The sequence below is a fragment of the Hibiscus syriacus genome, unplaced genomic scaffold (genome assembly GCF_006381635.1).
Source record: "Hibiscus syriacus cultivar Baekdansim isolate YM2019G1 unplaced genomic scaffold, ASM638163v2 tig00109987_pilon, whole genome shotgun sequence".
NCBI classification, from domain to species: domain Eukaryota; kingdom Viridiplantae; phylum Streptophyta; class Magnoliopsida; order Malvales; family Malvaceae; genus Hibiscus; species Hibiscus syriacus.
The window spans coordinates 467,370-529,197 of record NW_024062550.1 but is presented as its reverse complement, the minus strand read 5'-3'; the positions used below and the strand labels follow the sequence as shown (position 1 = coordinate 529,197).

The 61,828-nt window shown below is 32.5% G+C and overlaps 5 protein-coding genes and 1 pseudogene across 5 annotated transcripts; 4 read left to right on the top strand and 2 right to left on the bottom strand.

Moving 5' to 3' along the window:
• Positions 1 to 12,184: 12,184 nt before the first annotated feature.
• Positions 12,185 to 13,357, top strand: LOC120211846. The gene is made up of 2 exons (XM_039210313.1): positions 12,185 to 12,329; positions 12,864 to 13,357. The coding sequence occupies exons 1-2, from the start codon at positions 12,215 to 12,217 to the stop codon at positions 13,196 to 13,198; spliced, it is 450 nt and encodes a 149-aa protein (XP_039066244.1). The 5' UTR covers positions 12,185 to 12,214; the 3' UTR covers positions 13,199 to 13,357.
• Positions 13,358 to 13,718: 361 nt separating this feature from the next.
• LOC120211845 lies at positions 13,719 to 15,998 on the top strand. Its single transcript, XM_039210312.1, has 10 exons — positions 13,719 to 13,993; positions 14,067 to 14,123; positions 14,217 to 14,268; positions 14,361 to 14,434; positions 14,524 to 14,654; positions 14,817 to 14,910; positions 15,068 to 15,240; positions 15,329 to 15,436; positions 15,552 to 15,668; positions 15,782 to 15,998. Exons 1-10 carry the CDS (start codon positions 13,969 to 13,971, stop codon positions 15,926 to 15,928), a joined length of 978 nt encoding a protein of 325 aa, XP_039066243.1. The 5' UTR covers positions 13,719 to 13,968; the 3' UTR covers positions 15,929 to 15,998.
• Positions 15,999 to 16,347: 349 nt separating this feature from the next.
• On the bottom strand, positions 16,348 to 19,713 carry LOC120211952 (annotated as a pseudogene).
• Positions 19,714 to 20,237: 524 nt separating this feature from the next.
• On the bottom strand, positions 20,238 to 23,908 carry LOC120211782 (protein NDL1-like). The gene is made up of 11 exons (XM_039210259.1): positions 23,661 to 23,908; positions 22,367 to 22,466; positions 22,080 to 22,177; positions 21,847 to 21,935; positions 21,651 to 21,711; positions 21,482 to 21,568; positions 21,319 to 21,396; positions 21,157 to 21,213; positions 21,009 to 21,064; positions 20,777 to 20,912; positions 20,238 to 20,666 (listed from the first exon to the last, which is right to left on the bottom strand). The coding sequence occupies exons 1-11, from the start codon at positions 23,718 to 23,720 to the stop codon at positions 20,445 to 20,447; spliced, it is 1,044 nt and encodes a 347-aa protein (XP_039066190.1). The 5' UTR covers positions 23,721 to 23,908; the 3' UTR covers positions 20,238 to 20,444.
• A 6,195-nt stretch (positions 23,909 to 30,103) lies between these two features.
• Positions 30,104 to 32,859, top strand: LOC120211781. Its single transcript, XM_039210258.1, has 7 exons — positions 30,104 to 30,354; positions 30,443 to 30,553; positions 31,344 to 31,412; positions 31,560 to 31,691; positions 32,077 to 32,154; positions 32,240 to 32,353; positions 32,436 to 32,859. The coding sequence occupies exons 1-7, from the start codon at positions 30,148 to 30,150 to the stop codon at positions 32,616 to 32,618; spliced, it is 894 nt and encodes a 297-aa protein (XP_039066189.1). The 5' UTR covers positions 30,104 to 30,147; the 3' UTR covers positions 32,619 to 32,859.
• Positions 32,860 to 37,954: 5,095 nt separating this feature from the next.
• LOC120211797 (1-aminocyclopropane-1-carboxylate synthase 7-like) lies at positions 37,955 to 39,716 on the top strand. The gene is made up of 4 exons (XM_039210272.1): positions 37,955 to 38,175; positions 38,264 to 38,392; positions 38,471 to 38,631; positions 38,832 to 39,716. The coding sequence occupies exons 1-4, from the start codon at positions 38,005 to 38,007 to the stop codon at positions 39,706 to 39,708; spliced, it is 1,338 nt and encodes a 445-aa protein (XP_039066203.1). The 5' UTR covers positions 37,955 to 38,004; the 3' UTR covers positions 39,709 to 39,716.
• Positions 39,717 to 61,828: the final 22,112 nt, after the last annotated feature.

The following is a 61,828-nucleotide window of genomic DNA, read 5'->3' as shown; positions in this document are numbered from 1 at the left end:
TCATATATATATATGATCCAAATACCTAACCATATTCAAATCCATATCATACTTGATTAATTCACTTTATATTTTCCTCCAATCAGAATTATATCAACAATTGTTTACTTAACTTATCAAATCCACATTCATTCTCATGTATCATGAAATTTTATTTGTTCACTCTCAACATTTCAACATCTTCCATCTTATAAAATAATTACTGACATATCTATTTCTTAAACTTTTTCCGAAACAATATTCACATCAATAAATCTTCCATTATTCCCATTACAACATTTATTAACCATATTTTAGCTCAACTGCATAGCAACTAAATTATCTCATTTAAATTCTCCACTTTATAATAGTGGATATCCTTTAACATTATTTAATAGCACCTCAATTTTTAAACGAAATCTTTAACTTTTAATCTAGGGTACAACCCTTATCCACTCAATCATATACCATATTTTCAATCAATTTTTTTTATATCTTACTTATCTTTTCAAACTCGAACTTTTACTCACACGCAATATTATTTTTCTGATTAAAAAAATCAAACGTTATAACTTCCTTTATCTTATAAATTGTTCACCCACTTACTCATTCTCAAACTTTTCTATTACTCTATATCTTCTCTTGAACATTCAAATCCTTATCTCACATACACATACTTAAACTCATTATATTCCTTTAAAATAATTTTTTTTCCTGCTTCAATTTTCATAACTTCTAACAGAGGTTTTAACCTAATTCACAAATGTTGTCTTTAACCCTGACTTATTATCAATTAACTCCTTATTTAATCTTCAAATATCAGACCCTACTACTTTATTCTATATGACTCTCATCTGATTTGATTATGTGGCGGAGAATACAACTAATTCATATCTGGTTTGAAGTTGAAAGCCAGAATCTCTATCTTTCTTTAATGGTGCTTAACTCTATTAAACACTAATTCTCTTAATCGTCTGAAATTTTTGCTCTTCAATTCTTTTATTCTTAGCTCTCTATAGAATTTTAACGCGATTAATCATTTCTTGAATTGAGAACAATTTCAAAACCAGTAACACTCTTTTAATTTAAGGCGCAAGCCCTAAACAACCAATCACATGTTCTTCCTTATCATTCCTAATCAAAATTAACACAACAATAAATATGTTTAACTTATTAAACTTATACTCATACACATGCATGTGTAACTTCTTTGTTAATCTCATATATTCGATCTTCATTTGTTTTATGAACTGATCGTTCATGTACTTATTCATAAATTCTTCTACAGTTGATAACCACATCACTTGATATTTTAACATTCTTATGGTAACATTTGTTCACCATACTTCTAACTTATCTATGTAGTAACAAAACTACTCAATTTAACTTCTCCACTTTGGAGAAATGAAAATTTTCTAATATTATCTTCCTATCATTTAATCAAATTTCCATAACAATGAAACATTTCTCAAATTCACCCTTGAACTCGGGTGTTCTCAACTCTTTTCAATACATTCATTTTATGAATTATAGAAGTATAAAAGTAAAACATAACATAATATCATTCTTTAATCTTATTCAGGCATTCCCTGAGTTTTCGCTCTTCTCCCTGCCTGGCCAGGGCAGGTGAATGCTATTACCTTCAGTTTATTGCCTTGTGCTTCACTTTAGAAGTTCTCATTATCATACATAATATAACATAACATTTTAATTCTATTAGCAAGACAGTACACTCCTTACCCTATCAGATCAGAAGTTTTCACTATTTGTTGGCATGTATACCTATAAAACACTCTAGACTCCAGTTTATGCCGAGAATAACTAAACCTTAGCTCTGATGCCATTAACTGTAACACCCCAACCCGTACCCGAATCGAATACAAGTCTGAGGTGTCACATTGACTTTTCAAACTTTGACTCTTTTGAAAAACAGAGAAATTTAAAACTTTGTTTAAAGCAAAATACGTTAATTTACATAAAAATGACCACAAAATACAAACTCCATCAGAGTGCTCGTAATTAACGACTTATTACATGCCAACACTCTATACACACCAAAATACATACTTTGTCGATTACTTTGATCTGATCTTCTAGTATAATATTGTCCTTTCCACTTCTATTCTTGCTCTTTTCATTTCTTGGTACCTACGTGTAAATCACTTACACGCTAAGTCATAGACTTAGTGAGGCAATAAATAAACATTTAACAACCAATTCATGAATATGCATTCTTATCATTTGATCATGACATTTCAACATGCATGTATCTATTACACGATAACATATATAAGCATGTCATGCACATGTAAAACTTACCTTCTTGTGCCACTTTCACTTTAATTTATCTTTCAATTGTATTGCCCATATATATTATTGAGAATAGAGGTATGCGAGTACACTGAGGTTGTGCACACATATGCTGTCACCACAGCTCGTATAAATGTCCCGAAGGACCTATCATCCCGAAGGATGTCATCTGTGTCCCGAAGGACCTGTCATCCCGAAGGATGTAATCTGTGTCCCGTAGGACCTATCATATGTCTTATAGGACATATGTAACCCTCGACTCTTGGCATGCCAACTATACCTATAACTCTCGTATCATATACTATGGGCATTTATTATGAATACATTTCTCATCACTTGTTCTTTCTCTTCTATCACATACCACATGTATGTGTAACCATGTATTTCATATCATATCACATGTATTATATGTGCATGTAATCATGTAGATCATATCATATAGCTTATATCGTTTCTCATGTGTTCATGTAAACACATATGTTATATCTTGCTCACATATGAATGTATTCACATATATTAATTTCACATATCTCATATTTTATTCTCATATGTTCACATCAATCATGTCACATAAAATAACATAAGACACACGTGCCCACTTTCATGTACTCATGCACACATAATATCCATATCAATCACATGCTTGTGCTTATGGAATTATGCATTCAAACATGTAAATATACTTATCAAAAATACTCCCCAATGATGTATAAAACATCCATATATAATGTTTTGCATGCATCACAAATCAATAACATTTTAGGAGTCACTTCTTACCATAGTAACTCCGTCACTGGCTCATCGCAAGCCAATATTCGTTCAATAATATAAGGACAATTAAAATTGCACTCACCTTAGCCTTGCTTTGATTCGATTATAATCCTTTGATTATTCCGGAACTTGTTTAGGCTCAATATCTATATAAATATATCATTTCAAAACAACTATCAGAAGCCTAAACTTTAAACTTGATGTTAATAACTTAAATCGGTTTAATGATCAAATTATTTTTCATTTAGGGGGAATCGATACCGCCTGGACATTCTGGAAATTTTCGTCCAAGAGGGGGAATCGATTCCCATTCATAGGATATCGGTTCCCTCTACCCAGAAATTGTATTTTAACCCCGAAAATCATCAATTCTTCACTTAATTCTTCTATTTTAAACCTCTATCATGTCATTAAACTCAAATACCATTACTTAAACCAACTTATATCCATGAAAATCATCTATAACTTCAAAATCCTATCCTTCATATGAAATTCAAGAATCATACTCAAATTTCAATATGTTCTAAATACAATTCTAACACTTCATATTCCTTAATTATCATGATGACAAGTCAAATTTAACTTCAAATTCAACTTATCAACTATTTTCCATGATTTCATATAAAAACTCGTTTTCTTAAATCTCTTATAACTTCTTCATCTTTTGATTATAAGACAACTTAAGCTTTCCTTAAGCTTAGTTATCATCTAATGATCAAAACCTAACCTTTAATTTAACAAATAATCAACAAATCAGAAAATCCTTACCTTTGCCTAGCTTCCACGGTTGGGAGAAGAAGAAAGGAAGAAGAAAGAGTTTTCAGATAACTCTTTCCCCCATCCCACGTGATTCATTCATTAATTGGGGAAAATATCTTTCATGCTAAATGACCATTTTGCCCTTTAATTCTTTGGATAATTACTATAAACTTTTAGGAAATATTTATGAACCAATCATTGAACTATTCAAATATCCAATTTAAATCACCAAAATCTGAAGTTTTACAATTTAGTCACTAACCCGTATTTTGGGATGTTACAAGTTGTGAAATAGGAAACAGTCCCGTACGAAAATTATAATGTTTCAAGGTGTCTGCCAATTCTACCATATCTTTTGGACTTTTCCGCAATGCATTAATGCATTCCGACACTTCAAGTCGATGGATCAAATCAAGGACACTTGGTTATATAGTTGAGACACTCAAATAATGTTATTGATGGTTGCGTAATACGATAATAGAAAAACTATTCCCTTTAACAAGTTCTAGACTATGCGCATATCGTGTCCTAATAATTTCACTTATATATTTTATTTCTTCATCCTTGCATGCCTTAATTAAAATAATAAACATAATTTAATTAAAAGTTAAGAAAGCATTTGATGGCCGTGTATTTTCAATGATCGAGGTTAGTGATGAGTCGAATATCACTCTAATCTTAATGTCACGAACAAGTTGAATAATTAAATATAATAATTTCAACCCATTCCATTAGAATATTGTAATAAAATTAAAGAGAAAAAACCAAGGGTTAATTCTATTGCAAGTCCCCCTAATCAATCATATCTAGGATTTTAGGTTTATTTTTAAAAGTAAAAATATTCTAATTGAGTCCTCAAAATATTAATATTTTCAAAAGAACCAATTTAGCTCTTTCAAAAAAGAAAAGGGCAAAGTACACAAATAGTCCCCGACTATAGGGTCCTTTGACAATTAATTAAAAGTTACAAAATGATCATCTGACTATAGAGTATGGCTATGTTGAGTCCCTCGACTATTAAAAGTTATAAAATAGTCACCCGACTATTCATTATGTTCCAAACTCATCATTTTTCGTAAAAAATGATGGTGTTTGAGTTAAACGTTAGCATGTTAACTATGATATGATAAATTTGATCACAGAATCTCAAACGATTATCATATCTCAATCATGATGTCAACGTCCAATTTAGACAATCACTAACTTTTAACTGAAAATGACAAGTTCGGGACATAACGATTAGTCAAGTGACCATTTTGTAACTTTTAATAATCGGGGGACTCAATAAAGCAACACTCTATAGTCGGAGGATAATTTTGTAACTTTCAATAGTCGAAGGACGTAATAAAACAATATCCTAAAATCGGGAGATCATTTGTGTACTTTACCCGAAAGAAAAAAGCATCTAGTCGAGCCCTCAAATTTTACCCAAAAATATTGAAAGAAATGGTTCTTGTTTCTCCCATTAGCTAATGTTGTCTTTTAAAAGACTTGTCCAAAAAGAAAGAGAACCAATTGCAAGTTGATGGGTTGTCGTTTTCTTACAGCAGGCCGGCTGAACTGTGTTTCGGTTATCCAACTAATTCTGAGGTCGATGTTGATGGGAAATTGGAGTAAGCTAAGTGGAGAGAGCTTGAGTGCACAAAAAACCCATTACTCTTTCCAATAATTTTTACAAAACATTTAGGTTATCTTCTCAATCATTGACATAAACCATCTGATTTCCACATCTAATCCATTATCAATTAGGTTCGGTAATGAGGTTTTAACTAACATATACGCTTTACGTTGTCTAAATGTTTCACCCCACCAAATGCAAACTAGAGTGTTAAATCGGTCGGTTCAGTTAAACGATCAAACCAAACTTTCAAAATTTCATAAACCGATTTTTTTCCTCTTTAACTGTCAACCGAACTGAAATTTTTTATAATATATATTATATATTAATTTTTTTTAAATATTTTTGGCTAATCCGATCAATTATTTCGGTTAAAACCGAAATTTAAACACTCCTAAAGCTATTAATAAATAAATATATATTAAATATTTAAAAAATCAGTTAATTATCGATAATCTATTTTATCGTGACAAAATAAAAGTTTAAATGTATCTGCAACTCTTTAGTTCGTTTAGATATGTTCATTGGAATATAGTTAGGATCAAATATTAGGAGGGATAAATTATCTAAGTTTAAAATAATAGAGATTTACTAGATATTTAATCTAAAATTGGAGGGGTAAATGTCTAATTAAGTCAGAATTTTGTTTTAGTAGGGGTTCAATATAAGCTAAAAATCTTAGGACCAAATGCATAAACTTTATATTAAAAAGACTTAAATCGTATTACATTTTTTAAAAGGATTAAAAGTGCAATATCACTATCTAGATAAAGGAAGCCAAGGCCCTTCTTTGCGGTGGCGGATCTCGACGGTAAACTTTGGGGGTTTGTTAAAAAAAATTTGGAGGTCTAATTAAAAAATTTCAGAAAAAAAGAGACTGAATGAATATTTTTAACAATTTTGAGGGGGCTTATTAAAAATATTAAAAAATTTAAAGACTTCATGAGAATTTCTAAAATACCTTAAGGATGCATTTAGTTTACGGAATGTAAGATTACCGGCGGGAATAGGATTACCAGCAAGAATAAGATTATTGGGAATGTTGTATTTTGTATTTGGTTCGTTTAACAAGAATGTAAGATTACAGTGTTTGGTTAAAAGAATAAAAGATTATTGGAATGCATATTTTACCAAATTGTCATTATATTTATTTTTTATCAAGTTGAATTCTACTATAATTTTACTATAATTAATTATATATTTTCTTTAAAAATTTAAATTCATAAAATTTATATAGTTGTTTTACAAAATTGAAAAGATAAATAGGTTTAATGAAAGGGTAAAATTTTATTTTAACCCATTCTAATTATGGATTTTTTAAAATCTAAAATAGTTTAAGGATAAATTTGTAATTTAACATTTGTAGAATTTTTTTATTCAACGACAGAAGAATGATATTTTTGGAGAAAAAAATTAAGGGCATTTTTGTCCAAAACGATGGGAATGTAACAATATCTAAGGGAATGGGGTAATCACATTCCTGATAATATACCCCTAAAATACCACTGTTGGGAATAACTTATTATCGGGGGTTGAGAATGTTTGTCAACCAAACGGGGGAACGACATTCTATTCCCCCGGTAATATGAGATACCCTAAACCAAACGCCCCTAAGGGTATATTGTAAATTTCCCAGGGCTTTGACTACACTAGTTTAGGCTGACCAAAATTTAAATGCTTAATTCATAACTTTGTCATTGAATTAGACATGTATTTTTTATTTTGGTGTTTAAATTTTATTTTTTTCTCGCTTTAGATCTTATTTCGCCTAAAAAAAAAGTTACGGACAAGAGCACGAGACAAAATATTCAAGTACGAAAGTGGAAACACGAGTATAGTTTAAGGGTCGTATCGTGAATAAAACCGAAGTAAAATAGTAAGATGTTCCTACCATGCACGGTTAGTTATGGTTGTAATAAATACAGCTTTACATGCATTGAAACCACTGCATATTCATTTGTTCAATCACCTCCAGTTGTGCTGCATTTTTATTGCACCCTTTGACCTAAATTTATCCCTACAAGCTTCCCTTAACAAGTAACTGGGCTCCAACCCATTAGGTTTACTGCTGGTTGGGGACCAGACCTTAGCCACCCAAGTTGTTGGTCGTGTGCCACCTGGGACCTGTCACAACAAACATGGGTACTATGTGCAGTATCTCAATCTCCAATAACTCACCTATAAGTGTTTAACACTTATTATTTTAAATCAATCATGATGCGATATTATTTTATAATTATATGTAAACATCATTATTAATTTTCAGGTTAATTAAGTATTTAACACTTAAACTATCAGTTTAAATCTATTTTAGTCTCTAAACTTTTAACTTTTTTTAAAATTATGCATGAAGTTTGGGTTTTGTTTCATTTTAATACACTGCCGTTAAAAATTTTAGTTCTTGTTTATTTTAGTATATTTGTTCAAAATTTAACGTTAAAAAAATTAAAATTTAGATACTAAAACGGACTAAAATTGATAGTCTAGGTACTAAACGCGTTAACTTTTTAACATAAGGGTAGTAAAATGAAATGAAAACTAAACGTTAGGTATGGTTTTGAAAAAAAATGAAAGTTTAGTTACTAAAATGACCAAAATTGATAGTTTAGATAATAAATTCGTAGTTTACCCTTAATTTTTAAATGTGGGTAACCAAAATGAAACTAAAATGTAACATTAGGTGTGCTTTTGAGACAAAAAATAGTTGGATGATCAAAACAGAACAAAATAATAATTGAGATACTACCCATATAGTTTACCCTGAAATGAAAGGAGATTATTTGATGTACAAATAAAGGGAATTTGTATTCCGTACCCATATCTATTTGAATGTTATCCATTCTATTTAACAATTCTAAACCCTAAAATATAAAGTATTTTAGCTTAAAACACAAAACCCTAAAGTTCAAATTTTTAAACCCTAAATATATAGATGATATGATAAGAAGAATCTCTACCATTTGGTGAAGGCATGTTGGTGAATGGGTGAAAGTGTATTGGTAGGGCAAGGTTCAAAGCTACCTACATACATGATCTCGTAACAAAATATATTCGTATTCGATATTTATTTGTGTCCAGACATGATTACTTTCGATTATCGAATATATAATCATTTTTTAGAAAAAAGTTAAAAATATTATCACGATGTTGTAGATGAGAAAGTTTAAGTTAAAAGGGTTGTTTCCGAAATAAACGTCTACAGAATTTATCTGAATTAATCGATGAATAAATTGAATTCAGACAACACTGAAAAGTAAATTTAGGCCCACATTTTCATGGACATGCTTAGTTGTTTTTTGAAAAGGAGGATGTTCATGTTTTAAGGATAAGGATGGGTTTATCATTCCAAGTCATACATAAGAGTTTCCTTATCCCTTTTTAATGTATGAGGTCGACACAAGTGATGTGCATGGATCGCAACATCATGACAATCCTTTAACATCAGTGGACAAATCAAAAAGCTTTTGTTCCCTTGACTGTCTTGTTGTTTATTATGTGTATATCTATGGATATCCATGGCTCATGTCGGGTCGAGTTTTTGATTAATCGAAAATTTGATTTTAATATTATATCTTCATTTGATAATCGAACTGATTCGATCCAATTTAAATTTAAGAAGATTTCATTCTACCTGAATTTTAGATAAAAATCCGCATCCGACCTTTGAAATCCCGATTATAATTTGTTAAACGTGGCCCAATAAAGGTATTGGGCACATTTGGATGTGGTTCAGGCCCATTGGACTAGGGTCCAACACAAATTTAAGGATCACTGAGAAAAAAATGGTCTTTTAAAGTTCTATTTGGATCGTTTTGGTGCCTAAATTAATTTTAAATTTTAATAATTAATTATAATTTTTTGAGTAATTATATATAAATTTATTTTTTTACTTTAAATTAATGTATTTTTAACGAATAATTCAATTTGAATTCACACTAGCATACAGTGCCGCATTCTTAATATAAAGAAAGGCGATACCGGTTTTGTTATTATTTTTTTTAACAAAACCGGTAAAAATTAACTAAAACATTATTATTTCTACCTAAAACATTAATGTTTTTTAACATTTCCGATAAAGTTCCCAATAATAACAAAACCGGTAGAAAAAATAACAAAACCAGTAGCGCTTTACCGGATATGTTAACAAAATAGGTAAAGCGGCCCATAATAACAAAACCATTAAAAATAATAATGTTTCAGGTAATTTTTTACTGGTTTTGTTAAAAAAATAATAACAAAATCGGTAACATCTTTTCTTAGCCATATATTAAGGCTATCGTACGTGAGTCTTTTCACATCATATATGGTAGGAATGACATCATATCATATATTTATAATTTTAAAATATTCTAATCCAGTTTTATATGAAATTATCTTATTATCACTATTTAAATTAAATTAAATATTATTATCTATTAGTGATTTAAATTTATAAAATTATGAATTAAAATTTTAGATTATAAATCGAATATATAGAACTATATATATTTGAATGTATTAAAAATTAAATGAGTAATTTTCGAACCTTTTAGAAGCAAGCATGTTCTCTAATTTCGTAACTAAAGTTGGGTTCAACCGTTCATATATACAACGACACGAATCAATTATCTCGGTGGTTAAAGGAATAATTGTTTTTCGGGTTTTTCGAATTCGAACACCACTGCAAGAGAGATGATTGAGTATTAATTATCAAATAATTGAGAATATTTAAAATAAATACTACTTTGTAATCTCCTTAATCCAATAAAAGAAAATATGTAAGAATAATTTCAAACATATAAACCAAAATATTATATGAATTCGCAAAAATTTCAAAACAAATATTTGTAAATATCCAAATTCATAATTTAAAGGGTAAATTGCACGTTTAGTAATTCTACTAGTATATCTCTCATATTTCACTAATTGTACTTTTAATTTTTCAATTTAGTCACTGAACTTTATATATTGAATTTTTTTGACACGCCGCCTTGCCTTTAAGTATTTAACAACATTATGACATGGTAACTTACATCAAAACATCTTCGTTTTGAATTCCTAAAAAAAAAAATTTAGACAAATACGTTGTTCCGATTAAAATATGTTCATGTCATAACGTCGTTAATTATTTAACGGTGGAATAACAAAAAAAATTCAATCTATAAAGTTTCGTGAGTAAATTGAAAAAATTGAAAGTACGATGAATGACATAAGAGAGAAAGTAAAGTTTAGTTACCGAACATGTAAGTTACCCCAGTTTAAATTACAATGTAAATCAATTCAAATTTAGAGCATACTTTAGCTTGGGATAGACATGATTTGGGTCTGGTCAAATTTTTGGTGAGATGAGTATTCTATCCCTCTACTTGTCACTTGATTCCGGATGGATTTAGGAAGGTTCCACTCAACTTCAAATTTGGGCTTAATAACAAAATAAGTGTCTAAACTATATCACTTTTCTCAAATAGGTGTCTAAAATATTTTTTGACTCATTTCGGTGCCTAACGTTACAAACGTTACCTATTTTAGTGGTCGAGCCATCAAAGATGTTAATTCCTCCGTTAAGTGACACGTGTCACAACATAGTACTTTTAAAAAAATCATTTAAAATTTTAAAAATTAAAATTATATATATATTAAAAAGAAAACACAAATTTTGAACTAAACCCAAAACTTTGAAAACTTTCATTTCAACCTCTATACCCAAGTCGGCCGCCACCTTTTGCCATCGACAAAGCTCTACCCGACCTCCCCTTCCCCCGACGACCAAAACTCCTATGAAATCGTGACTGACCGACTGTCGATCGACGCTGAATCAACGTTTTATACCTCGCGATCCCACGTGATTCTAATGACCAATCGACGAGAACTATGACAATGTAAGAATATGAGGATGGTAGGGACTATGTCCATGGCTATGGTCGTGGTCGGAAAGGACGACGACGACATTTTAAGGTTAGGATTTGAGATTTTGGGGCTGTTTTAGAATATAAGAAAAGATAGTATTTTTATAAATATCATAATATTTTTAATTTAAAAAAATAAATTTCAAAATCACATGATTGTGACACGTGTCACTTAACTAGGGAAATTAACGCCGTTGACAGCCCGAACATCTGAATGGATAATGTTTGTAGCGTTAGGCACTTGGATGAATCAAAAAATAATTTAGACACTTATTTAAAAAAATGGTATAGTTTGAACACTTGTTTTGATATTAAACCAAAAATTTGACCCGATTTATAAAAATTTACACATAACCTATACCAACACAAATATATAATTCTCAATTTCATTATATAATATTATATATATATTGTTATCTCAGATTTGGTTGACAATTAGTTAACTTAAACTTGAATTTAACTCGAATCGAATTTATTTATTTATTAAAAAAATTAACTCTATAAGATCAAATCGAATCTAAACTCGTAGATTATAAATCATATGCCCTAGTTCTAACATTAAAATCTTCATCATCTATGGGCTTGATAGGGAGTGTAGCTTAGTGAAAGGCTGGAATTGAGCCGTCCCATTAACATCTTCTTGGATCACTTGGCCTTTCATTTGATCAAAGTTGAAGATTCAAGAATCATTCAAACAATCAAAAAACCAACAGAGCCAACTGATTTCCATTGAATCTGTTAAAAACATTAACGTTTATTTCCCAGGCCTGGGAGCCAAAATCAAATGTGTTTTGGAATTAGATTATAGGGTTCATAAGCAAAATCCCAACCTCAAGAACAATAGAAGCAGAAGGAAGAAACAAGGAAGAAAAAACCAACGGGAAAAAGGAAAATGGAACCATCTCATTCTCAAAACGAAACCCCTCCCCTCTCTTCAAAGGAATCCCGCATGAACCGCTTCAAGCCCATTTGGCGTTTCTTCTTGATTTCCAACCTCGCTCTTGGAGGTATTTCATTTGGCATCTGCATTGTTTAATCCGATATTAGCTTCTTAACACTGGGTTGACGCTCTTTCTCAAAATCTTTAGTGTTTTTTTTACATCGAGTTTAGAATGTGCTTGATGAATTGCTTGGCTGAATGATACTATGTCTAATATATGTTTTTGAAGATTTACTTTAATGGGTTGAGAAAATTTGCTACCGAGTTTTCGGTTTGATCAGTGTTAGCTTTTAGAATTGGTAATTGATTCAGAGAAGTATTGAGTCATTGATTCTATCATTTTGTGTTGTTGTTAAGTTATTGCTGCTGATAATTGTTGCTTGTAGTGTTGCCATTCTTGAAGATTAGAGTTTCTGGGATGAATTTTGCATTACATTGGTTTGCAACTTTGACAAGTGATAATCGATGTACCAGTCGTCCATTTGAATTCTATGAACTGATATGAATTTTGATGTTTATGGACTATTTCAATGGGATATGCAATTTGCTTTATCACTAGTTATCTTCTGGAATTAGCTGATGTTCTCACCCCCTGTCGCAGCATACATATTTGCAAACCCGAAAAAGAAGAATACAAGCATTGCCAATAACAAACCTGCTAAAGAAGAGGAAGACAGCAAGAGTGATGCTGAAGCAGCTGTTTCTTCCGATGCAGTGACGGATGCCTTAGTTCACGAGGAGCCGCCAATACTTCCGGTTGTTCCGAAACCCGCTTTGGATCCGATTCCCGAAGACCGGCAGCGTGAACTTTTCAAGTGGATATTGGAAGAGAAAAGAAAAGCCAAGCCTAATGACCCTGGAGGAAAGAAAAGAATCGATAAAGAGAAGGCTGTTCTCAAGCAGTTTCTTCGTGCAGAATCTCTTCCCAGAATTTGATTTACATGTCTCGTCGTACTCGACAAAATTCTTGCTTTAGAGAAGGACTAGTTTCTATCAAGGATGGTTTAAAAAAAAACATGCCAAAGATGGGGTTCTGGTTTTTGGTACCCATCTCTTGTGAGATTGAATGTTTAGAACTTGTGTTACATTTTAACAGCAGTACTCACTAGACTAAGACATTCTTCACATCTGATTCCTTGAAAGTAATTGAATATTCTCGACTGGCTGACAGTGGTAGAATTCAGTTTAGTCAATGTAATTTAGCAGTGAAATGTTTGTTTTTGCTTTGATTAACAACAAAATCACACACCTATCGAAAACAAAAGGGAACTGGACTGGTTGTCTCTTGAGCTTATTTTCAAAAGCGCACCTATGGCGCTAGTCTCAGGTGGGCACGGAGCAAAACGTCTTTGAAGATAGTTTAGGAGTCTGCACACATTTCCTATTTGTATAATGCATGAATCTAGTAATGATGTGTAAATACACAACCACATCTTTTAAAACTAAGCTCTCAAGTGAGACAAAAGATAAGAGAAACGAGTCATGAAAATTTTTAGATTTGTGGTGTCCATTATATAACCCTCCCCTCAAAACTAACCACATGTTTTCTTATTCCCTTGTGCTTCTAAACTCTACCTGGTGGAGATGCAACTGAGATGTTCTAATATGCTAGCCTTAAAAAATCATCAGATTGAATTTATAATATTACTTTTAGAATTTGTCACTGCCTTATCCCTTATCATCATCTCTACTTTTCCGGTCTTAAAATGCCAGGAACCATCAAAGTTTCAGGTACCAAATGCTATCCTTAACTGTAATTCAAAATGTGCTTGTTTTCTAGAATTTCTCATTTGATTCATCCCAGTTCTGGATATCAAGGGTCTCCAATCATCATCACCATCTTCTGAGATATCAGTAAAAGGTATTCTATCAACACACTTTCTCCTACTTTTTCTTATCTTCAATGGCAATATCGATATATGCTAAGTATGGTTTTTCATTCTTCATAATGCAGTTTCCGTGGGAAAAACAGAGTACCAGACTTGCGACAAGGGAGAACTGTCGTTGTAGTGATTCCAAACACTGTTTTGATTCTTTGTTTTGTCTTAGAATTTGACTCTGACTTCTGTTCCATTTTAAATCTAACATGTTTGCACAGTCCGTTGACAACCCTTCATGACGATTTGATTATAACACTTGAAGATGCTGAGGGAAATGAGATTTCTCATACAGGTTTCTCACTGTTCCTTTTAACTTGCATTGGAGAATTGAATTTTATTTTAGTTGTAAGGCTTATTTGAAGTATTGATGGCATGTGGAAGGTGTCGAGACCAGATTGGTGGTCGAGAAAGGCGTTTGGGACGATATATTTTCTCTCGAAGGAGGCGGCCATATACATATGAAGTTGCAGTTTGTCCTCAGTGAAGAAGAGCACCGGAGAATCCAGATAATGGTATTGTTCCGATAACATTCGTTTATATGTTCGATATACTATCAGCTGCATTACGATGTATGATAAATAGCAACCCCTTGGTATCCACTTTAAGTTTTTAATCCTGATAAACTTATTCCTTTTTACTAGCACAATTAAGTTGAATTTTAAGTTCGTTTTCAGAGAGAAACTGCACTGAAGAAGAAACAGGAAGAGCTTCGCAATAGTGTTCTTCAAAGTTCCGAAAGGTCTTCAGTCGGTAATAGTGAAGTTTCAGGTTCGATGTTGATTTACTCGATTTTCATTTTCCATTTACTTGAAGAAAAATGGAACATAAAAGGAAAAGAAATCAAGCAGCGCATGAGACCTGCATGTACTGATCCTCAAGCCTTTTATTGATGCATTGAACGTTTCATTTTCTCAACGTTCGCCAGAAAGTTTATTCCGAAGTGGATTGCTTGCTGATGAAGCCAATCTCGGTGGAGACGACCGAGACAGAAGTTATCCTATTCATAAGGTTAATACTTTGAAGAAGAAGGGACCAGCTGTTAAAGCCCATAGCAATATAAGAAAAATGATTAGTGCATTTGAGGGTGGTCTAAATCAGGTATGTCAAACGCGTGGCTTAAGTTTCCCCATTTGTTATTGCAACTTAGAGCATATGGTTAAAGTTACTGTGACTTGATCTGATGCAGGATGTGAAATCTTCTACTAAACCGCCACCGACGATATCTCGGACGAGGGAGATCCCAGTGGATTCACATCCTAATGATGTTAAGTCCGAAACAGTCGTACCACCAAAGGTAACTTTTGGAAGGACCAATACCAATGAATTCAAACAAACAAAAAATGTGTTAGAAAAAGTGCAGATGATTCTAATATCATAACCAGACTGTTTTATTCGCCTGTTAAGTTCAGGTTGATGCTGATGCTGACGCTGCTGCTGAGGCAAATGAAGATGGGAAGACTTCTCGATTAAGTCCACAGTCCGAGAATTCGGAGGATCCTCAAGACTCTGCAGGACCTTTCGGAAAGGTATGCCTTACCCTTTCCAGATGTTATATGTACCTAGAAATCTTATGAACTTCTGTATAAACTGAAAACGTGACTTGCAAGTAATTCATGCTAATTTCTTTTCTTTACCTCAGGTGATAAAAGTCATAATCATGGTAGGCTTTGCAGCACTGGTTTTCATAACAAGAAAACGGACATACAGGTGTATATATATTCATGTCTTTGTTGTTGAATCTCATTCTCGAACTTTGCCTCGGTACAATCACCGAAATATCGTCTAAATTATCATTTCCTTTTTCCTACCTGAAGAAAAATTCTTCTGCATGCATTGCTAACCCTGTTTTATGATCTTGCAGATGAAGGTACTAATAGATTGTTGTGATTATGCTAAAGTTTGGAGTCACTTGGATCCTTTATGCAATTTCCCTTTTTATTTTCTAGTTGATTTAATCCTCTTCTACCAAATCAACTCGAAGTATGTGTAAAAATTGATGTAAATTCTGTTAATATTTCAATCCTTCAGGAGCTCAGATGTAAATTAGGAGTGTTTCAACAATGAGCTGCATATCTTCTATTTGTGCAGTGCATGTACCAATACTTATTGAACATCGTTCGAAAACTGGACTATGCGAAGGTACGTTTCGAGCCTCGGTTTACCGGTTTCATCAGCTCGGCAGACGCTTTTTGGGATCCCGGAAATTCAATCATCGATTTTCAGATTTGTGACGACATCCCCCTCCAACCTCCGAAGCACCTTCAGTATAAACAAGAGTGAATGTTAAACATGAAAATACAAACTAGACTCAACCAGTGCACGAAACTGTAAGATGACATTTGGTAAGATCATTCGCGGTTTTATTTCTTTCGCGATGATCTTCGACACGACGATGAGCTGATGAACGTCTTTTGCAAGGGAATTTTGTAACGTAAATTCTGATTTATCCAACCTGAGACATCCGAGATCCCGTGTGATGCACAAGGAAGCACATCGCAGCATGCCATAAGCCTCTTGCTCTGCGTATCGGCTCTCCATGCGGGGGTCACAAGTTCACGTATGGCATTACTTTCGAGTAAAGGTCGTGCCTGCTCCAAATATAAAGAGTCCGAAAACCGAATTCACAATAAATCAGAAGGTGATCCATTGACCATCTAAAGTAAATCTACTTTCATCGATGATTGTAACATAAACTCGAGCCAAACTCTTACCCATTCTGTAAGAAACTGCTGTCCCTTTGGCCGATCGATGTCCATAGCTATTCGTTCCGTGATTAACTCTACCAAGACCACCCCAAATGAGTAGACATCAGCTTTTTCAGTAACTTGACCGGTTTGGGCATATTCTGGAGCTAAATACCTACCAAGAAGAATGTTTTTACACGTCTTTTATGATAAAGAAATAAGGCAAACTAAGCTACATAGGTGTACCCGAATGTTCCGATTACTCTAGTTTCCACTCCGATGTCTCCGTTTAGATGCCACCTCGCCAAGCCAAAATTTCCGACCTAAATGTTCCGAAAGTAATAGTCAGTTTGCAGTCCCTGCTAAGCCACTTGCTTATATGTAGCAATGGTCCGATACCAACAAATCGAGCATGGTTTTGAAGATTCGACATACTAAAGGTTCGAAATCATGTGTGAGAAGTGTATTGTTAGGCCGCATATCACGGTGTACTATACATCCAATTCTGCATTCTTCATGAAGGTATCTCAACCCTCTTGCTGCTCCAACAGCAATCTTTTGTCGTGCAGACCACCGCAATGTATCTCCACGATGCCCTGAAAATTTCCCGTATCATGAATAAGTTGTCTACTCAAATGAGTGATTATCAATACTAATTAAAGAAATAGGCTCGTGTTAGGCAATGGAACAATAGTTTCGGATTCGTGTTAAGCAAGTCGTAACATAGTATAGCAGGGAACTTACCGTAAAGATGAGAATCCAGAGACCTATAGCAAATATATTCATATACTAGCAGTCTTTTTCCATCCTCGATGCAGAATCCGATCAGCATTATGACATTCCGATGTTGTGCACAACTTAAAACCTCGACTTCCGAGCAAAATTCTCTGTCACCTTGAGAACTAGCCAACTTGTGTTGCTTCACAGCAATGACCTGACTGTCGGGTAAGATCCCTCTATGAACAGAACCGAATCCGCCTTCAACCAAGAAATTCGATTGTGAAAAGCCAATGGTAGCGTATATCAGTTCAGCATACGTGAACGACCTCAGAGGGTGCCCGAATATAGGAGTCTTGTGTTGACATATTGAACATAATGGAGGAGGTCTAGGAGGAGCATTTCTTGACTGCGAGAAAGCTTCAAGTCTGTGATTAAGGACCCCGAGATCAAGTTCTGGATTCAATGCTGGTGATTTCTCGAACAAAATGCTCGACGTTGACATTATAGATGAATCATTCGATCTCTCTAAACCCTTCCCAAGATGCAACGAACCTGTTGTAGGAGGATCTAGCTCACTGTCGTAGTCTGAATCCAATTCAAATGGATTTTGGCTTCCTTCACTAGAAAACGAAGGATCTTTCTTCGAGTTCTCGTAAAATCCATGGAGGAAAAACGGTAAGGCTTCTGGATCGGAACTTGATATTGACGACATTCCAACATCAGTAGCAGTCAGGGGCGATTCATGCTCGGGACTGCTGACAGGAGTCACATATGGCCCTTTAGTTTCATCAAACAGGCCATGCTTGCCTTTCCTATATCTAGGAGATGTTTCTGATTCAGACGATAACGGTGATCCAACCAAATTCAATCGAACAATCTCAGCCCGAGTTCGCTTCATCACGACAAGATTGCATTGCAGCTCATTCAGGCAGTGCTTTTTCTCGTGTTTTGTCTGTGAAAGGATTCGAAAGCAATTATAACTAACAACTAGAGTAATTTGCATGATCATACATAGCTAAAACCATGCAAGAGAACACAGTTTACATTGTATATATTACTTATCCAATATAACCCCGTTGGATGATCTTTCTTCGCTTCGGTAGCAACGATCCCGTGTGGCGATCCGGGAACGATTTTCATCCTGACCTTCATCTGTAAACATGAACATAAAAAACCGAATACCAGGAACGAAAAACTTAAGAACTAAAACTAATCCGCTAACCTTCTCTGGGTCATAAACATCTTGCAACTGAAGAATCATTTGGGAGCATGAATCTGCAAACATCTTGTTCTGTATCTGAACTAATTCCAGATAGACTTCCAATTACCGGTTGTGCAATCACTCGTAAATCTCAAAATCTCCCATATCTTTTTGCCTGAGAATCCATTGGATCAAAATGAGATATCAACAAACCACATTTTCAGCTGCAGCAATCATGAATAACTGAAACTGACAATTGCATAACAAGCTGATAGCAATGAACATGATCTTAGCCAAGAGGATTCGAATTTTTTCGACCAGAAAATAATGTCCATTAATTTCGATTAATGTTCTTTCTTTTGATTCATGCATGCTAAAGTGGCCATTTATGAGAATCCATTGGATCAAAATTGGTTATCAGCAAACCACATTTTCAGATGCAGCAATCATGAATGACTAAAACTGATAATTGCATAACAAGCTTATAGCAATGAACATGATTTTAGCCTAGAGGATTCGAATGTTTTCGACCAGAAAATAATATCGGTTAATTTCGATTAATGTTCTTTCTTTTGATTCATGCATGCTAAAGTGGCCATTTATGAGCAAACCAACAGCTTCAACAAAGGAAGAAAGGGACATTTGTGCAAATAAACCACAACTTCTCTTAAGGTTTCAAGATCCAAATTTTGTTCAACAAATACTATTCAGTCCCCAAAAGATGAAACCTTCAATACCCAAAGTTTGTTCAACAAATTCTATAAAAACAAACAGGGAAGTGAAAGGTGCTTTTATGAGGGAAGATTGAGAAGGAACAACAAGAAGCAGCTTAATGCAGTCCCCAGGTCGAACAACACGAGTCACAGACCAGACCAGAGCATTCGTTGGGATATCCTTTGCTGCTCTTACAGCAACTATCATCAGTTTACCACCCAAATCTGAGGTACACAAATCACGTTTCTCCATCAAAACAAAGCTCTTGGTAGAAAAAGATTGCACCTTTGGTGATTCAAAACTACAAAGTAAGCTCTTTTCGTCGCTCAGAAAGATTTCAGGTACTTTGGATGCAATAAAAGGAACATGTATCAGTTATTATTTCACAGAAACCGAGGCCGCCTGAGCTTTCTCGTCAGAAACAAAAGGGGGTTGGCCTAATTTCAGAGCCCTTTCTTCAGCTGCTTAATCATTGATACTCGTGCTCCTGATGAAACTACAAGAGGGGGTAATTGGCCAAATATGTTTGTTTTACAGAAACATAAATACAAACGACAAAAGGGCAACGGGCTGTGTCAAGAAATTACTGTTGTTTTTGTCATGATTTTCTGTGACATAATTTGTTAAAAATATCCGAATTTGTATAAAATCGATGATCAAGACATTCTGGAATATTAGTAACGTCTGATTATTTATTTAATAAATAAAATAATGACACGTGTTATCGATTACACTCCGTCTCAAAGAAGGTGAAATAAGGCAAACAATGAATATATTTCAAGGGATGGATATCCATTATTGGTTGCTACAAAAGAATGAAACCATGTTAACCCATTATATTCTTTTAAGTTCTTGCTTCTGTATCTACAAAGCCGAACCCTCCCACAAACTGTGCTTCTCTACCCTTGTAGGTTTTCATTTTCAGACGACTGAAACAAACCCCCCTCCCCCCAAACGAGTAATGGAAGGAATCTCATCCGCCGTCAAACTTTGAGCGACGCACGGGTCTTTATCGGTTTTAGCTTCAAGCCCATGCTTTCGGGAGAGAGAAGCTCTGGCGAGATGCAAGATGGACTTAATGGACTCTTCGGGCTACCAGTTAGTTGGCATGGCCTGTACAACCCGTATCGCATGAAGAAGTATTCCATCGGTATCAGCATTGCATGCGGCTGTTCTTCGGTCACCATTGATCCACAAGCCTGGACCTGCAAAAGGAAAAAAATATCCCTTTTGCATCGTTCGGAGTCGTAATAACGAATCAAACACTATAGTCGTCCATGTTTACATAGGTAATATTAGTAATATTAGTACTTACCTCGACTAAGGCACTAAATCTTCTATCCAACTTGGATGTCATGTAGAGGGCCTCGGAGTGAAAAGGCGAGCTGTCCCCGACGAATATTAAGGTACGACATCTTAGATTCTTCAGCCCACTGGAATGATCGGGTCTTCTGCAAGTTTCCGAATACAAACATTCGATCACTACAAAATTATCTATTTAGTTTAACAGACAAGTGATATGATACCGAAGCAGTTTCTTATCGTACCCATTAATTGCTTCAAGAAACCGCCTCACATTCGATGCATCTCTCTCGTCCAACAGCTAAGAAAACAAACATGCAATATGAATATGTCAACTATGGGAAATTCAGTGTTTAAAGCGTGGCAAAAGAACAAGAAATGTTAGTCGCTAACTCTTCGGCATGCTTGGACTATATCCGACTCGGGAATTTCAGCAGTACCACGAGCTTCCTGTTACAATATATAGAAATCTCATTATTCAACATACTCGGGAAGCGAAAATATAACAAAAAGAAACTTGGAAGATGGTTTACTAGGAAGGAAACGATAGGATACCTTGCTAAAGTAACGTTGAAGTAAAAACTCTTTCAGCAGTCCACACATTCCGTAAAAGTACAACAAATTTGACATCACCTACAGATTGTAAGTCGATTTAGTTATACGATAAAAGTTTATGCACAAATAATGTTAACTATAATCAACAATCTTAAGAACGAACCTTGTTATAGAACCATTCAGTCCAAGAAGGTGCTCTGCATAGAGGGGATACAAGTATCAAACCAAGTACTCGTACTCTGTATTTCATCTGCGATGCAAAATCTTTGTCAATGAACTTGCATCGAAAAATTTAAATATACTGCTCAAAAAGATTTCACGAGGAAACCTACGGCAAATAGAGTAAGAATGTAAGCACCCGCTGTTACTCCCATGCACATCACTGCACCTAGCCTGAAAAGAATCCCAAATATTAAAACTCCTTTTCAACCAAAATACTGACACCAACCAAATCCGATAGCTCTTATAAAAGGCGTGATGGTGGCATCAACTAAAAGGTCTTTTAAAAACAGTAAAGAATAAGATTACCCGAAAAAGTTGAGAACCTCAAGGATCTGATCAGCCAAGTCGTTGACAGAATGCGGAGAAGTACTTTCACAAATTGGAGCAGCTCCCAACTGCAAGAACTCTTGTGAAAGTGCCAGAAAGGAAACTATGTGAATAATTAAATCCAACAACCGATTTAGTTAGTTACGAGGTGATAAAATAGCCCGTATAGAATAGAATAAAGCAAACAGGAATATGCCAACTAATTTACAGACCTCATGACCAGGAGGACTAATATGGTAAATGCAGAAGTTGTGCAGCAGCAAGGAGGCAGCTTCTGGACAAAAGAACAATCCTTGGAAACAAGACATATCTGGAAAAAAAAGTTTCACAAAAGGTACAATGTAATTGTTAGAAAGCAGATTTGCAGATAAATGCCGACTAAGAGAAAAAAATGAATCTGTTCTAATGAATTTCTCTCGCATTTAGTATAATGAATAAAAACTTCATATAACTGGGGAAGAAGCAAAGGAGCTATGGTATTTGACAGCAATGTACTCACGGTTCAATGCCAAATCAGGATACGTGATTAGTGCTGGCTTGTCTTGATCCCCATATACTATAACAGACACAGAACCATAGCGCGTTGGTACACGATGTTCCTGGCAGATGTTTCAGGAACACGGACTATGAACAGATATCCAATGCATAGAAATACACACAGAGAGAGCTAAGAACTACAATTAAGCATATAGAACTGATGCATTCGAAACTTTGAGTACCATAATGTTCCCTAAGTTAGAATTTGTTAAGCAGCAATAGCTTTCAGTTACATAAGACAAATCATTTGTTTCATGTGGCCCTTGAAAAAGGAAGAATTTTTTTTCATCAAAAGCACATCCCATGTGCACACATCCCCTTTTAGTGAAATCCAACTGAACATAGCTTTGTAAAAGATTTAAAAAAATAAATAAAAGAATAGAAGACGGATATATGAAATGAGGGGTTCCAGATATTAATCATTGTATTCTTCAAAAAAGGGAGAATATAGTCTAAAAGGAGAGCATGGGATGATGGAACTCTCACATTAAAAGAAGACATTGATATGTAAGAAAATGTGAATTTACAGCTATACACATTTAAAATAATATATATAAATAAAAGTGAAAAAACAATGGAAAAAGGTACAGCCAAGGTTTCTTGAAGGAGCTGCAAACACAAGTTTAATAACCCCAATGACTGAATAGTTGGAAGAATCCACTAGCACATCCTCTTTTGTCATCACAAGCAACAACAAAAGTAAGAAGGAAAGAATCTCCAACCGATCAAAGAAACCAAAAGTAAAAGCAGATAATTCCAAATGCAAGGAAAAAAGTAACAACAAAACATCAGAGAATTACACAAGTAAACACGAATCCGATACAAAATAAGATTTTACCATAGCAAAGTCAAATATATATATATATATATATTACCCAGAAATGGTAACTCCCCCAGCTTACCAAATATGTAAAAATCCAGCATTTATTAGACGAAACAAGTAAGATCATATGAAACCCATCTCGTCAAAGCCTCGATATTGAGGAATTAAGTTCAAAATTCCACCCATTTTCATGAAAGAAATTATTTTCCCATAAAACTCAGAAAACCAATTCAACGATTAAAATGCAAATTGCCCCAGCTTACCAAAATGCATAAAAAACAAATTTGTCCAAGTAAGGAATGCATAGATCCAGTGAAACCCATTTCGTTAAAATTGTCGATATTGCAGAATCAAATTCGTTTCAACCCAAAACTAAAAACTCAATTCAACAATGCAGAATGGAAATGTAAAAGAGAAACGAATGGGTGAAAACCTTTCCACCAAGATATATCTTTTCAGCAACAAAAGGAATGGAATCGTTGGAGTCAGCCATGGCTGTGGCTCTTTCTCTGTTATGTTCAAACGAAGAAAGACAGAAAGAAATTCTGTTTTCCTTCGATAAATAGACTCTCTTTTGCTTCGATTTTGAATGGCTTATAAATCAAGCGATTCTCTCTCCCTCGAAAGCGCTCTCTCTCTCTCATTTATTTATTTTATTTTTTAAAATTCTTATTTTTCATTTTTATAAACAGAGGCGAAGCCTCCACCGACGCTTTATGGAAGAAACCCAAACGGATTTACTTCTTTTAACCGCACTTCTGGCATCATCTTAACCACTCGGTTAGTTTTTTAGCGACTAAACGTCGCCGTTTCACCCAAACGAATATATTCTATTTACCTAAACGGGGTCGCTTTGTTGGTGAACTTTTGAGGGGGTTAAATTATGGGTTTTGTCCCTTTACTACAATAAAGTTTGGTTTTTAGTCTTTATCCTTTAATTTATTATTATTTGATCCCTTTTTGATATTAGTTGGTTCATATTAGAGGTGTAAATGAGACACCTATGCTTACAAGTTATTCGAGTTTGAGTCAAAAAGAATTTAAATTTGATTTGGTAATTATTGAATTCAGCTCGAATTATCGGTCAAATTAGATTCAAACATCATAATCTCAACTGAATGGCTCGTGAGTCTAATTGATTTTTTTAATCTTAATATATATTCTTATATTGTTAAAATAAATTTCTATCCTTACTACTTATACTATTGAATATGAACTAGATTATTCAATTTTGAGCTTTCATACCAACATCGATAAATGAGTTTAATCAAGTTTGAGCTCAAATAACTCGATTATATCTTGAATGGAGCTCGAGCTCGAGCATTGATGTTCAATCGAGCTCGAGCTTAGTATCAAATCACGATTTTTGAATGGAGCTCAAACTCGAGTTTGTCATTATTTAGGCTCAACTCGATTATAATCCTAATTCAAATAAATAATGCTATTAAATATTCTAACTAAAATTCCGATGTAAGGTTTTTTTTTAAAAAAAAATCGTTTTTAACTGATCATAATGATATGTATTCTTACATTTAATGGAAATAGACGATGTTGTTAAATATTTGAACTAATAAAAGAATCAAATTATATCAAATTAACTCAAATGAATCTTGGTTCGATTGGCGTCGTTGTTGCTGCAACAACTATGAGGCCGTGGATTCAGGTAGGGATTGATCGAGAAGGTTGACAAAGGTTGTTTCTCTCTTAAAAATTTTAAATTATCGTATAATTTAAGTATTTTCTATTGATAATATATTTTTGTTCCTTAAAATTTTATAAATTTAACCTCTAATATAAAATCATACATCTATCCTGAATTTATAAAATCATACATCTATCCCTAAATTTATTCATGCTTAAACATGTAATGTGCTTTGATTTAGGATTGTGTGGTTATGAGTAGTTCACATACTATAACGGGGTGTTTGGATGGGGGAATGTGGGATTCCAATGAGAATGAAATTCACATTCTCCCGTTTGGTTAGCCTGAGAATCTCATTTCCGGTAATGTAAGATTACCGATAGTGAATTTTTGGGGTATATTACCAGGAATGTCATTACCTCCCTTTCTATAGGTATTGTTGGATTACATGTGTTTTGGACTAAAATGCCCTTAAATTTTTATTTTTTTTTTCAAAAATATCATTCTTCTGTAATTGAATAATAAAAATTTTACGAAGGTCAAATTATAAATTTATCCTTAAATTATTTTAGATTTACAAAAAAAGTTTATAATTAAAATTTTATATAAAGTTCAGGGGTTAAAATAAAATTTTACCATTTCATTAAAACCTTTTTTATATTTTTAATTTTGTAAAAAAAATTATATAAATATTATGAATTTAAATTTTTAAAGAAAAATATAAATATTTTCCAACTTGTAATATTATACAAATATATAATAAGGACAATTTGATTAAATATACATTCTAAAAATCTTTTATTCCTTTAACAAAGCACGGTAATCTTATATTCCTGCTAAGCCAACCAAACACAAAATACAACATTCCCAGTAATCATATTCCCTGGTAATCTTACATTCTCACTGGTAATCTTACATTCCGTAACCAAACGCACCCTAAAAATTATGTCAAATTAAAGTATAGGGATTAAAACTTAATCTCGAGTATACTATAAGGGGCTACAACCAAATTTAACATTTTATTTTTTTAAATATTTGGCGCCGCAGTGACGTGTAATTTTATCATTGGTTGGGTTCTTTCGTGGGTCCATATTTAATATTTTTTATTTAACACAGAGAAGGAGTGATTGGCGCCGCAGTGATGTGTACGTCTGTCATTGGATTCTTTATCTGTGGGTCCATATTTTATTATTATTATTTAATAGAAATTCATGCATAAATGGCCTTTGAAGTTACAATTTGTGGTGGTGTTTTGCTTGCCGTTCAACCAACCCTAAATTGATTTTGTTCAATCAACAAAGAATAATTTGTAAAATATTCATTATTTTTAATTATTTTTAATTAAATTAATCCCTGATTAACTCGTAACACATAATAAACCAAGAGTTTTATATAATAAATATTTTATATGGATCGTTTTCTTTTACCAATACAAATTATTGTTTTTGATTAATTTACCAATACAAATTAGAAAGGGGCTATATTTAGCCCAATACTTTATGCCAATAATGTGTTTCGGCTCAGGCAGTGCTGGATCTTCTCTATAATAAGGGTGAAACTGGCCCGATACAAACGGATCTTTTATTTAGCCTAATACGGCTAGGGATGAGCATGAGACTTGAATTCGACAGGTTCCTATCTGATCCAATCTGATCGGATTGTGTTTTAAAAAAATTTGGATTTGAGTCGGGTCAGGTTTTTTTAGATGTTTTGATTGGGTCGGTTTGGGTTTAGGGTAAAAAATACCCGATCCAAAAAATATATAATTTTACATTGTATATTTAGGGATAATTATAATAATACCCTTCTATATATATTAATTTTAATTAAATCCCTATTTTTATTGAATAAAAATAATATTTTTAATAAATATATTGTTTCGAGTTGGGTCGGGTCGGGTTCAGTTTTTATATTAAAAAGTCGGGTCGGTGGCGGATGTAAAATTTTATTGTTGGGTCGGGTTAATCAAAACCCGACCCATGCCCATCCTTAAATACACACCACAAAAATTATTTTGGAAACTACATCATTTGATTTAGTGACATGTAACTCATTGCATAGGCATGACGAGTTCTAATAAAATATTTTTTTATTAAAACTTGTCACTTCGACGTAACAAAATCTAATAAAAAATTTATGTTTTTTAAACTCATCACGTCGACATGACGAGTTTGAAAAACTATTATTTAGACAAACTCGTCATGTAGGCGTGAAGAGTTTTCCTTCTACTATACCAATACAAATTATTGTTTTTGATTAATTTACCAATACAAATTAGAAAGGGGCTATATTGAGCCCAATACTTGATGCCAATAATGTGTTTTGGTTCAGTTAGTGTTGGATCATCTCTATAATAAGGGCGAAATTGGCCCGATACAAACAGACTTTTATTTAGCCCAATACGGTTAGGGATGGGCATGAGACTTGAACTCGACAGATTCTGACCTGATCTAATCTGATCGGGTTGAGTATTTAAAAAAATTTGGATTTGAGTCGGGTCAGTTTTTTAGATATTGTGATCAGGTCGGTTTTGAGTTTATGGTGAAAAATATCTGATCCAGGAAAAAAATATAATTTTACCTTGTATATTTAGCGATAATGACAATAATACCCTTCTATATATTATTTTTCAATTAAATTCATGTTTTTATTGAATAAAAATAATATTTTTAATGAATGTATTATTTCGGGTTGGGTTCAATTTTTATCTCAAAATTTGGATCGGGTGGAGGATGTAAAATTTTCCTGTTGGGTCGATAGGTTGACCGAAACCCGGCCCATGCCCATGCCTAAATACGCACCACAAAAATTATTTTGACGAGTTGTAATGAAATATATATTTTTTATTAAAACTTATCACTTCGACGTGATAAAATTTAATAAAAAATTATATTGTTTTGAACCCATAACATCGACATGATGAGTTTGAAAAAAAATATTATTTGAGCAAACTCGTCATGTAGACGTGACGAGTTTTTTCTGTACTATACCATTTGTCGTATATCCTAAATTAATTTTGTAGATGATCTAATAAGCTAATTTTTTTAGCCGCCTGGCCTATTAGGCCAATTTTACCCTATAATAAAACTCTTTCATATCTTTTCGTTATATATTTCGTTAGATAATATCAATATTTAGTAAGAATAAAAAGTAAATTAAAAATTTCAGTTCTTAGTGATCAAAAAAACTAATCTCACTTCTTTAATGCTACAACTATGAAATATATTTTTCTATGACTCTGAATTATTTTGCTTTATATTAGAATTTGATTAAAGTTTAATCATTATTTAAAAAAACAACTTTAATTTTGTACTAATTCAAATTAATATTATGAAAATATGATAAAATCAAATTATAAATAATAATTTTATAAATTTTATAGAATCCTAATTGTTTTATTTTAATTAATACTATTTTTTACTTACATAGTAAAATATAAATATTATACAATTATATAACATCCACAATATAAAAAATATATTATACTAGAATTTAGGCTAAAGTATAAAAATAATCCATTCACTATAGGGTATTACTTTAGTAAGTCACTCGACATTAAAAGTTATAAAATGATAATTTGACTATTCATTATGTTCTAAACTCGTCATTTTTCGTTAAAAATTGACGGTTGTCTAAGATAGATGTTAACATGATGATTGAGATATGATAGTCGTTTGAGAATTTGAAATTATATTTTATCATACCACAATCAACAAATTAACGTTAAGCTCAAAATACCTTCATTTTTTAACGAAAAATGATGGTTTGAAACATAATGAATAGTTGCATGACTATTTTGTAATTATTAATAGTCGAAAGACTCAACGAAATTTTTGTCATTTTGTAACTTTTAATAATCGAAAGACTTAATAACGTAGTACCTTATAGTCGAACAACCATTTGTATACTTTCTTACAACTCCCATATTTATAAATATTACTAAAAAAATTATAACTAATATTATAAATACAAAAAATTATAACACGATAATTTTATAAACAAAAATTTTATGAATTTGGTTATGACATAGATTTAGTTGTTTAGTGTCATTATTTCTAAAGGAATATTAATGATAAAATATTATGATATTAATTTTTAAGGGAAGTTAAAGTGTTCAACACTAAATTAACCGCATCAAAAAACTAATGAAGTTAAGGGTCCAATGACCAAAATATATAATCAATAAATAAGTGACCAAAATTTAATAAATTAATTACATAAATGATTGAAATGAAATATTTTTAAATATAATGAACAAAAACGTACAAATATAAAAGAAAAACGATCGATGCAATAGTTAACCATTTAAATTAATATCTCCAAAAAGAAAACCAGAACTGCGTGTTCTCTCAAATCCCATTGGTTGAACAAGGTGGGCCCCAAATTTCAAAATCTCAAATCGACCAATCATATGGGAACACGTATGCCTTTTTTAATTTTTTTGTTATCAATATTATTAAATTTTTGGGATAAAGTATCATTTCAGTCTTTAAACTTGACAATAGTTTTCAATTTAGTCTCTAAACATTTATTTTATCAACATTAATCATTAAATCCAGTAACATTTCATTTTTAGTCATCGTGATGATTTGTCACTCGGTATTGTATGATCAAGATTACTAAAAATGAGTAAAAATTCAAGGACTAGTGTGAACAAAAAAAATTCAAGTAGGATGAATTCTGATTTCAATTAAAAAATTGAAGACTTTAATATGAATTTGATCCACCTAATGTGTAGTGATGTTTCACTTTCCCTAATTTCGAGATAAAAATTCATCATACTTGATTTGACTTATTTATAATTATATCTAAATATATAAAAATAAGTATAATAAGCAATGGCACGTTCATAAATAGTTTATATATTATATATAATACAAAATGGATCGACACAAATAATAAAATAGATAATAAATTATATTCGTAGCTGATTATAATAATTATTTAAGTCAGTTAGGAAAAAAACTTTTTACCTTAAACTCGACTCGACTTCAACCTTAATTTTTTCATTCGCAAAATTCATCCTCGAACCTAAACTTAAAAATCGGGTTGAAACTTATCAGATTTATGTATTTTGGCCCTTCCTAGTTTAAAGACCATATTAGAAAACATTGTTAAATTCAAGGACTAAAAGTTACTTATCCCAAAAATCTTCTCCCGTTTAACACTTCCAAGTAAGACTTCGAGTCTTCGATCATTTTCGGTAGAAATTGCCTTTTATAAGAACTCTTTTCAATTTCATCTAATCAAACACTACACTCCAAAGAGAGAGATCAAAATGGGAAAAATGGAGCAAATCACGCTTCTTTTAATCTCAGTTTTGATATTATCGACAGCGTTGCCCGTCGCTCTTTGTGCCCAGAAACCAGTGGCGGCTCCTCGGAAGGAAGACATTCCTTACATCAAATGTCAAGCTTGTGAGAAGTTGGCATCACAGTTGTACCGACAAGTTCAATCCAAACAAGCCCAGATCTCTCCCAAGAAGGTAATCTTAATCATCTGGATTTGCTTTGTTTTCTGTGAATTCCCTTTTTTGAAGTTCTGTTTTTAATTGGGTTTTGGTTGGGTTTTAGATCTCAGAATATCAGATAATCGAGATTGCGGAGAATGTTTGTAATTTGAAGAAGGAGGAAGCTGATTGGATTTTAAAGATCGATATAGTTGAGCAAGGAGATAAATTAGAGGTAAATGATTTCTCAGTGTTCTGAAATTGTTTCTTTAAAGAATTTCTGTGCTTTATTGGATAGGATATCTATAATTTATGCAATTTCTTGAATTATTCGAAATCCGAATTCATTTATTATCAAATGCACATTGGGTTTTGAGTTTTGACACAATAACGTGTAGATGATCGTACAATAATACTAAAAAAGACAAAAACACACATAGTTATGTGAAAAATCATGGGCACAAGAGAAGAATTTCACTCAAATTTACTATAGTTGACTCGTAAAATACGAGAGAACTATATGAGAGTACATCAAATTGTAGAACTTTAGATGCATATATACATAGTTGTACGAATACAATAACTCTAGTTGAATAAAATTGTTGCACGTTGTTAGTGTTCCGCCCCTGCACCCTCGGCTGTATTACCGATGGGCTACCTTGAGATCCTCCGCATCCACGATAAATCTTCATTTTTCATCAAGCAGGTCTGTCGACAGAATTCGGGTTATTAACTCTTAACATGTTTAGAAGCATATTTGGATTAATTTTAGTTTTTTCCATCAAAACTTGCTTACTATCTCGTATCACCTATGCTTACTTACCGAGTTTGCTTATGAAATATTACAAATGCATGGGTGTTGATGGAAAATCTTAACAGAAAATGTTAATGTATCGATGATTGGACTAGAAATTTTAAATCGTAAAACTAAGAAGATATTTTTTTTAACTTTAATTATGGAGACTAAATGTCAAACTTCCATTTATCTCATTATGCTAACTCATGGAGTTTTCATATATCTGCAGCTAGTTGAACAGGATGCCGAAGGGATTTGCAATACAGAGTGTAAGACAATTGAGAAAACTTGTCAGGAGGTTAGATTTTAATGACATAAACAAATTGTTCTTTTGTAACTAAACGTTTATCTTCAGGTCATCGAACTTTTTGGTGTTTCGTTTTAGAAGTTGTGTTCTGAGATTGTTGATTGGATGCTTATGAGTTTTTGTTTCCTGTCTCTTCAGGTTATGGGGTATTCTGATACAGATGTTGCTGAATATATATACACTTCGAAACCTGATATTGAGTCACTGGCGAATTATCTATGTAAAGACCTAACTAAGGCATGCAAAACCAAGCCTCCTCCATTACCAAAGGTAACCCTATATATCATCTGCTTCGTGATCGCATAGCTGTAAATCTGTAATCGATTCTTGTAAAGCAGTTAATCTCCACGAACATTAGAAAGCATCACTTATGTAGCTTTATTCGTCTTTGATCGATTTCATCTGCTTTCTGTATTTGTTATAAAAATAGCTGAGATGAAGAGAATAGGACTGTCAGTTTAGTCCTTTTGAACTGAAACTGCGTAATTTGGATAGTATGAATCTAGCTATTTTTGTCACTCTCTCTCGAAACAAAATTGTTGTGGTTATAATGTTGGATGACAAGCTCCATTGATGAGATTATCTTTTACATCTGGTGTGAAGAAAAGACGGGCCGTTTTTAATCGAACTGGTTTCTTGTCGTTCCTACATACAGGATAGGACTCCGGGAGAACCTTTTGTACCCAAACCAACTAAAGAAGCTGAGATGGAAAAGATGTTACGATCCATGGAGGTGACTAAAGATTTATTGCTCGAGTTAATGGTATTATATTTCATTGCTGATGTTTTATTTGATCTCTGTTTTATTACGGTTTCAGGGTATTCCAGGGGCACCGAGCATGAAAATGTATTCGAGGGAGGAGCTGATGAAAAATAATTTTGGTTTAGACGCTGACGAGGAGGAGGAGGAGGACCAATTTCCATCAAATCTGGTAATTATCAAATTCCGCAACGGTTTGAAGTTTTCATGCTATTCTTGTTTTGATTGCTTGTTAATCTGTTTTCTCTCCACAGGGAAAAGCTTTGAGGAAAAAAGATGGTAAAAAAGGTGATTGGAAACAGACGATCTTCAAAGGAGTGAAAGCTGCCGGCAAAACACTGAAGAGGCATGCAACCAAGGTCTCCTTCAGGGTACAAAAATGGTGGAAAGGATTTAAAGCTGCTCAATCAAAGGCCGCCGGCAAGGTTGAGCTGTAAGATATACCTCGAATCGTTAGCATGTTCTTTTTCTTTGCTTTCTTCCGATGCATTAATGTGTTGGAAGAATTCGATCGCTTAGATAGTCAGGAAGTTTTTACATGTCGTTCCCCGTCTTCCAGGAAGTTTTGATGATTTCCTTTCAATCCATGAGACTCTGTTAACTAGTGTCACAAGTAGCAGACTTTTGTTTTGCTGATGATAATATACACAAATCTGTTGAACTCTTCTTTTCTGCTTTGTTTTAAGGTTTTAGCTTAATTTGCCTAATGCATTACGAGTACTTCAGGTATTGTATAAATATATACATGTGTGCACGTAAGTGTGCTCGGTTTTTCAAAAGGAAGGAATTGAAGGAATAAGAAAATCTTACATCAAGAATCAAATTGTTTAGTTAAATTTTCGATTTTTCAAATTAATCGAATTAAGATTCGATTATATAATCGTTAAGAAAAATACGATAAAAAAATTTAGAATATGGTTTAAGATTTTGCATGAAATCTCTATGGATACGTCGAGTTCATATTCGAACATCAGAGATGATATTCCAATTTCGAATTTTGAACATGAAAATAATAAACATATGGTAGAGATGGAGTCAATTTCTAGACAAAAGCTCAAGATTTATTGGATTTTGTCTGTAATTTCCTGGTTTTGGACATTTTGTTTATGTTGATTATTAGTTGGGGGTTGGTAATAATAGTATTTTATCTTCAAAATTAACAAGTTAAATGTAGACTAGGATAGCCTGTTCTTGTCCCTTGTCTGTCTGCCTATCTCAAGTTATATATATATATATGAGATAATATTCTATTACATAATGTAAAACTCTTTTAGTTTTACACAGATTTAGGATCGTTGGATGATAGAAAATAGGTGATTGAGATTAACAGTAAGATATGAGAAGATATTCACTGGAAAAAAACAAGGAATTAATCTCAACCATCTATTTTCACTCATCCAACGGTCCTCAATATGTGTAAAACTATAGAGTTTTACATTGTGTAATATATATATATATAATACATTTCATGTGAAGAGGTCATGGTCTCCTAAATTATTTATTTATTTAATTATCTTCAAGGCCATTGTTAATGTTGAAATTTAGTAAATTGACCCTTGGCCCCTCCCATCTTTTGGTTTTAGATATATTACTTTTAGTAAATTTAAAGTTACATTTTGAAAAAATTGAAAGCTTAGGACTAAAACAGATACTTTAGGTACTAAACACGTTAAGTTTTTTTAACAATGTGGTACTAAAATGAAACAAAAACTAAACATTAGATATAATTTTAGAAAAAAATTAAAAGTTTAAGTACTAAAATGAACCAAAAATGATAGTTTATGTATTGAATACATAGTTTAACTTTAAAATATCTTATGTAGAGATTTAACAATCAGCTACAGTTATTTTTTTTAATAAAAATTATGTATATTCAACTTTTTTTAGAATTGAACCTTAGTTTTGTCACTGCTCGAACTTATGACTTTATAAATATTACAATAATGATAATATTAACCGAGATATTACAAGAAAAATAGTATCACTGATCGAGCTTAAGACTCAATTAACTTTACGTAAGAATCTTAAACCAAAAGAAAAAGTATTTCAAACCCGATATATGTGCGTCCCTGCTCGAACCTAATACCTTATAGGTCTTTCAATAATAATACTATCGATCGAGATATTACAACAATGATAATACTAATTGAGTTTAAGACTTAATTAGCCTTACATAAGAATCGTAAAAGAAAAGAGAGATTTCAAATCTGCTATGTGTATATAAAAGGTGGTTGATTGAGCTGTCTAAAAGGGAGTGTTGCTACTTGCTTGGGTTTTGCAGACAATGTGACCGATGTGGGATATTAATTTTACACGGTGTTGAAGAAGGACACGAATGCTTGGTTAAGGAGTTCTGAAGCACAGCTGCTGGATTCATGGACTTTGTCTGTTCTTCTTACATCATGCATGATTGTTATACGTTCATAACATGGGAATCAATTGTTTTGTTTGGTAATAAATTTGTCTCCTAATCACGTAACCCATACACTCCCAGCTGGTTATTATTCCTTCTACAAATATGAATAAGTTTACGTAGTTTTTTTTTAAGAATTGTATGTCCAGCTCAGTTAGTAGAGCACAGACTCTTAATCTTGGGGTCGTGGGATCGAGTCCACGGTAGACAATTCATAATTCGGAGGTCTTACATGGAAACTGCTCTCAACCTGGTGTTGGGGCAGCCTACTATCTACCTTCCCCTCCCCCATTACATATGGGAATAAGGGTTAGCTAATTTTTTTTACGTAGTTTTTAAACTATGCTGGACCTAGACCTAAACATAAATTAGATTAATCATTTGTATGTTCGTTTTACGATTATGTTCAGAGTTATAATTGTCCTTTCAACGCGTCTCGAAGATTTAAATCTGGATTCTCTCCTTAAAAGTATAATGTGCTACATATAAACTTAAATGAAATTTGTAAGTTTAAATTTCAAGCTAAACACGATTATTTATGATATTAATAACGTACGTATACGAATCCGACCCAAAATCACTTCTAAGAAAAGGACGCAATTTGCATTGAGATACGAAGTCGGCAATGCATGTGCATATTTCATCACGTTACGAACTCGTCATCATCCCTATATAAATCGTAAATTTAAATTCTAAACTCTAAATCGTACACCCTAAACACGATTATTTATGATATTCATCCCGTGTGAATGATGAACGACATAAACATTTAATTAATTTTTTTATTTTTAAAAAACTTATTTTTTTTGTTTAAAAAGTTTGAAAATTTATTTATTTTATCCAATCTTAATATTTGTTCTTTATTCACAGGTTGCAACATCCTTCACACCGACCAAATATATTTTAATTCGTTGAAATCTATAATAAAAATCAAATTTATTATATAATATTTTAATTTTTTAGATAAAAAAATAAAACCCAACATAATCTTGACAAAGATCTTTCATGTAGGCATATACCTACATTTATTTATTTATTTGACAAACGAAGAGAAGCACATGCTTGGTTAGTATGAACCTACTTAGTCATTTAAAAACTTAATTAGCATGCAAATTATATTTTAATGTAAGTACTTAGGAAGGACAAATCACTAGAATAAGTTAGTTTGACTTTAGTTAATTAGGCCGTTGACGACCTAATGATTAGTTTTAGCCTATCATAATCATCAGATGATTAAAATCAGAGAACCCTACCAACTATATGTCGTCTACATGGAGATTTTAGGGCATTAAATAAGATTAGGGTTTAAACGTTGACGTTGTGAATTTAAAAAAACTAGAAGAATTACTAATAAACTTTTACTATACTTAATTTAAATTGGTCGGTGAATAGATTAAATATAATTGATTATATAAGAAAAAATGATCATAAAATTTCATCATAGTCCATATGACTACGATCAAAATGTAACTAAATTTAAATCGAAAAAAAATTAAATATTATTAAATAAGGATGAGTATGGGAGTCGAATCTGATGGGTTTCATCCGATTTTATAAGTCATTTTTTCTAAAAGAACTTGGATTCGAGTCAATCTTTTTAAGGACAAGATCGTATTGAATTCAATCTTGAGGTGAAAAAATCTCTGACCCGATCCCTTTCTCGAGTCAAGTAGAGTACGGATTTTTTCTTTAAAAAATAGATCGAATTTCAGGTCGGTGGAATCTCTCTAAACCCAAATCGGGTTGGATGATGGGTGAAGGGGTGTAATATCCAAACCCTAAAATCTTATAAACTACCTACCATTTTAACATAATGAAATGTTATATCCCTTAAACGCTCATGAAAAGTTTAAATCTTGATACCGTCAATAAATTTTTTTATTACTATCTTTTTTTTTTGTTAAATGATAAATAATACGTTCATATTAACTACAATCAAAAAAATATTTGAACTTAAATCCAAATATCTTTGGATAATAATAGGGCATTATAGAACTTAAACTAAGATTAAATGGATGCTTATACATAACAAGGGGAGTAATAAGTTATGTTGCATTGGACTAATAATGTGAGTGGGGCCATGAAATCTTCTCTGAGCTTCTGTTTTGTCCCAAATCAGAATCTTAATCTTCAGTAAATTGGGATCTTTGTCGGGTCATCCCAACTTAACTACTCTTAGATCTCTCTCCTTATAATTGTGTTAGGGTTTCACTAAGCAAGTTTCGTGACCAAATTCAGTTTTCAGTCCCTTTACTATACTGAAATCTAGGGTTTAGTCCTTTATTTTTTTGATTTGACTTGATTATATCACACTACTTTTATAATGTCACTAATTGTTCCAGATAATTTGAGAGTTCACCTTCAAAACATCTCTTACAACTTATATGCTAATATATAGCTACTTCCGAGGATCGAGCGGGATTCTAGGGACGATTGTACTCCTAAAAAAATTAAATGTTCGTATAATTTTGATATTCTCTTTGTCTTTTCTATTGATAATCTAATTCCACATTTTTAAAATTTTGTAATTTCATACCTCCTGAAATTTTAATACAACTTGTTAAATTTTTCGCTTCATGACATAAATTCATTCGTCTGTTCTTGATTATTTCTTAGAGCTATAATAAAGTTTATGATTTGATTTAGTCGGAGATTTATACATATAACAAACCCTAGAGCGTGTGTTACCTGAGCTAGTATTCTCAATCTTATTTTTATTAATATAGGGTAAGTTGAAATTAACATTTTAACTTAAATAATTAATAATATAAATGTTTGAACTAATTCTGACATTATAGAATAAAATGTCACTATTTTATTTAATTTATGTAAAAAATGTTATGATTAACTTTTGAAAATCATTTAGTTGATAAAGATGGATATAAAGAATCAAAAGCCAAAATAAACACCAACCCCTTACATTTATCAACCGCCATATTTTGGTATGGTATCTCATGGAGATTGAGATATAAAAAATGATTTGACAAGGTGACAGAAGCTAACAGTTGTCACTCTACACAGAAAATAATTATTAATTTATTTTTTCCTTTTTTAAGGGTAAATTACATGTTTAATATTTTAATTATTATTTTTATTTCATTCTGATAACTAAATTTTAATTTTTAAAAAAATCATATCTAATATTTAATTTAAATAATATCTAAATGTTAGGTATGGTTAAAAAAAATAAATTTAAGCATTAAAATAAAACAAAAAAATAATTTAGGTATTAAATGTGTAGTTTACCCTTTTGTAAAAAGAATTAATTCTCCATGCAAGTTGTAAAGCATTATTTTCTGTGTCAAAATTCTGTATATAAAGCCCTACTCTTTCATAAATGCTTCACATTCCAAGCCTTCTTCTTCTTCCTTCTCCTCTCTTTTCTCTCTTCCTCCTTGAGCTTCAGTTTAATGGCTATAGAGATCGAACAACCTTCTGTTGGATTATCAAGAGTTGCAATTTCCAATACCCATGGCGAAGACTCGCCGTATTTCGCGGGGTGGAAAGCGTACGATGAAAACCCTTACCACGAAGAAGATAACCAGTCTGGTGTTATACAGATGGGACTTGCTGAGAATCAAGTAAGTAAAGATTTTAAGACAAGACCAGAGAGTTGAAGATGAAGCAGTTTTCATGTTGTCGTGTAATGATCTTTGTTGATGTGGACAGGTTTCTTTTGATTTGCTGGAGAAGTACTTGGAAGATCACCCCGAAGCATGTAGCTGGGGTGGAGGAGCTCCTGGTTTCAGAGAAAACGCCTTGTTTCAAGACTATCATGGCCTCAAATCTTTCCGACAGGTACTTTAACGTATGCATTTGTGTATGTATGTATGAATGTATGTACTTGTACTGAAGCATGTGTGCTTATGCGTACAGGCAATGGCGAATTTCATGGAGCAAATAAGGGGAGGAAGAGCGACATTCGACCCCGATAGAATAGTGTTAACTGCAGGCGCAACTGCAGCCAATGAGCTATTGACTTTCATATTGGCAGATCCCGGTGATGCTTTGCTTGTTCCGACCCCGTACTATCCAGGGTAAGTACTAAATTGTAAGTTGCGGTTGCGGTGTCTTAATTACAGATGCCAAGACGTTACGATGTGTTTTACTTCTTAAAAATAACTATATTTCTATATTAGGACGCGGTTGACGGAATCGCGGTGAACTTGAAACTTTCTAAAAACTTTGTTAATTTCTCATGCAAATACCTTTAAACATCATGCTTTTTCTTCTTCAGATTCGATAGAGATTTGAGGTGGAGGACCGGTGTGAAAATTGTGCCGATCCATTGTGATAGCTCAAACAATTTCCAAGTTACACCGGAAGCACTCGAGGCTGCATATGAACATGCAGAATCAATGAACTTGAACGTTAGAGGAGTCCTCATAATAAACCCGTCGAACCCTCTAGGTTCAACTGTCCAACGGTCGATACTCGAGATGATTCTCGAGTTTGTCGTACGTAAAAACATTCACCTCATCTCCGACGAAATCTACTCCGGGTCGACATTCTCGCCGTCGGAATTCATAAGCATTGCCGAGATTCTCCGAGACCGCGGCTACAATAATGTCGAGACCGAAAGAGTTCACATAGTTTACAGTCTATCTAAAGATCTCGGCCTCCCTGGTTTCCGAGTCGGAACGATATATTCCTACAACGACAAGGTCGTCACGACGGCGAGGAGGATGTCGAGCTTCACTTTGATTTCTTCCCAAACGCAACACCTCTTGGCCTGCATGTTGTCCAACAAGGAATTCACCGAAAACTACATAAAGACGAACCGTGAGAGGCTGAGCAAGAGACACGAAACGATCATACTGGGGTTGAAGAAAGCCGGGATCGAGTGCTTGAAAGGCAATGCGGGGTTGTTTTGTTGGATGAATTTGAGTTCCTTTTTGGATGAACCGACGACGGCCGGCGAGTTGGCTCTTTGGAAGATTATATTAAACGATGTGGGACTCAATATTTCGCCGGGATCTTCGTGCCATTGCTCGGAGCCGGGGTGGTTTAGGGTCTGTTTCGCCAACATGAGTGAGCAAACACTTGGGGTTGCACTCGAAAGAATCCATAAATTCATGGAACAAAGGAAGAACTTGAGTAAAGTTAATGTTTGATTATTTTTGGGGTGATATTGTGATAATGTTTGATTATATATATATATATGTATATGTATATATATGTTGTTGTTTAGGTGTTAAGGGATTATATCTTTGTTTTCTTGCTTATGGAAGATAGGCAAGTTCCACCCCCACAGAAGTTCTTCCATTTGAAGAACTTTCTGCTGTTGTTTTCTCTTGTCACCTAAACTGGTTTATTGAATTATAAGCACTATCGTCTTGTCTTTAATTAATTTAGATATAATTATTGTTTCAGTCCCTCTTATCAGAAACAATACAGCTATACAAAACAAAAATATTAATTACTTATAACTAATAAAAAATGTCTTTTATCAGTATAATAATACAACATTAATTAGTTAATTATTTCAATGATTGGATTGATGTGATGAATTAATCAAACATCATTTTAATTAATAAAACATAAGGGCAAATTTGTTTATAATATAATGGTTTCACCAGACACGATTCCAATTATTCTATTCAATTATTTTTGTTTAAATTGTCCTGTTAGTGTTAACGATATAGTTTTGCAGTATATTATTTCCAACAATTTAGAAACAAATTTCCAACAATTTAGAAACAAATTCAAATTTACTGCAAAATGTCGACACCATTGAGCAAACTTATTCTTGATTTGTTCAAGCTTGATGCACTAGATGAGTCTAATTACCACAAATGATCCATCGGATATTGATTTTCTTCGAGCATCTTGACTTAGAATATGTTCTACTGAAGCATCACCTACCACCCGACGATCAGTTCTATTGTAGTAGACGCTACTGCAATCGATGATGAAGTTATGCCTGATGCCGCCTCCGTCGTCGTTGTAGTTGAAAATTTTGAAAAAAAATAACAAGACGATGCATGGCCATTTTCATAGTCACATGTCAAACAAACTCTTCGACATGTTTCTCAAAGAAAGAAGTATCAAGACAATATGGGACACGCTTGCAAAGAAGTATGGCTCTGATGATACGGATATCAAGAAATACGTTGTTGGCTAGTGACTGAGATTCTAGATGACCCATGACAAACCGATTATGGATAAAGTCCATGATTACGAAAATCTGGTCTCCGACATTCTTGCTGAATGAATGTAGATATGTGAAGTGTTACAAGCCAACGTTCTGATCAAGAAGCTTCCCAAGTCCTTGTTTAACTACTGCAAATCTCTCAAACAAAAAAAAGAAACATTTCACTTGAGGAGCTTGTGGGCCACATGAAGATAGAGGAGGCTATTTGTTTGAAAGATAAGGTTGCTAACTCTTTTAGTCAAGTATCCTTTAAAGCTAACTTGGTTGAGTCTGGTGCTGCCTCAGGGTCTAAATTCAAAAAAAAAAAAAAACTGGGAAAAGAGAAAATCAGAATAAGAAGAGGAAACGCCAAAAGGGAACCAACTTCAAAAAACCAATGTTCATATCATCGCAGTGGTGGTTGCAGAGGTAAATTTGGTGGAGAATAATACTGAGTGGGTCGTGGACACCGACGCTTCTAGACATTTTTGCGCAAGAAAAAGTTTTTCACCGATTTCAATGATGGGAACAAAGGTCAACGTGTGTGCAATGAGAACTCTAGCAGCTCTGAAGTGCTAGGAAATGCAAGGTTTTACTCAAGCTGACTTCTAGTAAAACTTTAGCCTAAATAATGTTTTATATGTACATGCATATGTAGAAATTAATAAGTGGAGAGGTTTTGAATACGACATACATTAAGCTAGTTTTGAGCAGATAAACTTGTACTTTCACGAAATAGTGATTATGCAGGGAAAGATTTTTTAAATGTAGGTTTATTTTCCATGGAAACTCAGCTTAATGAAAATAAAGCTATGACTTCCGTTTACACTGCTGAAACTCTTAATATGTGGCATGCTAGATTAAGACATATGAATATTCACTCTTTAAAGAAACTGATTAAAATGAATATTCTGCCTAAACTAGACGAAACTAGCTTTAACAAATATGAAATTTGTGTAGAAGCCAAGCATATTAAGCCTCATTTTAAGACAATTTCTAAGAGAAAGACTGAATTGTTAGAACTTATACATATTGATCTAGCAGACTTTAGAAACACTAAGAGAAAATGATGAAAACGTTATTATATCACTTTTATGGATGATTATTCGAGATACACAAAAGTTTATCTCCTAAGAACTAAAGATGAAGCTGAGAACTTCTTCTTTATTTATAAGGCATAAATTGAAAATCAACTTGGAGAATTAAATGGGTTAGATCTATAGAGGTGGTGAATATGGATCAAATTTCTTAAAATAGGTGTGTGATAATAATGACATAATTCACAAAATTTATGCTTCATATTTTCCTCAACATATTGGTATAACCGAGAGAGGAAAAACAAAACTTTTAAAAATAGATGATGAATTCAATATTGATAAATTCTGGATTGTCTGATAACATGTGAGGGAACCAATTCTATCGACAAATCATATTTTGAACCGACTACCTCACAAGAAATTAGATTCTACCCTATACAAATTATGGAAAGGCTACGCTCCAAATCTACAATATCTAAAAGTGTGGGGGTGTTTGCCTAAAGTGGGTTTGTTATACTTTAAGAAGTACACCATCAGTTTTAAACTGATAATACTGTATTTATAGGGTATGCTACAAATAGTGCCGCATACATGTTCATGTTTCTATGACTACTTTATTTGTGAATCTAAGGATGTTATTTTTTTAAGATTATTTTCCTCTAAAAAAGCCTAGATTAAATGTAGAAACAAAAAAGAAAAAATTGTCATTCACTTCTTCTAGTGTACCTGCTAGGGTTATTAAGATATTGAATTTGAGCCTAGAAGAGGCAAGAGACAAATAGTAGAAACCTCTTTTGGACCAAAATTTATGACTTTATTTATTTATGAGATAAATAATTTAGACACCATATATGATCCGATAGCTCAAGTCTTTCTATTAGATGAGGATCATAAGACTTATAAGGAAGATATAAGATTTATTGATGCTAGTTTCTGAAAATATGATAATAATAACGAACTAGAATCAATAATGTCTAATCATACTTGGGAATTAGTTGACTTGCCTATAGGATTTAAACCTATCAGCAATAAATGGGTTTTCCAGAAGAAACTCAGACCAAATGGTTCAATCTAGAGGTATAAGGCAAGGCTAGTTGTCAAAAGGTTTAATCAAAAATTTGGTTTAGACTCTTCGATACTTACTCTTTTAACAAAAAACTCAACGATCATTGCATTATTTGTACTAACCTCTATTTATAAGTTGCAAGTACATCAAATTGATGTAAAGACTGGATTTTTGAATGGAGATCTAGATTAAAGACCTATATGGAGTAACCTCCAAGCTTTGAGGCACTTGGTATGGAAGGCAAAGTGTGTAGACTTAAAAAGTCTCTTTATGGCTTTAAGCAAGCTCCTAAACAGTGTATAAGAAACTTCACAAAACCATCCTTAGTTTTGGTTTTGTTGTGAATTGTTCAGATGCATGCGTGTATTCAAGAATGTTCGGTACTGATTGCATCATCATAAGTTTATATGTTGATGACATATTGATTTTCAGTATTAACATTGAGTCCATTAATAAAATAAAAAGTTTCTTATTCACTAAATTTGAGATGATTGATTTGGGAGAAGTCAATAATCTTAGGAGTCAAAGTTACCAAAACTGAAAAGTGATTTTTTTAAAATCAAACACATTATATTGAGAATGTGTTAAAGAAATTTGATAGTTTTGATGTCATCCCTATTTGAACTCCTTATGACCCTAACATACATCTCTTTAAAATAAATGAAGTAGTGTTTCTCAAATAGAATATACTAAAATAAATGGAAGCCTAATGTTCTTAGTGAACTATGCTTGACCTGATATTGCCTACGATGTAAGAAGACTTCGTAGATATACTCATAACCCAAGTAGTGAACATTGGGTTGCTCTTAGATGTTTACTTAAGTATCTTAAGGGTACGATAGATTGAAAAGTTGAGTTTGTTGACTATCACGTGGTTTTAGAAGGATATTATGACACCAACTGGGTTTTTTATAGTGATGAGGTAAGCTCTACGAATGGTTTATTTTTACTTTAGGTGGAGCATCAATCTCATAGAAGTTTGCATAGCAAACCTGTATTGCTCGTTCTACAATGGAATCATAGTTTATAACTCTTGATTTAGCTAGACAAGAAGCTGAGTGGCTTAGAAATTTATTAACAAAAATTTCATTGTAGGGAAGACTGATTCCTCTAGTTTCTTTATTGTGTAATTCAATAAGTTGTGATATGTGTGGCTAAGAACCAAGCATACAATGGTAAAAAAAACACACATTCACATAAGGTATGAATTTGTTAGACACTTAATAAGGAATCGAGTACTCTCTTTAGAGTATGTGAAGTCAGAAATATACCTAGCAATCCTCTTACAAAAGGGTTAAGTAGGAAATTGGTCCTATATTCGTCGATGGGGATGGGTTTAAAGCCCATTGGTTGAGGAATTCATGGTGGATACTCAACTTAGTTATCTAAGTTCAATATGGCCAAAAAAAGCCATGGAAAGACTTATAGTGTGTATTTATATTTTCCTATCTCTATGATGAATGATGTATATGCCAAGTTTGAGCTTGTTAGGAAACTCTTAATAAATTCACAGCCCAATTTTTGGGTGGTCTTAGTAAAAAAGACTTGATGAATTTACCGACTTTGGCTGAATATATATTCTTAATAAGTTCATAACCCAGAATTGAGTAGGTAGTCCTAATTTTGAAGGACATGATGAACTTACCACTAGAGAGGTTGAGTTTTATTAAAACTATTAATGAGTTCAAATTCAAGAGTTTGGTTGGTTTAGTAAGAAGGACATATTGAATTCACCAATTAATGAGATCGAATATTCATTCTTAATGATTTTTTATCCCAAAGTTTGGATGGTTCATTTATAATGAATTTGAAGAAATTCACCATAACTAATTGAGAGGTTGAGCTATTGTAAAAGCTTAATTATTTCATAGCCTAATTTTAGGGTGGTTTATGTTGAGATAAACATCATGAAATAACCTACGTAAGTGAGAAGGATTAGTCACCTTTTATGAAAAACATTGAGCTATTTTTCTAGTACACTTACAAAATCCTGAGGTAAGATGGCAAAAAATATTTATATATATATATCTTACACATCGAGGACTTTGGTAGATGAATGGGTTATTTGTGTGTTATGAGTTTACCCTTATCTTAGAAAGTTCAAGACCAGTTTTACTTATCTAAGAGAAAAATTGATTATCATCATTATGTATTAGTAGGAAATACAACGTTCAAGGGTATTTATAGTGTTCATTCTCCCCTAGTGATAGAGAACAAAACCCATCTCGTACGTCGCCATTGTCTGTTCGTGTCGGGTCTACTCATGCTCGTGCATGTGTGCGTGGTCGTGGTCTTGGTCTTGGTTGAGATCGAGGTCGAGGAAGTGGCTCGTGGCAAGACGTGTCGAACGCATGTACTATCTTTTAAAAAAATCATAGAAATTTTATGGATGAATAAAGAATGTGAAAGAAATTTTTTTATGATATTTATAGGCTGAACAGTGAGTTGTTTAACTGAATTAAATTTACAGAGGTAACAACTAAATAATTAGTTGTCATTTAAATTCTGTAAATTAATTCAGTAACAGTTAGTTGTAATTGGAGAACATGATTTATGGAACATTGTTTGATTGAATTTTGTGATGAATTGGACAATTTTTAAGCTTTATTCAAATTAAAACAAAGAGCTGTTATATTACATCAGTTACGGGGCATAAATTCAGAGTAATTAGCTGTTATAACATCTATTTTTGTATAATGAATTTGGATAACATTGGGGCCGGATTCATTCGTTTATGGCAGAAATTCAAACAACATAATACTTGAAAAGAATTAAATTAGAATTATTTTTTATTTTTAGCTTGGAAAATTTTGACCCTGAGCCTAGACTATAAATAGAGAAACATTTTCAACTTCTCAACTTACTAAAACATTCACAATTCCTCTCAAAAGCTCTCTAAACTTTCTTTATTTTTTCAGTGCTAAGAGAATAATATTACCACCACAATCCACTCCAGTTTTTTGGTGTACGAAACCTCAGAGCGACCGTGTTAACCTCGACACACTTATCGCAGCGATTACACACATCAGAGCGAATTCGTTTCTAAGGTAGTGGTTTTACCACGACACAGTTCAAGTTATTCTATTTAGCTATTTTTGTTTAAATTGTCTTGTCAATGCTAACGGTAAGGTTTTACAGTATATTATTTTCAACAATTATTTACAATCCAAAATTGTAAAATAACTTACATCATCTACAATATCTCCTTTATTTTGTTTAGAAGAAGTGCTGGCTACGCTTGGTCTAGCTGATTTTGTAGGCTTCTTAGTTCTTTTGTGGAACATGTGGAATGGCCATAATTTTTTAGTTCATGATGGTGGGATCCAACCAGCTTGGATTTTAGTAATTAATGCTATGGCTTTCCATCGAGACTTCCTTACTGCCCAACCACCGGTCGTGAGTGTAGTCCTCCGATTTGATCCAAGACATTGAATTCCTCCACCTAGGCAGGTAATAAAGTTGAATGCTGATGGAGCGTACAACCCAATTGTAACATCCCGAAAACCATGTTAGTGACTAAAATGTAAGTTTTTGGAATTTGATGATCAAATTATGAAAATTTGAAAGTTCAATGACTTAATTAGGAATTTTATTTAAGAGGATTGATTCGTAGATTTGAAAAGGTTAAAGGGAAAAATGGTCATTTGATCACCAAGATAATTGTTTGAGTGGAATTATAAATTTACACGTGAAAGATAAAAAAGGAAGGAATTTTTTTTCTAGAGTTCTCTTATTCGTCTTCCTTCATACGTGAAACCAGAGTAAAAAGGTGAGTTCCTTGGTTGTTGATTATTTATTGAATTTAAGTTGGTTTATGATCCTTAGGTGATGTATAAACTTAAGGAAAGCTTAAGTCATCTTAAAATCGAAGAATGAAGAAGTTAGGAGAGATTAAAGACTAAGAGTTTTTGAATAAAAACTTGGAATAGGGTTGATAAGTAGAATTAAAAGTTAAATTTGACTTGTCAAGGGTTGAATTAAGAGATACGAAGTGATATAATTGAATTTAGAAGAAGTAGAAAATTTGGTATGATTCTTGAATTCCATAGGGAGGATGCGATTTTGAGGATAAAGATGTGTTAAATGTTTAGAAATTTGTTTGAATATGTAGTCTTGAGTTAGGGGTATTAAGGGAGCTAAGTTATGAAGGATTTGAGTTAGAATGAAGTAATTTTCGGGCTTAAATATTGATTTATGGGCAAAGGGTATCGGTACCCATTTAACAGGTACCGATACCTCAAGAGTAAAAATAGCGAATGCATTCAAAGGGTATCGATACCTGGGAAGGTAGTATCGATACCATAGGTACGATACCCCCAAGGGGTATCGATACCAGGGAAATATCGAATGTAATTTAGATACTGATACCCGTCTTGGTATCGATACCCGTAGCTAGGGTAGTACCGATACCCTATAATGGGTACCGATACCTCTTCAAAGGGAAATTGAAAATAGACTTTTCTTGTAGCTTAAGAAATTAAGGAATTGAATTATAATAATTGGAATATATGATTATGTAGATATCGAGCACAAACAAGTTCCTGAACAACCGAAAGGTTGGAATTGATCAAGAAGAGAAATTATGTAACACCCTCAACCCATATCCGACCCGAATATGAGTCTGGGGTGTCACATTGACTTTTCAAACTTTGACTGTTGACAAAATTCAAAGAAAATTTAAAACTTTCATTAAAATGAGAACTGTTTATTTACATAAATTGACCAAAATAACCAAAATCGATCAGAGCATATTCAGCTCAATCAATTAGTACATGCCAACTATGTTCAGATTAACCAAACACATTTAAATCATTTATTTTTTAATCTGAAACTTTGTAAGGAAAATGTTGACCTGTCTTGCTCCTCTAAACTTCTCTTCTTGCTTTCCAAAACCTACGTGTGAAACACTCACACGCTAAGTCAATGACTTAGTGAGGCATTAAACATATTAAAGTAACTTTAACTACTTAATCATGCATGAACATATCATATCATGCTATCATACAAAACAATATAGCATTTCATGTAATCAAATGTACATATATACACATCATCATATCAATCATATAATACAATTCATATCACAAAAGCATATACTTTACATGTAATATATATGTTTATTATTATCTGTTTGTTAGCCCATGTACATCTGTGAGAACTGTAGATATGTGAGTCTATTGAGGTTGTGCACTATGCTGTCACCACAACTCGTATGGGGTCCCACTAGGGGCTATGAGATTTGTCCCGAAGGACCTATGTACTGTATTTATCCCGAAGGACCACTCCTTAAGAACCATATACATATTTCAATGGATCACATATGTGTCTCATAAGACCCTGTAAATGTTCCAAAGAATACATATATGTCCCGAAGGACCACGTAAAACCCTCGACTCTTGGCATGCCAACTATACCTCTAGCTCTCTTTATACATAACATGGGCATTAGCAATCTATCATGTCACATATTCACATGTACAATTTCATATCACGTCATATAAGCTCATAGCTTCTTTCACAGATACATGTAGTCACATAACTTCTTTTCATATTCTCATAAGATTACATAGCTTATATCTTATACTTTGTTTTCTCATGTTCACATATATCCTGTCATATGGCTCATATATATACATCACATAGCACCTACTTCTCATATCATTACATTCAAAAGCATGTTAACACATATAATCATGCATACATACAATTTATGTCATGCATATACGTATAATCATATATTCATGCATTCAACATAGGAAATAGACTTGTCACAAGTCTTGTTTCCATTTAGCACCATAAACGAATTAATATGCAGTCACCTGAGCCTCACTAAGTTTCAATCACTTTTGTGATTTTTTTTCCTTTCTTTCTATCGAATCTTAACTTGATGATCGTTCCGGAACTTGTTCGTGTTCGATATCTACATAATCACATATTGATACATATCAGTATCCAATTGATATACTCTAATATCATTTCTTAGACTAAAAGAAATGTCTATTTCAATTTCCCCTTGAAGTGCATCGATGCATTCTACAGTGCATTGATGCATTCTTTAACATGTGCATCGATGCACTACCCATGCATCGATACACAAATTACCTTCGATATTTTCATTTTAAGGGGATGCATCGATGATCTCCTTATGCATCGATGCACCAATTGCATTCGATGTTTCTTCTTTAAAGAGTGCATCGATGCACATTGAATATGCATCGATACACCTTGCCTATAATTTGCATTTTAGCACGAAAATCATCAACTCTTTCCTTAATTCTTCTATTTTAAGCCTCTAATATGTCATTAAACTCAACTACCATTACTTAAACCAACTTATATCCATGTAAATCATCTTTAACCTCAAAATCTTATTTTCCTTATAAATTCAAAAATCATACTCAATTTCTAACATGTTCCAAATTCCATTCAATTGCTTCTAACTTCTTAATTAGACCCTTGACAAGTCAAATCCAACTTTAGAATTTCAAAAACCTTTCTATAACAAAAGTTCATTTCTATACCCTTTATATAATTTCCTTTTTAATTCTCTATTCTTGATGTTTAAACCTTATATAAGCTTTCCTTAAGCTTATATAATACTCAAAGAATCAAAATCAACTTATAAATCAAAGAATTAAACAGCTGAAATTAAACTCACCTTTGCTCAGCACGTTGGAGAAGAAGATAGCAAGAAGAAGAAGAGTTTTCCAGATACTCCTTCCCCTCCCACGTGTTTATCTCTTCTTAAAGAGATAAAAAAATATCTTTTATGACAAATGATCACTTTGCCCTTAATTCCTTTAATAATTACTAACAACTTTCTGGAAATATTCCCAAATAAATCATTGAACTATTTCATTCTTCTACTTTAGTCACCAAATTCTAAAACTTTACAATCTGATCACTAACCCGGTATTGAGGATGTTACAAATTAAGCCATAAGAGTAATCGATAGCAAGTGAGGCCCAGGTGAGTGCATACTAGTTAGTATATAATGTGTAGAGGAAATAAGACTTTTGACGAGTCTATTTTCTACCTTAGAATGCATGAACTCATAAGTATGAGAATGTGTTTATATGGTATATGTTATATGGTTTGTATGTATTCATGTTATATGATAATAAATTATGTGACTATGTGTGAAATGGAGTAAAACATGTAATTATATGAGTATAAAAGATAAGTTATGTGATAAGATATATGTGACAAGTAATATGAAATGATTTGGAAAGTTGATATAAACTATGTGAAAGTGATCTATATGTTTATATGTGATTTATGTAACAATGAGTCATATGTTTATATGATATGATATATGCTATTTGATTAAAGTATATATATGCAAATTAAATATGTGATATGATATAAGATAGATGTTTACACATACATGTAGTATGTGACAGAAGAAAATGAACATGTGATTATAAGAGAAATGATAGAAATATACGAATATAAGAATATAACAATAGTGCCCATGATATGTGACATGAGAGCTATAGGTATAGTTGGCATGCCAAGAGTCAGGGTTACCTATGTCCTTCGGGACATATGGACAGTTTACCTATGCCCTTAGGGACATATGGACAGATATCTATGTTCTTCGAAACATATGGATAGGTCATTCGAGAAATAGATTTCATATGCCACTTAGTGGATTTTATACGAGTTGTGGTGACAACATATGTGTGCACAACCTCATAGTACTCGCATACCTTGAGTTTCGGAAATGTATGGGCTTATAAAATATAAAAAATATGTGCATGATTATTTGTTAACATGTTATTATCGTTTATTTTGATTCATATATATATATGGCATTGTGGATTTATGGTGAGCATAATTGTTATTAAATAGTTGATTACATGTTCATATTTATAGAAATTATTTATTATATATTATGTCTCATTAACTCGATGACTTAGCGTGTAAATGATTTACACGTAGATACAGAAAAGTAAGAGGATCAGCCTTAGGATTGGCGGAGCAGCATATCTTCACTCAAAGATCAGATCAGAAGTAAATTTACATTATGTACTTTGTTGAGTCAAAAGTATTGGCATGTACAAAAGTGTAATTTACGCATGTTCTGATCAATTTTGTAATATTTTGAACTCAATTATGTATATATATGGTTTTTGTATTAATAAAAGTTTAAATTTAATAAAAGTTTAAATTTCATAAAGTTTTTATGAATTTACATGTTTCGAAAAGTCAATGTGACACCTCGAATTCGTATCCGGGTCGGGTACGGGTTGGGGTGTTACATTTAATGTATCAGAGCCAGCGGTTGGAGTACTTGCGAGAGATGCTAAATGAAAGGTTCTTGGAGGGTTTGCTACTACCTCAGGGGATATTTTTGATGTCGGGTTAGCGGAGTTACATAGTCTGACGACGTCGTTTAATTTGGCTTTAAGTGCAGGTTGGTGGGACATTATCATTGAGTTAGATTCCACAAAGGTTGGCAACCTTTTTAATAGAATTGATGGTGATGACTCCACGATAGGAGTCCATATGCAACCTATTCGTGACAATTGTACTACTTTTCATAGCTGTATAGTGAATTATATATGTAGAGAAGCAAATACGGTGGCCCACGAATTAACTAAACGGGCTTTGGATTGTAATACTACCTTTTTATTTTAATTTGGATTTTTCTGAGTTCTTAACTCATGTGGTAACAAACAATTTGCTATTGATTTGATTAATGGACCTTTAGGCACTTTTCCCCCTTATAGGACCCCAAATGTAACACCCATTTCCTATATACACTTCTGTACACAAGTGACAGGTGTCACATGTCTTTTAAAAACATTTACTTATTTGTAAAACCCATAAAATTTTGTTTCAAAAATAAAACAAAACATTTTAATATAATAATAAAACATTCTTTGTAACATATTACAAAAATTATCACTTTAATACATTCCAGAGCATTTTTCTTAAGTTTAAATACATGCAAGCTAATTATCAAAATATACATAATTGTCCTACTGTTACTGACGAGTCAACCTTAGATTAATGATCGCTATTGCACTCCTTACTCGACTAGTCTTTTCTATTATCTACGTGTGAAATCAACACACGCTAAGTACTTACTTAGTGAGGTATAATAATGTAAAGGAAATACAATTCATACATAAGTATATCATGGCTATTGAAATACGAACTAAATTGTATACTTCATAAGAATCAGTTAAAACCATCTCAGTTAAATCAAGTTTCTTTCATATAGTCATCGAAACTATTCTTAGTATGCCCAGCATACCTATTTTTCTATATATTTTCCCAATTATCTTTTATTTTGCCCAATGTATGTCAAATGAGAATGTAAGGTACATGCATTGCACCTAAGTGATGAAATGGTCATTCACCTTTTATGAATACCATGAGTGGCACCTTTTATGCCAATAATGCACCGTTATGCATTAAACAAAATCCATCGATAATCTTTCATACACAAAGTATGTTGAAATGATAATTCACCTTTTATGAATACCATGGGTGGCACCTTTTATGCCGATAATACACCGTTATGCATTAAACAAAATCGACCTATAACTTTCATTAGTGGCACCTTTTATGCCGAAATGCACCTATGACTCTTAATGCATATACAATGGGCTTTTAAGTAAAATTCACAAGTTTAGACATTTATTTTGGAAACATTGATAACCATTGCACAACATCAATATTCATCCATTCATTTTAAAGCAGTTCATACTCTAAAACTTATTCATAATATCATTCTCATACACGTTATGAAAATATACCAAAATGATGTAAAACATATATTTAATCGAAACATTCGAGGTTGACCTATCGCAAGTCTTCCTCCTTTCATTTAAGTACAATAAATGCACTCACTTGATATGTCTCACTAGTATGTTGTAATGATGTCCAACTACTCGGCAACTTTATCCTTGCCATTTTTCTTGCTTAACTCAGGATGCTTGTGAGCTTGGTTATGATCTACACAAGCATCCATTAAGTACATATACCATATACTCTCTAACATTTATACTTTTAATAATACTCAAAAGTACTATTATATTCAATTTATATCAAAATTTTTCATATCTTAAATTTTGCAAACTCAATAGTATCGGTACCCCTACCATGGTATCAATACTTCTATATTATAGTACTGATACTCCCTTCAGTATCGATACCATTACTGCATTCTGGAATCCATGGTATCGACACCTTCCTTTTAGTATCGATACCCACATCAGTATTGATACTAATTGCATCAGTATCGATATTGTTCATTCCATTTCCCTAAATTTAAACCTATAGTATCGATACTGTTCTTCCAGTACCGATACCCTTACCTAGATTTTTCATTTTTCAGCTCCATTTTTTACCCAAATTTCATTAAATTCTCTTATTTTTACCTCCAACAATACTATTAAACTCATTATTACTTAAACCAACTAACTTTTCTTCATTAATCTTCTTATAACATCCAAATTCTCTAAAAAACACTCCAAACCAAGAATCATACTACTTTTTCATTCATGTTTTTAATCACATCCAATGCTTCTAATCTCTTATGTACTCGTTTGACAAGTCAAATATACTTGTAAACCTCAATAAAAACTCATATTTCAACATATCAGTCAAAAACTCATTTTCTTTAATCTGAAATAAATCATTCATCTCTTAGTTTTAATCCTCTTTAAACCTTCCTTAACCTTCCACGTCACTTAAGGTTTCAAGAACAAACCAAAAACTAGGTAGATGAAGCCTTACCTTTAGCTATGGAGGAGAACACGGACGATCAAAGAGAAGAAGAAGAGAACTTGGCTTTTCTCAAATTTCCCCCCTTAAATAACCCTAATATAATAAATTTTAAATTCATATCCCTCTAAAGGATCAAAATACCCTTTCATTCTTTCATTCTTACTAATTGGTCTTAACATAATTTCCTAAATCATTTCTTATACTTTACCATTTATTTAATTTAATCCTCCAAAATTTTTAAATCTTTTCAATATAGTCACTAAACTGATATTCGGGGTATTACACCAACTTTGGGTTACTGGAAGGGGTTTTTAATGAGGCCCTCAATTTTTTCAAAAAAAAAATTGTCAAAGTAAACATAGATGTTATTATAAAATTACATAAGATAATGATTAAATCCATAAAAGGAGAATAAACCAAATGTATAGGATAAAAGTTAATTTTTATTAGGCAAGTGAGTAATTTTACTCATGTAGTAGACCTATTTATCACTTTCATCCCTATTGCACTTTCTCATCAATTTAGTCATCAAAGTTGTTTAATTGAATCATTATATACCATACCTCAACTTAAAATCTTAAATTACAAATCTCAATTTAGGGTTATGGCTTATGGTTTATAAAATATGGGGTTATGGTTTAGGGTTTATAATTTAGGAGTTTAAGTTAGGGGTAGGGTCTAAAATGATGTAATTGAACAATTTCGATGACTAAATTGAGGCGAAAAATAATAAATTGGGTCTACTACAGGGACAAAAGTTGACCATTTTACCGTAGTTATATCATAGAGTTACAAATATAATATTATCATTAGAGAAAATCTTATTTTTTTTGAAATAAAACAAACAAAATTTAAATCATGATCTCCCACAATCATAAAAGATATCACTCCTCCCATGAAGCTTTTTCTAACAAATAACATGATAATCACCGTCATTATCCTTTCTTTTTCATGTTTAATTTCTCAGATTTTATTTAGTTCTATATGCATGTTATGCTTTTAGGCTGGCAAAACCCACAAAACCATCACATTTATTAGTTGGTTTATCATATTCTTCAAATTAATCCCTGTTCATGTATTATCAGTGTATAACTACATATATTAATAATGAATTACATGATGATATCATATTTATACTATTTATTACCCATGCATAAAGTTATACATAAATAATATATTATATATAAATTTAGAATGAAAAATCAAATGTTTAAGATAAGATCCTGATTCTTAGTCAAATGTCGTAATCAAGTCACACTCATTAACACTAAGCTTGATTAAGCTAGACCGCTACTAATAATCAATACATACTTTTTTACACATCCCATTGTATGACTTGATTTATTTATTTATTTATTATTTGGTTCGATCCAAAAAAAATTGATCTATTAGTTAAAGAATTATTTTGAAAGACGAAAATGAGATTTATAATGTTAGCAAAAGTCTACGGATCGGGTCGGGTCGGGTCACCCAACCCGTTTCGTCTCACAGCACATGTGTAGGATTTTCTCATATCGTCTTTGATAATTTTTATCTATGATTTTCATGTAAAATTTATGTATTCATTTCATTTATTTACTTTGATTTGTGATTTCTTTTTATCATTTTATTAAGATTTATTAATTGATCGAATGATCAAAGGATGTTTATGTTGTCTCATTTGTGTGTGTTTAAACTCTGATATTTACCTTGAGAAATTATATAATTATTAGATATTATATCTAAATTAATTAAAAACCCAACCAATGGTCTATTAATAGAATTGTTGCATCATTTAGTGTTGCCAAAAGTAAAATGGTAAAGTATAGCATATGTTACTGAATTATGTATAAAGTATTTATAATTTATATATGTTATTAGAAAAAATATATATTTTGTTAATCGGTGGTGATACCAACTTTAATTTTGGTTGTCCACTGTCGATATTCTTTATTATCTTTTTCTTTTCTTATGTCTAATCTTTATTTTCTTTTGCTTTTTGATTTTTAGTAAATCTTCTTGTATAATATGTTTTCCTTTATGGCACGTTTTTTTCTGCTTTTTAGTTTTTTTCGGTTATTTGACTGTTTTTTATTTATCTTTTTCTAAGGGTTGATTTGACATCACCACTACTGATCAAGATGACGCTTATATGATATATTGTTGATCTTCACTACTTTTGACCATCAGATTGGATTTGGATATCCGATTTGCGTTTGTGAATTGCTTTTCACATTGCTTGAGTCTGATTTGCGGTTTGTCGGTGGTCTTTCAATAGATGAATATCTTTTTGTGGTTCGTTTACCTATGTGATCATATATGTTTTTATCTATTTTTGTTCGAGTTTATTGGTTAGATTTTTAATCTTTCCTTGTATGATCCTTATGTGATCTTAAGTTGCTAGTTTTATTTCAATGATTATAGGAAAATTTCCTAATTATGTGCTTAATTTACGATTGTGATTAAATATTTATTGTAATTTGGGATATTTCCTATTTTAAATAAAATTAGCTGCTTCTATCAATTTTTTAAAGGATATAAAAAACAACCATTAAACCTATTGAATTGTTTCAAAATAGTCATTAACTTTTACTGAGTTATTATAAAATAATCATTAAATTTATTAAATTTTACACTGTTATAATATCGCAATGATCATTTTGATAACGATTTGATAAATTCAATGACCACTTTATAATTTTTGTAAAAGTTCAGTAACCTCTTGTTTATTTTACCCTAAATAAAAAAGGGGCGAGATTATTGGAGTGATTACATCTCTATATCTCTCATCAATTGAATGACATTATTTTGTTAGTAATGTATTTATTTCAAACGTCTAATCTATAACTAACGGTTTATGTGTTATGAAATTATACTTATCTAATCATATGTTATGTTAACACATATTATAAGTTATAGTTTGATTAGATGATTTCAAAAGGCAAGTGTTATTGATATTTGATTGAGTTGTTTTGCACAAATTAAGCACCAATTTTATGAACCCTAAGGGTGCGTTTGGTTCATGAAATATAAGATTACCAGTGGGAATAGGATTACCGACGGGAATAAGATTAATGGGAATGTTGTCTTTTGTGTTTGGTTCGTTTAGCAAGAATGTAAGATTATAATATTTGGTTAAAGGAATAAAAAATTATTAGAATGTATATTTTACCAAATTGTACTTATTATATATTTGTTTTTTTAACAAATTGAATTCTACTATATTTAATTTATATATTTTCTTTAAAAATTTTAAATTCATAAAATTTATATAATTTTTTTTACAAAATTGAAAAGATAAATAGGTTTAATGAAAGGGTAAATTTTTATTTTAACCCCTGAACTTCATATAAAATTCTAATTATGGACTTTTTTTGTAAATCTAAAATACTTTAAGGATAAATTTGTAATTTAACCTTCGTAGAATTTTTTTTATTCAAAGACAGAAGAAGAATATTTTGGAAAAAAAAAATTAAGGGCATTTTAGTCCAAAACATCGGTAATCCAACAATACCTAAGGGAGGGGGTAATCACATTCCCGATAATATACCCCCAAAATACCATTGTTGGAAATAAAAGATTACCGTGGGGCTGGAAATGTTTGCCAACCAAACGGGGGAATGACATTCCATTCCCCCGATAATGTAAGATGACTTGAATCAAACACGCCCTAAATGTTCACATTTATGGTCGACGATCACCAAATTCAAACTCAAATAATGTAGAGTTTGAAGTTTAAACTTGTATTTATCTAGAGATCAATAATATAATATTGTATAAGTTAAACCTAAAGTATAATCTAAGTATCTGAGTTCGGTTATATTCTCAATTAATCGATTGTTGCAAACATATCATTCTATTGTTAAAAATGAAACAAGTGTAACTAAAAAGTTACATTCAAGTCACTTTGTTTATCAATTGAAATGATTAACTCACTCAATTTAGCGGTTGTTACAATCAAGTCGATATATTTATCAATTGTAATGATCATGTCACTTGATTTAGGGACGGTTACAATCAAGTCTTAACATTCATTTGCTTGTGACATTCGATTAACCGAGTGATATGTAACTTTTTAAAATTCAATAATCAATTTATAATTTTACTGATGGTCGAGTGACTTGCGATGCAATTTAACCTAATTTAATATCAAAATACTAGAAATATATTATAGAATCATATGTCGCCTAGTTGCCGCCGTTTGACCGACAGAATCGTGTGGGATTGTGACTTTCATCATATGGTTCACGGGGTATAAAATGTCGATCGGTCGCGATTTCATAGGGGTTTTGGTCATCGAGGGGAGGTGAGGTCGGGTGGAGCTTCGTCGATAGAATAGGGCTATGACCATCATAGGTTTAGGAGTTGAAATGAAGGTTTTTAAAGTTTTGGGGTTATTTCAATTTTTTAATATATATAATTTTAATTTTAATTTTTTAATTTTAATTTTTAAATAATATTTTTAAAACTACCAGATTGTGACTCGTGTCATTTAACGGAAGAAATTAACACTGATGACGGCCCGAGCACCTAAAGTGATAATTTTATAACGTTAGGCACCAGAATGAGTTAAAAAATAGTTTAAGTACCTATTAAGAAAGAGTGGTATAATTTGAACACTTATTTTGGTATTAAGCCAAACGATATGATATGATTTTGCTTCCTAGGGGCCTGCCAACAACTACCCTTTCCCTTCCGTCTTCAACCTTCCAATTCTCCACAAGGCGTTTGACAAAAATGGAACTTTGGTTGCGTAATCTGCGGTTCTATAGACCCCAACGGTCCACATTGTATCACAGTCCAATCACCATTTAGGTTTCGGGTTTTGTGATAAATTTTCTAAATTAAAATAAAATACGAACATCTGATAATATAATATCCAACGTGTTGGGTGGTCCAAATTTTTTCAACATAATTATGTTAAAAATATAATTTTTAATATAATACATAAACTATTAAAATCTCTTTAAACTGTAAATTCAAAGAATATATAATAATATAGGGTAAACTACATAAAAAAAATGTCAACTATAAGATACTACTTTATTAAGTATCTCAATTATTAAAAGTTACAAAATGATCATCTGACTATAAAGTGTTGATTTGTTCAGTTCATCGACTATTAAAAGTTACAAAACGATCACCCGAATATTCATTATGTTCCAAACTTGTATTTTTCCATTAAAAAATGACGGTATTATGAATTAAACTTTAATATACTAACTGTGATACGATAAATATAATCGTCCAAAGACTTAGCAAAACATCATTCTATAGTCAAATAATCGTTTTTGTAACTTTTAATAATCAAAAGACTTAATAAAATCAATACTTATAGTTAGGGGATCATTGTGTACTTTACCCATAATAATAATAATAATAATAATAATAATCTTAATCGAGTTAAGACTTGATCATTATGTGTTATACGTACCAAACATATATCATTGATAAGATTTTAGGATTTACATAGTACAAATTGGAATTTGATATTACTTTCCAAAGTCCAAACTCATTGTCACCGACAATGTAGCATCAAACTCAATCATTGATTTATTTTGTAATAATGCAACCTTTCTGCATCAATGTGACACGAAAACGAGCCGAGGGTGGGACTTAAACATGACATATTCTGGTCTTAAATCAAAGACAATTATGTATAAATATGTTTGAATTTATAATTTTCAAACAATGTCGATCCAATCAGAGATGGATCAAGGAGGACAGATGGGGCAATCACCCCTTAGAAATTTAAAATTACTATATATTTTAGATTTTTTTCTTATGTATTTTCTAATGAAAATTTATTTTTGCCCCTCATAGAATTTTATAAATTTAAGTTCGTCTCCCTAAGTTCAAATTCGTCCCCCTAACGTAAAATCTTGCGTCCATCCCTGGATCCAACTAAAACGTATTTTCTAAATGGATAGTTTATTGATTATAGGGTATTGTTTTATTAAGTCTCTTGACTATTTAAAGTTTCATTAACTATGGAGTGTTGCTCGATTACACGTGAAAAATTGCGAGCATAGTTCCTCGATTATAGGGTATTGCTTTATTAAGTCTCTTGACTATTAAAAGTTACAAAATGGTCATTCGACTATGGAGTGTTACTTTTTTTAGTCCCTCAACTATTAAAAGTTACAAAATGATCGCTTTGCTATTCATTATGTTCCAGACTCGTCTTTTTCCGTTAAAAAAATAACGGTTATTTAAGTTGGATGTTGACATGATGACTGAGACATGATAGTCGTTTGAGATTTTGGGATCAAATTTTATTATATCACAGTCAACAAGTTAACGTTCAACTCAAGATATCGTCCATTTTTTAACGAAAAAGGACGAGTTTGTAATATAATGAATAGTGGGGTGACTATTTTATAACTTCTAATAGTCGAGGGACTCAACAAAGCAACATTCTATAGTCGAAGAACCATTTTGTAACTTTTAATAGTCGAGAGACTTAATAAAGTAACATCTATAGTCAGGAGACCATTTGCGTTGTTTACCCAAAATTTAATTATAATTATAAAAATCTTTATTTAAAAGGTAATTAATCTTATTATATGTAGCAACAGAGACCTTATTAAAAACGAATTAAAAGTTCAATGACTATTGTAAGTTTCAAAAGTTAGGTGACCAAAATGTAAATGTACTAAAAGTTCAGGGACTATTTGTATACTTTACCCTTAGTATTATTATATGGTAATTTTGCTTTTCAGATGCTTTTATACAATCTTTAAATATAATTATAGGATTAAGGGATTTGTAAACAATTTTTTATCGCTCCAACTATAATCATGAATTGAATATATTTTTAAGAATATATTAATTTACATAAAATATTTTCTTTAACTTATAATATTATTATTAATACGAAAACTAGTAATTATAAAATTAGTGACTAATTTTAATTAGTTCTAAGAATCCAAAACAAGTTGGCCCCTTCTCTGGTCACTATAACCTTGAAATATGGGCCCTTAAACGATTGTTAAATAGAGCAGTTAAGTTTTACAATAAGGCCCAGTGGAGATGACCAATGCACCCGAGGTTGCCCATCATGCATGGGAATAGCCATGCAAACACGCCGTCTAGCAGCAGCAGCTATGGCTTCCTGTTGCATTCTCCGAGCTTGATGAATGACACCGTCATCATTAACCTGCACCGACTCAAAAACAAATCTGTTCCGGCGATTCCACAAACACCACAGCCCCAAAGAGAAGATCCCAATCACTACCATCGATTGGGAAGTAGGAGGGCTCCTTAAGATTGACGAACAACCAATCGATCAGATCCATATTGATGAATTCATCAAGCAAGTTTGGCTTAATGAGGCTAGACCACACAGCAAATGCAGCTGTGCACGAGCGGAAGACATGAGAAATCGACTCCTCCCCAGCATCACACAATGCACACCGAGGGTTGTCTGCCAAGTGACGCTGTACTCTTTCAGCGTTGGTCATTAAGCTGTTCCTGGCCATAAACCAAAGTAAGCATCGCACGCGCTGAATCCCTCTATATTTGGAGATGAGATTCCAAATATCATGAGCATTTTCACTAATAAAACCTGAACGCTTAGAATAAGCACTTGCAACTAAGAAGCGCCGGTTAGGACTTAAACGCCATGCTGGCCGATCCTCGCCACCATAAGTCATAGGCGGCTTAACCTCTGCCAGCTGAAGGAGTACAAGCTGAGGGAGCAAACTCCGAAGGATCTGTCATTGCCACTCACCATTGGCATCCACAATCGAGTTAACAGGAATAAAGCTGTTCGGCACAGGATACTGACAAAAATTCTGAAGTGGACCAATATCATTTAACCAAGCATTCCTTCCAAAAATCAATGCCAGATCCATTACCTATACTCCACGTGATGCTGCTATACACCTCAGGCCAAACCATTGCCACTCCTCTCCAAAGCCGAGAGCAAGCAATAGTTGTTAGAGACTTCGGTGGCAAATCACTAACTTTATATTTGGCTCGCACAACCCAGACCCATAAATCATGTTTCTCCGATACAAGAAGGAAAGCTAACTTCATAAGGAACGCCTCATTCTGAGAAATCATACGTCTTAGACCAAGTCCTCCTTGATTATTTGGATGACAAACCTGCTCCCAACCAACCAGATTACACCCCCTCTTGGCATCGATATGGCCCCAGATAAAGTTCCGAGTCAATCTTTCTATCTCCAATTTGCATTGCGTATGAGGGGATTGAATTTAAAACTGACTTCGCCAGGGTTAGTCGTCCCACAAAAGATAATGATTTAGCTTTCC

Excerpts from the sequence above, each read along its gene's own strand:
- LOC120211846 (XM_039210313.1), top strand. The coding sequence starts at position 12,215 with ATGGAACCATCTCATTCTCAAAACGAAACCCCTCCCCTCTCTTCAAAG. Across the intron at positions 12,330-12,863 it reads TTCCAACCTCGCTCTTGGAG|CATACATATTTGCAAACCCG; the intron begins GTATTTCATTTG and ends CCCCTGTCGCAG.
- LOC120211845 (XM_039210312.1), top strand. The coding sequence starts at position 13,969 with ATGCCAGGAACCATCAAAGTTTCAG. Across the intron at positions 14,435-14,523 it reads AAATGAGATTTCTCATACAG|GTGTCGAGACCAGATTGGTG; the intron begins GTTTCTCACTGT and ends GGCATGTGGAAG. Across the intron at positions 15,437-15,551 it reads AAACAGTCGTACCACCAAAG|GTTGATGCTGATGCTGACGC; the intron begins GTAACTTTTGGA and ends TGTTAAGTTCAG.
- LOC120211782 (XM_039210259.1), bottom strand. The coding sequence starts at position 23,720 with ATGGCTGACTCCAACGATTCCATTCCTTTTGTTGCTGAAAAGATATAT. Across the intron at positions 22,178-22,366 it reads TCCTGATTTGGCATTGAACC|ATATGTCTTGTTTCCAAGGA; the intron begins GTGAGTACATTG and ends TTTTTTTTCCAG. Across the intron at positions 21,569-21,650 it reads ACATTCTTACTCTATTTGCC|ATGAAATACAGAGTACGAGT; the intron begins GTAGGTTTCCTC and ends TTTGCATCGCAG.
- LOC120211781 (XM_039210258.1), top strand. The coding sequence starts at position 30,148 with ATGGGAAAAATGGAGCAAATCACGCTTCTTTTAATCTCAGTTTTGATA. Across the intron at positions 30,554-31,343 it reads AGCAAGGAGATAAATTAGAG|CTAGTTGAACAGGATGCCGA; the intron begins GTAAATGATTTC and ends ATATATCTGCAG. Across the intron at positions 31,413-31,559 it reads TTGAGAAAACTTGTCAGGAG|GTTATGGGGTATTCTGATAC; the intron begins GTTAGATTTTAA and ends CTGTCTCTTCAG.
- LOC120211797 (XM_039210272.1), top strand. The coding sequence starts at position 38,005 with ATGGCTATAGAGATCGAACAACCTTCTGTTGGATTATCAAGAGTTGCA. Across the intron at positions 38,176-38,263 it reads TGGGACTTGCTGAGAATCAA|GTTTCTTTTGATTTGCTGGA; the intron begins GTAAGTAAAGAT and ends TGATGTGGACAG. Across the intron at positions 38,393-38,470 it reads GCCTCAAATCTTTCCGACAG|GCAATGGCGAATTTCATGGA; the intron begins GTACTTTAACGT and ends TTATGCGTACAG.